Raw genomic sequence first — 71413 nt, 5'->3', positions numbered from 1 at the left:
TACTTCGAATGTTTAGGATAACATTTCCATCAAGTATTCCCATTTGTGACCCTCCAGCTTGTTTTCTGCAGCTCCAGAGACTAGGACCCAAAGCAATGGATGCAAGCTCCAAGAAAAGAGATTCCAGCTCAACAAGCCTCTGTTTAGAAACCTCCAAAGAAGGAGACTCCATCAGCCTCCAAGGAAGGAGCGTGTTCCACTGTCGAACTGCTCTTACTGTCAGGACATTCCTCCTAATGTTTAGGTGGAATCTCTTTTCCAATGGATCCAAGTTACAGGAAAAGAGATTCCAGCTCAACATTAGGACGTCCTTCTTGACAGTAAGGGCTGTTCGACAGTGGAACAAACTCCTTCCTTGGAGTGTAGTGGAGTCTCCTTCCTTGGAGGTCTTTAAACAGAGGTTGGATGGCCATCTGTCAGGGATGCATGGCAGAATGGGTTGGACTGGATGGACCTTGTGGACTCTTCCAACTGTAGTCCTATGATTCTATGATTCAATTGGATAGTAGTTAATTTTGACACATGGGAGATGACCCATATAGCCATCCCCTCAAGTAGAACGTTCACTTATATGCCCAGGAGTATGTGTGCTTACATGTGCAATATTTTGTATTATTTATACTTAAAGGAGCTAATGCTCTGGTATCTGTCTCATTAAGGTTCCTGGGGATCCTGGAGTTTTTCCAGTTTTGGATGAAGATTGGAATAAAGGGGCCACTGCTGGTGAAAGATTTCCTCAAAAGACCCCCTCTGCCCTTTCCCTGCCACCGGCTGCTGAGCTACCAGATCTAAAGACATGTAAGCTGGAAAGCAACTCCAAAGGAAGCCAAACTTGCCACAGCTCACATGTTGTCAACCATGCATTTTCTTTGAAGGCCAAGTGTGCAGGGTTCCTATATCAAAGTAGCAGTTGAATATGATGAGAGAACTCCCTTCCCCTGGAGGTTATCCAAAATCGTAGCCTGGGTTTATTTGGCTAGTAGGGTTTTATGTAGACAGGATGAGGACAAGATGAGAAGGACCACCACTCACTGGCAGAGCATGTCCTTTTGCCATGGACTATCTCATATTCAATCCCTTAAAAGGTTCAGTTAAAATATGTTGGGGAAGTCTTAAACCCATTGGTTACAATGGTACACTTTGAAATACTGTACAGATCTTCATCACAGTTCTTATAGCAATGCCTAAAAAAATTGAAAAATGTCTAAACCTCCAAACCAGAATGGGAAATCATGGTTTGAACTCAATTTCAAATTAGTTTTGATTAGGAGGCAACCTGTGGCCAGAGCTTGGAAATATTACTTTTTTGATGACAAGTTCCAGAATTTCTGGCCAGTGGCCAAGCTGGCTAGGGAATTCTGGGACTTCAAGCCTAAACAGACAGCCCTAAAGGAGTGGTATCAAACCACTCCTTTGTGCGCTGGATCAAAACTGCAGCAACTGCACACCGCAACCCCAATGCGACGTTCTGCGTTTTGGAGTTGGCAAAAAGCTGCCTTTAGAATAATAGAATTGTAGAGTTGGAAGAGACCACATGAGCCATCCAGTCCAAACCCATTCTGCCATGCAGGAAATCACAATCAAAGCATCCATGACAGATGGCCATCCAGCCTCTGTTTAAAGACCTCCAAGGACCCTTGCTGCTGCAATGGTACTTTCTGGCGCTCCTTGTGGAATGCGGCGTCTAAATGCTGTACCAAAGGAGTGCTGTAATGCTGCCTTCCATGCAGTTGGTTGGCGGCATGATGACAACTTGGGGGTGGAGGCGAGGCATGCGGCATGTGGTCGCCGCATCCCCACTCCAACACCATCCCTTTTGGGCAGCCTATTTAGCCTCTTAGACACCAAAAAAGTGTATTTGCTAGCGTCTGCCTACTGCTGAGACAAGACAACAAACAATAATTTGCCAAAGCCAAGGAGGGAACAGAGCCATGCTTAGGGTTTCAAGGGAAGAAGAGGCAAGGATACAAACTCATGTCCAGCTTATATTGGTTTGGGTATTTTGTGTGAACAGTACCAGAATCACTGCATTGACATTTTATTTATTTATTTAGCCTATTTACTCAAAACAGAAACATTTTTGTCCAGGTTCTCCAAGAGAATTCTTAGAACACTACATATTTCCCGTGCTTCTTCCAGGGATTGCAGAATTATTACTTCAAGCTAAGAAGGAAAAATGTTTTGAGGTCAGTCTTTTGTGTTTCCTAATCACTAGACATTCTAAGAGTTGTAGTCCAAGAGTTTAAGAAGCTGACTTTGTTTATGGCAAGATCGGAAGGTTGGCAGTTTGAGGTGCTGCATGATGGGATGAGCTCCCATCACTAGTCCCAGGTTCTGCCAACCTAGCAGTTCAAAAGCATGCAAATGCAAGTAGATAGACAGGTACCACTTCTCAGTGGGAAGGTAACAGTGTTCAGTGCAGTCATGCCAGCCATATGACCTCTCCGGTGGGAAGGTAAACAGCATTCTGTGCAGTCATACCGGCCACATGATTACAGTTAGTAAACAGTTGCTAAGACGTGGGCTCTGCGGATTAGTAACGGAGATTTTATATATAGTCATTTTAATTGTTATATTTTATAATAATTTTAATGATTTTATTTGTAAGATGCCTTGTGTCCCTTCAGGGCGGAAGGTGGGGTATAAATGAAATAAATAGATAAATAAATAAATAAATAGCACTGCCCCCTATGGTCTGACACGACTTGACAACCTTGTCAACGGAGAATACCTTTACCATTTACCTTAGTCCACAAAAGTAACTCTTGCAAGCTTTGCATAGTCCAAATCCAACACAGGCATTTCCACGGTGACTATTTGTTAAACAAAAATCAGTTCTGTAACTCTCAGCTATAACAAGCATCAAGTCTGGTCCTCACTTCACAAAGTTTTGTAAGGACAGAGGGAGGTGAAGGCACCGTGAAAAGCTGTCTGGAATCATAAAGCTGAAAGGCATTTGTGAGAAGTGATCCAATCCAACTAGTTATTCAGTGCAGGGTCTGCCAGACAAGATACAATTATAGCATCCTTGACAATGGCTGTTTAGCCTCTGCTTTGACACCTTCAATAGTGCAATACATCCAAGCTCCTTGAAGGAAGGGTATGATAAAATAATTCCCATGTTGTTCCTCTGCAGTTTTTTTTCACATTTATGTCTTCTTCTGTCTTTTAGAGAAAAAGAACAAAATTTATTGCCCTTGATTTTCTTACTGAATGGTTGTACAAGTAAGTACAAATTCAAAAATTCAATATGCATGATTATTATTTGGTTGCTGTAAATGTGTTTGGCTTTTGTTTTCACTTTTATCTTTTTTAAATATTATGGCGTCCCTTTTCAGCCACAATGCAAAGAGGAAAGATGATCCATTCGTTGAGTTCTTCGAGATCCCTTTTGTGAAAGATTGGCTGAAAGACCAGTAAGTCAGTCTCATCAATTTAATCAGTCCAGTTAACAGATCTCACAACAATATATATATGGCTATTAATGTAAAAGAGTAACTCTTGAAAATAGATCAGATATCTCTGTTAATACAGATATTATTAATACAGCAGTACATTTAATACAATAATTGTAAATGATGGACAGATACATTTTATTAGATATGCCTTTATATCCAGTGCTAATTGTTCCTGTCTTCATTCAAATATCTTCATGAATTAAAAGTGCAGGACCAGTGAGTATTGTTCAGGAGAGCTTCATATATCTTAAGTATCAGCAAAATGCAGTAAAATGGTTCCCTTTGCTTAGCCTGGAGAAAAGAAGGTTAAGAGGTGATATGATAGCCCTGTTTAAATACTTGAAGGGATGTCATATTGAGGAGGGAGCAAGTTTGTTTTCTGTTGTTCCAGAGAACAGGACCCATAACAATGGATGCAAGCTCCACCTCAACATGAGGAGGACCTTCCTGACAGTAATAGCTGTTCGACACTGGAACACACTCCCTCAATGGAGTCTCCTTCCTTGGAGGTCTTCAAACAGGCTGGATGGCCATCTGTTGGGTATGCTTTGATTGAGAGTTCCTGCATGGCAAGGGGTTGGAATGGATAGCCCTTGTGGTCTCTTCCAATTCCATTCTATGATTCTATGTACAGTTTTGTCCAGAGGATACCTTAGAAAGCACAGCTTTTGGTAGTTTCCTTTTTGTTTCCCATCTTCTAATTGGCCACCTTTTTAAATCGATAGGATTTGGATAACCCCACACCTAATTCCTCTCACCATGTATGTTCCCCATGTTACCCTGTTGTGTTTTTGGCTTCACAGCTCTGTGGTGGGTCTGCAGTCATATATCATGTGAAAAATAAATTCATGTGCCTTCATCACATGAATTTCATTGGGGAGGACTGCTAGCACATCCTGCATACTCCACACTGTATTTGGGGTCCTCGTATTTTCATATTTTGTATCTGGAGTCAGCATGTTCGTATTGGTCACAGTGACCTTTTGGAACACCAGGTGATGTTCTCATAAGTAAAGGAGTGAAGAGCCAAGACGTGTGGATGATCCAAGCAAGGGTAAATGGATGTACTAGTTGCTCCTTCCTTCTCCCAAGTCCTCTTAATTTCCTCTTTGCACTGAAGTAGTAAGCCAGTTTTCAAGCCTTTGTTACCTTACAACATAGTCCTTCCCCAGAGGTTAGTTTTTAGGTATGATCGTCCCAGGCTGCTTCCCATGTGTTTTTTGTGTTGCCTTCAGGCCCTAGCCACTTCCCACTTTCTGTGGTCTACTCTTCAGATAGGTAATTATCGCCCTCTAAACCCCTCAAACTTTGCTGTCCCATCTCCATCTTTCCATTTTGGTTAGCTCCAAATGCTGTGTCTGTTTGAAAGCTATCATGTGTGTACAGTGCGTCCTCGCCTTACACGGGGGATCCGTTCCGGATCCCACTGCGTAAGGCGAATTCCGCCTATGCTCGAGCCCCATTGGAAACAATGGGGCTTGTGTGCGGCGGCGGTGCGAGCGCGCACGGGGCACAACGGGCGCGTGCGCCCATTCAATTGAATGGGACACGCCGCCCCGTGCGCGCCCCGCGGCTTGAGCGCGTATGCTCAAGGCCGCGTATGGCGCGGGCACACTGTATGTGTGTTTGCACTCTATGTTTTTTCTAAATTAAAACCCTCTTAATTCACCCAAATCTGGAGTTGTCCTCAGGTATTACTGGTATACACAGGTGTCAGTGGTCCTATAGGTTACCCAGCCTCTTGCAAAACTAATTCTGCCCACATTTACAATAACACTGACATACTTGGTGGAGATCCCCGATCCTCCACTTTTCTTTAGGTAATAATGACTAAGTCCTCAGTGGAAAAAGAGTATTTGGAATGCGATTGGAAAGGGATTCTTTGAGGGAAACAGAAGGCAACCACAATGGTTTGGGGACATCAGATCAGTGAGGGGTGTTGCATCATGTTCAGCAGATCCTCATTCAGATTCCCCTGCAGTTTTCCCTAGGAATGAAAGGAAATAGCCCACATTTTTGCATTTGTCTGGTTTCCAGTGCCAACTGAGGAAGGGCATTTGGCTAAGGTTACAAAAGCCCTTCCGTTTGTATGTATTGTGAATTACCTTGAAACTCTTCTTGGTAAGCTCTTTATTCAAGTGTTCAACTCCCATCTTTGTCTGTCAAATATTATAATTGGTTTAGGGTTTTAATTCATCTGTTTTGTGCTTTAATTATACTTGTTTTATTTGTTTGTATTGTTAGGTGCTTTGAGTCCTTTATTTTTTGAGGAAGAAAGGCAGGGCTCAAAATGAATTGTTAGGTAAACAGCTTCAGTTTGTCCATCCCTCCATTGGTCCAGCTATCTTACGAGAACGGATGTTTGTTCCTTTGTTCTTGGGCCACATTTCAGAATGAAAGGGGGATTTTTGCAGGCAAAAATGTATGTTGAGAACACTAAAAAAAGGTCCCTCCCTCCTGTTTTTCATATTCTAATTCCACAAAGTCTGCTAGTCTCAGCTGCCTTTACAGTTGACATCACTGTCGTGTCTCTGCTGGCCTATAGGGCTAATGTTCCACGGATGACTGGCTTCTTTCTCTCTCATTCTGTCTCTGTACTACGTGCTGTGCTTCTACAGGCTTTGCAGTATATCACTGGGCTGCCCAATCCCTACAAATTGTTTTCAGCTGCCCACTTTGTCCCAGTTATGTGGCTCTCTTCTAGCTAGAACCTGAGGACAAGAGTGGCTATGAACCTTGAAAATAAAATTATTCAGACATTGGATGAGGTAGCTGGTTATCCAGGTTTAAAAGAAAACCTGAACATTCATGAAATGTCTTCTTTTTCTGGTTCTTGACTGAGTTAAGGCCAAGTCCTTCCATTAGGAAGAGTGAGGTAAATGACTCAGGATGCAAATGCGGTGGGATCCAGCTGTTCCTCTTGAGTTCTCTGGCCATTCCAGTCTCTTGGACAGTTGTTATGTGCTGTGCAACCTGGCCCAAAACCTCTAAATCAGCCTATTTTACACTAAGCGTCCAGCTGTAGATTGCAAGGAGCAGAGCACCATTTTTGTCTCTGTCTAACTTAATGAATGGAACCAGAAAGAGTTTATTTTAAAAGATCAGCACAGTAGCACATCCTTTGCCAAATCACATTTGGTATATACAGGCACCAGTGGTCCTTTAGGTTACCCAGCCTCTTGCAAAACTAATTCTGCCCACATTTACAGTAACACCGACCTTTGTTGTGAGTGAGAGGCTTCTCAGTCATTGCTTGACTGGCTGCTTGGTTGCTGCTCTCTTTGCACCGGACTTTGCATCCAAGTGTGATGGAGTCTCTTTATTCGGAGGTTTTTAAAGAGAGGGGATGGCTATCTGTCAGGAGTGCTTTGATTCTGTGTTCCTGCATGGCAGGGGGTTTGACTGGATAGCCCTTGAGGTCGCTTCCAACTATGTGGTTCTATGATCTATGATTCTATAGTTCTATGAGAAGTTGAGTAAAGATGTAGTCTGCTGTGAAGAAATATGGCATGCCTTTCAGCTATCAGGCCAACTCCAGCTTGAGATACAAACGGCAGAGACTTGCCCATTTTAAATGATATTACATTATTTTAAAAGTATTGCTGGCTTAGTATGGCAGCTCTTTAATTGTTTAACTTTTTATTACCAATTTTTAACTCATGTGCCTTGTTTTAATTCATGTCTTGAGCTGTCCTAGGTCCCATCTGGGAGAAAGGAAACTCACTAAAGAAATGGGCAGAGAAGTGGGAAAGGATAGCCAAAGGAAAGGGGGAGAAACAAGTAGCCAAGGCAAGCAGAATTGTCTACCTAGCCTACTTCCATTTTGGCATGTCTCCTTCTGCCATTCTCTTCCCCAATGGCAAGTGGAGTTTTGTTTCTAACTGAAATAACAAGCTGTGAATCATTGCCTTCTGCGATCACTTTGGTTGCATGTTATTTTCTGCCCTGTGTTTCTTTTCAGGTTAAAAATAAAAAATACTGTAAAGCCCTTCAGGGTAAGGTTTGTCATCTTGTATGTCTGTAAATGCTTAATAGATCCCCTTCTACTTCTGTCCTGCAAAGAATGACAGGACGAGTTTTGGTCCTGTATTTGTAAAGTCTAAAACCTAGACAAAAGCACCTCCTTCCTCCAACCTCTCCCCATCTCCTCCGCCTTGTGTCAGGGTAGATGTGGCATGCAGGGAGCGTGCTCTGCTTCTAAATACACTGGAACAAGAATCACTGCAGGGGCTAAACCGTTAGATTGTCAGACACAGTGAATGTCAAAATCCGCCCAGCACGTTTGGCCTAGATTAAGGCCTGCGCTATCCATGTGCAAATGCACACTGGCGCTTTTGCCAAGGCAGTCTTCCCTGCCAAAAAAAGAAAAGGAAAAGGAAAAGAGAGAGAGAGAGAGAGAAAATGACAAAAATTCTGCAATCAAATAGCTTTGTCGTTAGGAGAAGAAAAACAAAAAGACATAAGAATTTTCTGCACTTTGTTGGACCAAAGCCCATCTGAGCCAGTACAGGTTGGCTGCTGAGGTGCTCAGTAATAATCTCCTCTTGTTCCACTTGTTGTCTGGTAGTCACAGACATATTATTACTGACTATGGAGGTTTCATTTAGCATCACATGGCACCTGCGACAAAATATTGCAGGGCAGTGTGCTGCTGTCACACCTTATTCCAGGAGACGCCATTCTATTTCCTCAGTTTTCCATTCCTCCACCTGACAGCTAGCCACTGTTCCATGCTCATTGAGCATCTAACTCCTCCTCAGGTTGCTTTGGGCATTTCCTTGCTTCTTAGAGTTTATCACCTCTACACATATTTATTAGTACAACTTCTCTGCAAATTTTCAAATCTCTTGAAGATTGTTATAACCTTCCTCTTATGTGTGGTTGGTGCCATTGTGGCTTTACAGAGAGCAGAACTCAGAGAATGTGTTCAATTAATATGGTGTCCCTTAACAAACCTAGTCTCTGTGAACTTGCCATACCTTTTGCTTTAAATTTGTCTCTGGAGGTGGCTGTCTCACACCTTGTTCTTTGTGACATTCATATCGTGCTTTTCTTCCATTATCACGGAGCTTTAGGAGTTTGCAGGCAGTAACTCAACCAAGAACTAACCAGAAACAGGTCTGCTTAGTTTCAGCAAGGTGGCGGCATTATGTTGGTTAGGCATCCTCACTGGGATCTCCAGGTATCATGAGATGAAACGGTTAAAGGTCCACCTTGTTGGGAATAAAGTTTGTGCAACTTGACTCTGGAAGATATGTTGGGGTGGTTTGGTCCTGAAGGGACAACTGAGGCCCATTAACTTTGTAAAAGACCTATGGTGGAAACTCATGGAAGTGGTTTATTGACATGCACCAAGATAGCTTCCTGCACTCTTCTTAAGGGCATGGCTGGCAGGTGGGCTCTCAACAGAAGTGCCTGTACTTCAAAATGTATCACTGTGCCATTCTAGTATAGTTTCTTAATTTGAAAGCTATCCTGTTTATATCTCTTTTAATAACTCATGACCCACATGTCTGGGATTGTGTAAGGATACACTAAAGAAATAGCCAACACTCTGGAACTGATGGAAGAATATGTAGTCTGCATAGATATGAATGCCAAATACCTCAAGGATGTAAAAAGTAGAAATGAAATTATAAAATGCAACACATCCAATTCACACCTTTGATGTGCTAACTAAAAACTAAGGTTTTCTGAAAATCTTGTGCAAAATGAAACCCTTCCCAGCTCAAGGAAGCTGCTGTTTCTCAAACTGTGGCCAGATATCTGCATAATGTTATGCTAATACTAATTAAACTTGACTGCTCAAAAAAGCAAGGCACAAATGAACGGCTGCTGTTCTGTTCACAGTAGTAAAGCCTTTTTAAAGCAATATAATTAACAGTAAATGAGTTTGGAAATAATTCTGGGACTTTTTCTGCCCAGCCAAATTATCTTTGCTATATATTGATTGATATTCAGTCAATAGCATTTAATTTGGACATAAACACACTGTGTACATACTGTGTGCATTTGGTTGTCAGCTCTGATTCATCTTGTAGTGCTGCAGCTGTCTCTTGCCACAAATAACTTATTCCTTCTTCCTAAGTTCACTGTTGATGGATTATTGCTTCTGCTCATGTGCTATTTTTATTTGACCTGAAGCCAATTACTAATATTGCCTCAGACCAAAATGGACCTGGCATGGCTTTGGCTGGTTGAAATGATTGCTGTCTCCTGGATCCGGCCCTCCTTGCCTTCCTGAACATTTAGACCTTCTCTATTGGACTAGATTTATAGGTGCCTTTTCTACTTTTGTCCTGGATCAGATCCCTGACAGACCCTTCTGGTTTAAAAATGAGGGCTGTGGAGCTGACCAGAGTTAATTTCATAAGGTTATGAAGGGTATTCTTAACAGATGAGTCCATTATTTTATGATGTAGTTCAAAACATCCTGGACAGACCTGAGTCTGTAAATATTGTTGGATTACAGCTCTCAGAATCCCTGATCATTGGCCAAGCTCCTGGTTGAGGATGATGAGAGCTGTGGTCCTATAGCATTTGCTGGCCTGAGTTTGGAAACCATTGGTCTACAAGTGCCTCTCTTCACATTCAGGCAAGAGTCTCCTGGAAAGTAAATATTCTTACATTATTGTGATCAGTTCTGTCCTCATTTAAAAGCAACATTCATGTTAAAATTTGTGCTTTGTGTGAGGATGAGAAATGGATAATACCTCACCTCTTCCACAGCTGCTTGCAGATTATACTGATGACCTTTTAGAATCCATTCAAAATGATTCTGCCTCGGAGTTTGCAAATGTAAATGAAGAATTTTGCAAAAGTAAATGCAAAACTTAAGTGAAAATGTGTGAGAGAGAAAGAGATAGATAGAGAGAGAGAAATTTCAATGTTTAATTGTATGTTGGTCACTTTTATTGTCTAATGCAACCTCCCTCAGCCTGGTACCCTCTGGATGTGTTGGTTTATACCACCCCTCATCACTGAGGATGACATGGCCAAGGAGTTGGGGAGAAGAGAGGTGTAGATATACATTTTAAAATGTTATCCAAAGTGATGCATGATTAACACATGTATTTGCTTTAGTCCTAGGCCACCAATTGCGCTCTCTCTGCTGCTCTCCGAGGAAGAAGCAAGCAACATAATTCAATCATTCTGGAGAGGTTATCGGGTAGGAGTCAACAGTAATTATTTTGCTTGATGTTGAATCTGTGTGATTGTGGAAACCCTGGGGAAAACCTCTTACATAAATTTTAAGTAGCAGGTTCTATAAATATCTATAAAGACACTGATGGTTTAATAGTGTTTGCATAGAGGGCTGCCTTGTGATTTGAGCTCAGGTCGCAGGAGAAGGACGTGACAAGGTAGCCCTCTGTTTATTTCTTCCATGACACAGAAGAGAGGACATAGTCATAATTAAGGGTGAATAACTTCCTCTTTCTCTGTCTGATTTATATTTTGCCAGTTGAGTAGACAAAGAAACGTCTGATAAAATGTCCATGTCTCATGTTTGAGCATGTGAAACTGTTTGGAAGAGGGAGTAAGAGGGAGGGATGCACATGAACTGGACGAAGATCTGTTTGAGAGGAGAAAAGAATATGGGGGAAGAAGGATAAGTGAACGGGGGGAAAGCAGAATTTGGCCACTGATGAATCCTGAGATTTGTGGCTCCAAAAAGCATTTTTCCCAAGCTCTGGACAAAACCAAATGGGAGTGAGGGAAACTACTATTGCAGGATGTTTTTAAAGACCAGGAGTTGATGTATATGGGGCAAATACACCAGCTTAGCCCCAGTCGCATCCTCACCCCTGGTGTCACCCAGTGGGAGGAAGGCTGTCAAGGGCACAGCAAAAAGGGCACCAAACAGGGCCACTGGAGATGGTGACCAAGATACCTCCAACCCCGTGTAAAGAAGCAAGTTGGAAGTGGCAATTGAATTTTTTAAACAGTGGTGATTAGAATGTGTCCTCCTGCACCACACTTGAAGCAGAAGGCCTAGTTTAGTGGGTCCAAAACAGACCGCATCACATTACATAGTACCAAGGCAGTGTCCTCTGCAGCCACAAGAGTCCAGGGTGAATTTTAGAGGACAGGCCCTGTGGACCACTCAGGTCTCTCCTCTGGGAAAGGTGAGGAAACTCAGGGGAAATGGTTGGTGGGATGCCAGTGGCTACAGTTACTTTGCTCTGCCAAAGAATTGGGATAATTGTGATAGTTAATGTGGCTTTCCCAGGAAAAAAATGGACTGTTAGAATGCTAACACTCTGGAAAGAATCCTGGGAGGGGGGATCAGGCTTTGGGTCTGCATAGGTGTTCAATATATGGGCAGAAGAAAGGAAGAAGGCAACCCCAAAATGGTAAAGAAACCAAAACTGACATGTGCAAACAAATAGCAGTGGTTTGAGGTGTTAAAGCAAAGGAGATTTGAAAACAGATGGATTTCTTACAAAGTCATCATTTTAAATTCTTCCAGGTCCGCTGTGAACCTGAAGTTCAAGAATTACGCCAGTGGCAAAAGCATTTGAGGGAGACCAAAAACATCTTTAGACGGGTTCGAGAATTCTGGGCCAAGCAAGAGAAAAAAGGTAACTTGTCTGAACTCGCTTGATCCTGACTGCTTTGACTGCCCTGGCTCAGTTCTAGGGAATCCTGGCAATTGTAGTTTGTTGGGGCACCAGAGCTCTCTGACAGAGAAGGCCAAATGTCTCACAAAACTACAGTTCCCAGAATTCCCTAGCATTGAGCCAAGGCAGTTAAAGCGGTCTCAGACTGGATTATTTCTGCAGTGTGTTTTGGATCTATGATTCCTTAGTTCTCACTTGGCTCTTTGGGGATACTGTCATATGGTTCTGCTTAGGCTGACCATACCTTGGATCACAATAAAGAGTCAAGTCATATGTAGCTAAAAATAAAAAGCTTTGTGTTCCTGATGTACACAATCGCTCTTGCTTTTAGGACAGCCTCTTCTATTGTTGCCATCTTGCCACCAGGAATTGTAAATCCATCTAAACAGATTTTAAGCTTTATGCAGTTTTATGCCACTTCATTTTGTAGCTTAACTGATGAAGGGTATAGAATTTGCCAGGTTTTCTGGGAAAATGTGATGCATGAAATCACATCCCACAATGTAAAAATTAAAGTTATCATGGAGAATCCTTGAAAGACCTGTAAAGCAAGATTAAGGTGCAGTGTAGATGTGACAAGGCAGAAGTGAACCAGCACACTTAGGATGATGAAAGGGTTTGGAGACATTTTGCCCTTTACTTTTGGAAGATGTCCAAAGGCTTTATTCATCTATTATAAACATGGTGCATTATGATGACATTCTGTCTGAAACAATGGATATCTCTGTGCTGGCACTTTGCAGTAAAGGCAGCTGTTTCTGTGTCCAAAATGTTTTTTCCTTGATAGAGATTAAAATGGCTAACACTGGTTTGTTAGTATGCATCAATAGCTTTCTGTATTTTGGACTACCCTTTGGGGCATGGCTGTGGGAATTTACCACAGCAATACTGGGCAAATGTCCAGTGTATAAATTAACTGCCCACCATTTTACTTATGTTTATTAAGTTCCAAAAGTGGACTGAACCATTGTTGTTCAGAAGCCGTCTCTTTCTTTTTAAGCAGCAGTAGGCAAACTCAGAAGCTTGTCAGCATCCTTTTTGATTTCTGGTGCCCAGAACTGGATGCAATATTCCAGGTGAGACCTGACCAAAGCAGAATAGAGTGGTACTATTACTTTCCTCAATCTAGACACTATACTTATATTGAAGAATCCCATTGGCTTTTTTAGATGCCACATCACACTGTTGACTCATGTTCAACCTGTGATCTAGTAGGACTCCTAGATCCCTTTTACATGTAGTCTTGTTAAGCCAGGTGTTGCCCATCCTATATCTGTGCATTTCATTTTTTCATTGCTCCCTGTTGAAATTCATTTTGTTAGCTTTCTAATCTATTAACATCATTTTGAACTTTGATCCTCAACTCTGGGGTATTACCTACTCCGAATTTGGTGTCATCTGCAGATTTGATAAGATGGCCCTCTATTTTTTCATCCAAGTCATTGATAAATATGTTGAATAGCACTGGGCCCAGGAGAGAACCCCTTGGCACTCCATTGGTCACTTCTTTCCAGGATGAAGAACACTCTTTGGCTTCAGCCGGTCAACCAATTACAAATCCACCTGAGGGGGGCGGGATCATATTTAAACCACACAGGATCATGAATTTTGATTGCATTTACTTGGAAGAACTATCATCCTTTAGGAATTCTTTTTTCAGTTTCTGGGCAAACGTAAGGCCAAAGGGCGAGGCTGTAAGCTTCTTGGGGATTTCATAACCCTTCTTCTTTTAGGTCAATCACATGATAACAAAATTGTTTGTCCAGTTCCCTTTCCCCAAACAAAGACACATCTGTGTTTTGAAAACAACTACTTCTATTCAAAGGAGTAGCATGAAAGCTGCCACTCCTTTTCCTGTAACTCCATATTTTCATTTTGAAGCTTATCAATGGGTATGTCTCATGCATATGAAATGGTGTCTAGCTTAAAAGGCTGGGGTAGACAATCCAGCACCATCCAGATGTTGTACTACTATCTCCATCAGCCACAGTCAGCATGGTTAGTGGTTAGTGAGAGTGAGAGTTGCAGTCCAGAGGACAATCCCTTTACAGGGGATAGATTCAATGAAGGAAGTCATGGCTCTGAGTCTGCAAGACCTGATACAGGGCTATCGAGGACAGGGCTTCTTGGAGATATTTCATTCATAGGGTCGCCATACGTCAAGGTTGACTCAAGGATGGTTAACACACACACAAGGTTCTTGAGCTGCCTTCCAAACAGAAGCTCTTTTTGCACGTGACAGAGCACTGAATTGGTGTGGTGTTTGCAAAAAGCGTTTTCCAAATGCCGGAGATGGTTTGTACACTTGATCTCAACAGTAACAGCTGAGAATGCAGCAATGCAAGTCATGAGACTCTGGAGAGGTAGATCCTGCTGCTGTCCCAATACACACCCACAGTTGGGGAGTCTTTGAAATGCCAAACCTACTGCAGCTGGGACGGCTGATAAAATGGAAGGCAATGCTTTAGGTCAGCAGTAACAAACTTCAAGCACATTACTGCTCCCCCTTACTCATGCATGCCAAAAAAGTTCCCTGCTTTGTGGAACAAAAAACATTCATGAGGCAGGAGCAATCCAAAATCTAAAGCTGGGCAATACTTTTATTGTTGTTGTCATTGTGTGCCTTCCAATCATTTCTGATTTACAGTGACTCTAATGTGAGCCTATCATGCAGGTTTCTTGCCAGAATCTGTTCAGAATGGGATTGCCCTTGCCTTCCTCTGAGACTGGGAGAGTTTGACTTGCCCAGGGCCATCCATCAGGTTTCCATGGCAGAGCAGAGATTCAAACCCTAGTCCCTGGCCTTATTCCAACACTCCAACCACTACACCACACTAGCTCAACATTTATCAGCCAAAATGCCACAAAAGACTTTGCAGAATTGAGTTGTTAATAACTTTGCATCAGGGCAGGTGGTACAAAAAACTAGGGACAAAGGGAAAAAATGGGGGGGGGGAATGGAAATACTTGGCTCTCTGCGAGTTGTTGCTGTATCTGTCCACTGCCAGCCCCTCCCCACATCCCAAAGTAATTTTCTGAAAGGTGAAGACCCATCTTCATGTGGTACAAATATATATATATATATATATATATAGAGAGAGAGAGAGAGATTTTCCTCCTCACCAAATGGCATTATTCCTTGAGATACACAAACACATATGGACCAAAATAGCTACACGGGAGTTAAGAGTGGGCTGAGGTTGGGCCATGGTCCAAAATGCACCATCTGTACTTTTATTTGGACCAACCAAAATGACATAACATAGGAAAGAGCTTCCACAACTCTTCCTTAGGTCAGACCTTAGTCAAAATGCAGTGGAGGCTGGGGAAAACCCTAGGATAAAAGCACTGGTGGTTTTGCTTCCCTTCTTTGTAGACCTTTTTTGAATAGCAAACATGAAGGCAAAATCCATCAGAAAGACTGTTGGGGAAAGTTGATGAACGGTCCTGCAAGTAGCCATAGTTTGCCCCATTGTCATGTTCACTAAACACAGTTTTAGTCAACTTTTGTTCACAGAAGTTGGAATAATCTAGCATTTCCCAGATTTTTAGCCAGCATCTTCACGTTGCAGCCCAACGTATTTGAAAGTCCTCGAAGACCGAGATTTCCACCACCACCCCATGCAAAATCAGATGTCCTACTAGAGGGTTGTGTCTTTTAAAGATCTGAATCTCTTGTTCCTCTCAGACAGGCAGAAGCTCCAGTTTCACATTGATGCTGTTTTCAGCCTTTAATTAGCCAGCCAGGGTGAGCCTTCCATTCCAGATATAGATATATATGTATATATTACATTAAGACCTGGCTGATAAGTTGTACTCGGTTGCTCTTCTAAAAATGAAGCTTTGTCCTTTGTGAAGTTGTGCTGCAACTGGCTGTGCTGAATGTGTTTCCTTCTTTTGTTCAAAGCTTTACATTAATTGAATAGAGTTCGCTCTATTCTCTTCATCCATTCCTTTTAACATCAAGGGAGCGCTGAAACCTTTGCCTATAAATCAGGTGGCTGCAACTCTCAGCATTCCTAACTATTAGCGGTGTTGACTAGGGGTTTTTGGGACTGCAACACACACTCCAACTGTCCTGATTTGGCAGGGACAATCCCAATTAACTCACTATCATCCCACTTTTTCAGCTGCCTTTAAAATGCCCCACTTTATTTCTCCTCCTCCCACTTTTCCCCTTCAGTTGCTGCAAATTGAATTCAAAGTACAAAAGTAATTAGCACTCAGTTAATTCATCAGGGTTAAACAAAGAAAGGTGGGGAGAAATCTGACCCATCCCCGTAGGCTCAGGCAAAAGCAAACTCCTGCAGCCTCTCCTAGCTTGTGTGTCACATTACTAACTTTTGCCTGCTTGACCACATTATGATTTTGCTTGGCCACGAGTGTGTCAGTTTTCATGTGTGAAATGTTGGCAGGTATGGTGTGAAATTCTCCAACCATACAAAAAGGGACTTTATGATTCAGGCTACACAGGGACGTAGCCGGGGGGGGGGGGGTGGGGGGGGGACGCCCCCCCCCCCCTCAAGAAAAATGAATGGTGCGTGCTGCTGCACCACCATCCACGCCCCATATTATAGTGGGGGCACTTAGTGTGGCCCCCCCCCCTTCCTAAAATTCTGGCTACGTCCCTGGGTTACAGTCCTATTTACCCGAGAGCAAGCACCATTGAAGTCATTGCTCATCTGTTTCTGATATCCACACTGTGAAGGCCATTGGGAGTTAGAATCACCAGGGGCTGGCAACCGAAGGACTGTCGCCAGTCCCTGGACCTCCACATTTGAGTTGCATTGGCCTAGGGAACAAGGGAGATTCTTTACTAGAGAAAAAGAGATAGACCCATAGGCAGAAGGGCAGAGAGAGCCACCATCACCACCATCGTTCCATTATTATGGCTGGTGCTCTGATGGCAGTAGGAGTTGAAAGGGAAGGTGTGAGATGGATTCAGGCAGACCTTGGACCCAAAGTCCTCCTATCTATCTGTCCAGAAATCTACACTTGCCCTACAACTGGCATGACAGTTATTACCCAGAACTTGGGAAAACTTTGTGGAAGATTTCATTTCCACAAAATGAACTTTACGTTATGAAGCTACAGGTATTACATAGGACAACTATATGGAGTGTCATTCTTCTGTGTTCAGAACTAGTACACCATGGACTACCAAGGCCTGGCCACGGGGAGGGCTACTACTTTCACACCCCAATTTATTCCTTCTTGTCCGAAAAGTAACTTTTCCAGGCTCTGTTAGGCTGTGGCTAGAAATAAGACATTTCACTGCTTGTCTCAAACAAATCAGCCAATTCTTTGCTGTAGGTTTCTAGTCTTCTGTATTGCAGCCTTCCCAGGGAATATAAATGCAGGGTAGGAGGCTGGGCTTTTTACTATTATGATGCAGGGCTTTTGTTCATTTATGATTGTTTACTCCAGCAGGAGAGGCCTACTATGGCCTTTTTGTCCCGTTGCCTTACCCAGCTGGCGCACCACTCTCACATCACATGGCTAACATTCTTGTTTGGACCACGGCATGCAAGAAACGATTCTTTTATTAACATTCCTCTTCCCCCTTAACTAATAAATAAATACACAGACCACGTGTGTCCCAAAGGTTCAGTAAATATTTTTCTTTGTGTGAATATTCTTCAGTCAAGCTGAATTTTGAAAAAGAAAAGCAAATGTGTTTTTTGACAAATCGTTTCCGAACAAACCAGTTGACTCTAAATCAGAAGAACCTTTGGAAAGCAAAATGTTGTAAGCTATCCCTGAACCTTTGGCAGCACCAGCCAAAAGGATCAGGTGGGTGGTGATGAGAAAAGTGGCTGGCTTGTGACCCTAGAGAGCCATTGCCAATCCAAAAAGACAATCCGGATCTAAACCAATGAATTGTCTGCCCTGTTACAAGCCTTAGGCAGACAGCATTGTAACCTACTGATGGAAGCCACAAACTCAAGAGCTTGTGCTTTGCATGCAGATGGTCCCAACTTCATTTCTTGGTATCTCCAGGCAAAATTGTCAGGAACTACTACCTGAGACCTTAGAGAGCAGCTGCCCTGAAACATGTGGAATCATGCAGGCTTCCGGATATTGTTAGATTGCAGCTTCCAGCATTCCTAACCATTGGCTGTATTGACCAGGGCTACTGAGATCTGCAGGTTAAGTGTTGGGAGAGCCCCGCTTTTTGCACCCCTGCTGTACAGTCTACACAGTCTAAACAACAGTGGGCTTGATAGACCAGTACTCTTGACAGTGGGTTGCTTCTTTGGATACTGTTCATATTCAGGTTGAGATAGCCAAAGAACTATAGTTACCTGTTGTTAATGGCATGTGTGGATTTGCACTGAAATAAAATGACACTTACTCTTTAGAACATGCTGACGCCAGAAGATCCAGACTCCTAGGGAGGGGTGCCAGGCTCAGGAGATGGGGCACCTGTTTTGCAGTTAGAAGGTCTCTGGTTCAATCCCTGGCTTCATCACAAAAGGCTGGAACATCCCAGTCTGATCAATCTACTGCCTTGGTCTAGGGCAGATTCCTGTATTTCTCCTCTGCTCTCCTGTAGCAGAATGTCAGAACCTTGGTACCAAAGTTCAGTGATGAGAACCCTAAAGAGGAATGCTTCAGAGATACCTGTCCATTTCACACTTAAATAATTGAAAATGTATTCATACATGTTTGAAATCTAAGGGGGGAAATGATTCTTCCATCAAATAATAAAAATAATGAAACAGCTATGTGGTCCATAAATAAAGCCTGAAAGCTGAGATAGATGATATTTTTATTAGGGCTATTTTAAAAATAAGTGGTGTGAACTTCCAGTTTTTCTACCTGAGGATGGAACAAAATCAAAGCACTATAAAAGAAACACACACTTCGACAAATTTCATCTGGTGGATTGGCCATTGAGTTTCAGCAGTTCCCAAACGCTGATCCTGCAGGTGTTTTGGACTTCAGCTGCCAGAAGCCCCAGCCAGCTTGGCCAACAGTCAGGAATTCTGGGAGCTGAAGTGAAAAACTGGAAGACCAAAGTTTGGGAATCAATGGTTTCTCTCCACCTCCGCTAGCTAGAGAGCTGGCTGATCCCAGAGCACTGCTCATGGCATTTTTTAAAGTTCACAGATTTTGGGGATGATTTAGCAGAGCCATGCAGTGACATAGCAACTCAGTCTGCCTATCAGCAAAGCAGGAGATTAAATCCAGTTGGTACACTAGGCAAGGAGAGTAACTGGAGCCCAACTGGAGCCCAACTGAAATTTGTTTCAAGTGTCTGAGAACTATGTAGATGGTTACTTGTCACTCACCCTTTGTTTAACCACCCTCCAGAGATAACAGGGTGAGATGCTCTAACTGCATTGAAGTTAACTGGGGAATGTAAACTCTTAGTTGCACATATAGGTAAGCAACTTGTGGTCCTCCAGATGTTACTGGACTTTAATCCTCACTATTAGCTATCCTAAAGTAGACTCGTGGGATAACAGCATGTTCCATACCAGTGCCCATGCTGCCTAAGAGATTCTGGGAGCTGTAGGTCAGACTTTTCCAATTTCTGAAATTGAAAGGCAACAATTTGCTCACCCATGCCCTAACCACATCTCTCTTAAAAATCTGGATGTAATGTACAGTTCTGAATGTGTTTCTGTGCATATGTATTCATATAGATCTCTACATTTCCTTACAGTGGGAACCAAACTGGAAGATTCGGGACAGCCCAGCCCACAGCGCTCAAAATTTTCAGTGCTGGAAATCTTCAAGAAGACAGAGGTCATGGAATTTGCACCTGAGGTTACAACGGAGGTTGTTCAGGAACAACCGAGTAGACTGCTTGGACCATCCCTTTAGACTCTATTGCCACAGGTGTGATGCTGGGCATCAGTGAGTTGTTTAGTTCTGAACACTTGTTTTTATACTAGCAAAAAAACAACAACCCTTAGTATTGCCTATTGGTAGTTCAAGGAACATAGCTCTGGTTGGGCACATATCCTTATCTAGTGTGCTAGCAAGCTTATACTTTCAACCTTTTAGAATTAGTTTATGTCAGGACGGAAAGGCTCTGGAGCTCCAGGGGTCATTTTTCCCTTCCCTGGGACCCACTGCAGGCCACACAAAACCCCTATAACTGAAAGTGACCAGAAATCTACTTCTGTAAAGATGTGTGTGGAGGGGAGAGGAAGGATGCTCTTTGTTTTAAAGAACTGCCAGTCCTGGAGGCTTTCAGGAGTGGCAATTCTGTGGTCTTAACAAAAGGGCTTCCAGAGTCCCCAAAACAGGTTGGGGGGTCATATATGCCCACTAGTCTATGTGTTGCCCACTTCTCCTTAAAGTGAACTTTTGAGAGCAGAATTCTGCAGCACAATTTACAATCCCACAAGCCTTCTGTATTTAAGTCAGGTTAAAAAAAGTGACCAGTGATGTAGCTGCTAGCCAAAGTTCTCATGGGCTAATGGGATTTAAAAAAATAATAACCATAACACGGATTAAGGAAATAGGGCCCATCTATTTGTGTATGCCCCCCTCCCCCAAAAAGGGCTAGAGCAACATTTGTGTAACCTCCACAAGGGCTGGAACATCCTGATTTCTGTCCCACTGTTACCTGGCCACAAGATACTCTGTCAGATGTGGAGAACCCTTAGCATTCCAAATGTTTCAGAGTATACCATAGATCTTTACCATTGGCTCTGCTGGGTCATATTAAAGGAAGCGGTAGGAAACCTCTGGAAAGCCAAAGGTTCTGTAATCCTGGACTACACAGAATATAGAGTATGGTTTGGAACATCATTCCGGCCTTATTATCATCACCCTTGTTGTTATGGCCCCCAATTTCACCAATGACATTATTTGCAAAGCAGATGGGCCATGCCAAAGCTGCTTGTAGATCAGATGTGAGCAGAGTGTAGCCTGCACACTATATGTAGTCACCAAAGCTGTTTTTCTGGCCTGCAAGGCCTGCCTCAAAACCCCTTAGTGCATCCGAATGGTGATCCTTTCCCCAGAAACCCACCACATATAAAAAAGGACGCAAGCCCCCCAGGCCTCCCCCTGATAAAATAAAGGCCCCAAACTGAGGCTCTGCCCACTTCTCATTCTGATTTTGTTTTTTGGTTATTGGTCAGCATGATGTGGCCCATGGTGTTCCTGGGAATGAAAAGCTCTCACCCAGAACTGTTGGAGATTTCCTACCCCTGATGTAAATGGATCTTGTCGCAGCCACGTTAAGAGCTTTTAGGTCTTTAATATTAAAATATCCTCAGATTGTAAAGTAAAAAATACACAGATGTTGAACAATGTCCATAATTACTCCTCCCCTTTTCTGTTCTGTAGGATAAGCAGATGAAAAATCTCAAGCGAGTAGAGCAGCTGAACTTCGTAATGTGTACCTATGCTACGTTTTTTCCTAATGTCAGAAGCATGTTTTAACTCTGGGGGGGAAAACCAAGCCAAAACCCAAATGATCAGAACATTGTAAGTAAATAGTAAAGCCTTTATTTTTGTTTTGTTTCATTTTGTTAAGAACAGCATTTTTGAAAATAAAACACATTTTGCCCATGCTTTACAATTTGCTTTTTTGTTTTTTTAAATTCGCTATCTTTATATACAGTCCTTATGGTACACGTTGATTGTCTTGAAAACCCACCCCAAACTGTCCAAGATTAAATGGTAGGCAAACGTCAGCAGGGTGGGAAAGGGACACATTATAAAAACACACATTAATACATTTAATAAATATATATAATATTATCAAAAAAGAAAAAGAGAGAGACTTAGCTCCCATCGGTTAAGAAAAAGCACCTGCTAAGTAATCTGGAAAGACAGTTGACTAGTTCCATTTTTAAATAAAAGCTACATATACTCCCAGTTGTATTGCCTTTGGTTAGAACTGAGACCTCAAAGCACTGAGTTAGCCATACAGGATGACAGTCAAGAACTTGGAAAAGTGACCTTTGGGGACTATAGCTCCTGAAATCTTCCAGTCAGCAAGACCACCATAGTTAGGGAACAGCAGTGAAAAAACCCTCCTACAGTTTCCAAGCTCTGTGACTGTCCTGTCTGAAGCAAGTTAGAGTCTGAACACACTTTGGTTTTAGGGGGGATATCATCTCACCAGGTGGTTGATCCATCTGGAGGATGCTGAAGTCCTCCACAGACAGAAGAATTTGAAACCTTTTAAAAACATATCCTACAATCTTGCATGAAATCACCTTCAAATGCTGGATCTCCCTTACAAAGAACACAAAAGGGCTGTTGGAGAGGGAGGACCCTTTGATGCACTTATTCCACACACCCACAGAAAATGCTGGTGAATGGAAAATAGGGCAGTGTGCCACTGGCACATGTTTATCATTCAACTACAATGGCTTTAGTCCATTGTGCTCTTATTGGGCAGCTTTCCTTTCCCAAAATTATATGTACGCTCGTCGGTTTTACCAATCCAGGCAAATAAAGGAATACAGTTTATAAGAAGCCAAGATCACCTGATGTGAAAATTAGCAAGTCTTAAACAGGCTTGAAAACATTCTGGAATGTGCCTATATGACCCAGTTCTACTAAAGTTCTTGGCCATTGGGCTACCAACTTCAAGCCATTGTGGTTTGCATTGACTGTCTGTGTGTTGTGTGTCTTCACGTTGTTTCCAACTTATGGCGACCCTAAGGCAAACCTATCATGGGGTTTTCATGGTAAGATTTGTTCAGAGGAGGTTTACCATTGCCTTCCCCTGAGGTTATAGAATCATAGAATCCTAGAGTTGGAAGAGACCAGAAGGGCCATCCAGTCCAACCCCATTCTGCCATGCAGGAAATCTAAATCAAAGCATCCCCATTGACAGATGGTCACCCAGCCTCTGTTTAAAGACCTCTAAGGAAGGAGACCCCACTACACTCTGAGTAAGGAGTGTGTTCCACTGTCAAACAGCCCTTACTCTCAGGAAGTTCCTCCTAATGTTGAGCTGGAATCTCTTTTTCTGGAGCTTGCATCCATTGCTCCAGGTCCTAGTATCTGGGGCAGCAGAAAACAAGCTTGCTCCCTCCTCAATATGACATCCCTTCAAATCTTTAAACAGGGCTATCATATCACCTCTTAACCTTCTCTTCTCCAGGCGAAACATCCTCAGCTTCATGATTTGCCAAAGGTCACTCAATGGATTTCATGGCTAAGCAGGAATTGAACCCTGGTCTCCAGAGTCCAGAGTCATAGTCCAACATTCAAAACCGCTACAACATGCTGGCTCTTGACTGCAGTGACTAGGGGGAAACAATCCTCTGAGTAACAGAGGATGAGAAACAGAAATCAGCTTTACAAATATCAATGCTTGGTGGATTGTGTCTGTAGCCCAGAATTTTCCATTTCTACCAGCTGATCTTGCAAAAAATAATATAGAACACATTAAGCTGCCTTGAAGCAGTAGTTATGAAGTATGGGGCTTTTTGATATAGTCTAATTCTCAGAGGTCCTAGCCAGCCTGGCCCATGATGATGGGGTGCCATCAGGGGGGACTAAAGTCTAAACACCTTTGGGGAAACTACAGGTTAGGAACCACTGCCTTAAAATACTGAGTGGTTTCCTCCCCCCTTCTATCAAGTGCTGTTATTAATGGCAACAATGAAGAATATAGTAGCTTTTACATTTCACAAAGTGAGTTACTGTGAAACCAAAACCCCAAATAGTTGTGCTTAACTGTTGTAGAGTTATGTTGCTCACCAGATGCTCTACATTCACCATCACTTTCATCAAAAGGCAAAAGAAAAACTATGAACAAGATAATGCAAACATACTTTTTAGAGATGTTCAACAACACTGTTTGGTTGGAGTGGTGACACCAGACACGACAAACCACAGACTGACTTAAAAAATCATTTGGAAAAATATATTGCTAGGAAAATGAATGAGTTATAGTTTAACCAGTGGACCTCCCAATATTATGAAGCATGGACCAGGTTCCCATGTGGAGTTAAGAGAAGTCCCGTGTTTGCAGAATCCAGCCCTGTCTTTAAGATCCCCAACTGCCATTGACTTAACTGGGAGCAGGATTGCTAAATCCCTTCCTGTCTAAAAGGAAAGAGAAGGAACAACTCAATACACTTCTGAAAGTAGCTTGCTTTCTTTCTTTCTTTCTTTCTTTCTTTCTTTCTTTTGTCTTAAATTTTGCACATGGGAAACTATATTATATAAAGGTTTATTTATATAATACTAAATTATACATTTCCTGGAGATGTCCAACTATTTTCTCACAATGAAAAATGCAGCATTTTTTCAAGTTCTTACCCTGAACAGTTTTTTTTTCTTCTAGAATATTGGATATTATGCGATACCCACCTTTCCCCCTTTTTTGCTTTAAAAAAATTAGCTTCTCTCATTAATTTGTGTCAAATTAATACATATATACTTGCTAAATGCAGCAATGAAGTTCTTTTCTCTCATCTCTGATGAAAACAACATTGATTTGATAGTTTATAGTGGAAAATAGCATTAGCTACTCAATATCTAGGGATAAAACATGCTCAATGATCACAGCAATAATAGCAATGCAATTTGTTTAGGACAGTTAAGAGACTTACAGGCGCAACCTGTTTTGCACCAAATTTCAGTAGTAACTAAATCAGTTGCTGTCAATGTAAGTAAGGACCTAGTTCTCACTGAGGTGATGCTATTGCTGCACCTGAGTTGCACCTATTACAGATTGCAAGTATTGCATCTTAATTATGTGTATTTATTTCAGGATGTTTTGCGCTCCCTTCCCCTCCGTAAATTCTCCCAAGTTTATATGGTTTTAAAAATCAGTATAGAAAACCATGATGCAACAACGCAACCAAGTCATGAATCCCATAGCATCACTTCACCTCACCTCCTCCCCAAAAAACCCTCCCTCATAGTTGGAAGACTTAAACATAAGGCAAGTCAGATGCTTTCCTAACCAGACAAGAAGTCTGCAGTGGAAGATCGTAACTGAAAGGATGAGGCCAGTCTTTTAGGGAACTGTTCCATTAACTGGAAGGTGGGATACAGTAAAACACTTCGCAGGTTGGAATGCGCAAAGAGAAGGCCTTTTCTCATTCCCATCATCTGGACTATGGTCCTTCCGTCAGTGATGGCCTGAATGGAGCTTTAGAAAGCGACTTACCTCTTTGATTTCTTTTATCAAAATTAATTTTGCCTCCAGAGAGAAGTCGAGCTTGGAAAAGTCATTTTAGACTACCAACCCCCAAAATTCCCCAGCAACATATTAAATCAAGCTATCTGCTTATCTGACCCAGTATTGTTACTTTGAGTGGGTCGTCCAATGTTGCAGGTGGTGGTGCCTCCCCGCGCCTACAGCATTTTGATGCCAGTCTCTGAACAGAGGGGGACCGCGGCTGAAACTCTGCTCACCAGGGTGGGTGGCGCGTTCCCCCAAATCAGACGCCCATGAAGTTAGTACAAATGTTTGGAGCTGTAGATGTTCAAAACAGTCTCCAAGAGCCCCAGAGCATTGTGATATTCCAGCCTTGATGTAAGTAGGGTATGACTACATCTTTCAGATCCCCTTCTTCAAGGAATATATGGTGCTACATACCAACAAAGGTGGTAAATGGTATTGCTGTTTATCTCAATCTAAGAGTAGCCCCTGGTCTACAAGATCATACAATAGAATTGTTTTATGGAGGTGGGGGGAAAACTTGCTTCTAGAAAAGTAGCATGTTAGGACAGAACCCTTCTCCTCAACATGCTGATATTTTTGTGCAAGGAATATGTGTGTGTTATGATACAAAAGCATTAGCTTGAATGAGTCCTGTAACGCAGTCTAAAGAGGGGCCGCCTAGATAATGATAACTGGGCCAAAATTTAAGATCAAGTATTAAAGTAAAAAAGTTAGGTACAAGGAGAACCGGAGGCCTCTTCCCAGATCAAAACGTATTGCTTTCTCCCTGCAAGGTGCATTGAATCACCTTGCAAACCTACTGAGTTACTTTGTTTTATTTATACATTATTAATGAAAATAGAATATATTTATTAGGACTGATGCAAAAGAATGGTCTTACTACCTCATGTAATGCACCACACACACACACACACACACTCCTTAGTTGCATTTAGTCTCTAGGAAAGCAAGAGAGTAATGCTGGCCAGCACAGATGATGCAAATGACAGCTCACATGCCCGATATGTATTCAGTGCTAAACAATGAAGGAATGGTTTTCCAAATAGAATTAAAATCACGAAACGTGAAAAGGCAGCAAGAACATGGGAACCTTTGGGGGGGGGGGGAATACAGTTCTTTCCCAAGCACCCATGTGAAAATAATCCCATTTTTTTTTGTTTTTGTTTAAAAGAACATACAAGAAAATGCAAGAAAACGCACAAACCATTGCAGTCAATGAGGCTTCAGTGTTAAACTGGTGATGAGAGGGTGGCAGCAAGCAAAGGGGGGGGATCTATTGGGTACAAGTTAAGGGGCCCCCATCAAGAGGCACCTGAACATTTCTCACTTTCAAAGAACACCTTATTGCTTTGATCCATGACGTGGGGATGGAGAAATCGGTTTTGGGAAAGATACAGTGTGTGTCCTTTCTGCTCAGGGCACTGGGACTTGAGGTAGGCCATGTGTCCCTTTTTTTCCTGCTCCTCACATACAGAGGACCCGCATTTTCTTCCTGCTCCCAATGGCTCAATTTAACAACGTGTTGTGTCCCTCTTAAGAGTAACTTTGACATCGGGTAAAAGAGGCAGAGCAAAAAAATGTCCACACCTCTTTAGTGCCTCATTTTTATAATGTAGCTTCTTGCTGTGATTCCTTGGAAAGGAAGCAGGTCAGCAGTCATGACCAAAGGCTGCTGTGGGCCACTCTCCTCCTTTTTCTTCTTCTTGCTTTTAAAAAGAGGGTGGCATAAAAATGAGCCAACTTCGATTTTTAAGGGAATTCCCAGAGGGATACCCTGGGTTTTCTCCCCCAAAGCTCATCTTGAGAAACCCAACCAATACATGGGACATAAGGACAAACCATGGATGCCATTTGCTTTACTGGGAAGTAAGGTATCCATTGAAAAGGTCCCATCGGGGGAGTAAAGCTCATTCTAGCAAAGTGGGCTTTCGCAAAGGGACTTTGCTTGTTCCAAAGGAGACAGATGAAGTTGAAAGACAACCTGCTCAGGAGTGGGAGCATCTCTTCTGGCATTATGGGCTTTGTTTTTGTCGTTGTCAAAAAGATGGACAACCACGTAAAGTCCGGGATCACCTAGCACACCTTGCCATTTGAGACATGCCACCTCTCCTTTCTCCCATATCTTTTTAAAACAGAATGTGCCTACATCTATTTTCAAATTTTAGTTTCAGCTTATCTTTCACTGCAGAGGTTTTGCTTTTGTGGTTAGCTTATCAATTCAACAGTGCTCACGTATTTATTTGTTTGTTTATTTATTTAAAAGCTATTAGTTCTAGGACTCCCATGATCCCAGGTGGGTTTTCTGCTCTCCTGTATTATAGTATTATTGGCTCCTTCCCACAGAAAGAAACACAGTGCTGGGGAATAAAATCTGTTAATGGATTCGCTCTCTCTCTCTCATCCTATAAGCTCTTTCACCATAGGTGTCTTCCAGTGTAACTTGGTGGAGCAGTTGGAATCTGGAAATAAGGATAACACATCCATATAACTAAGCATTCTTAACGGTTGAGAAATCACTGCTTTTAAGAAAGGTTATATTACATACATTCTAGCCCAGAGTCTCTACACTTTTGGCCCTATAGATGCTTTGGACTTTCTGCCCATTGGCCATGCTGGTTGAAACTTTTTGGGGAGCTGAAGGCCAAAACATCTGGAGAGCCAAAGATCAAGAACTAAGGTTCTAGCTTAAGTTTTCCCAACATATACCAGTTTTCTACATGTTGCAAAAAAAAAATCCCTGGGTTACATTTGAAGGAGCGCTCAAATCACACAAGCCCTTGGTTAAAATATGGAAGTAGTATAGCATGTACATCTGTGTATACAATGTACCTAGATACACAAGCTTCTTTTTTTGTAGTTTTCCAGTTTTGAAACGTAACTCTTATGTGGAGTTGCCCATTCTAATGTTGTCTCTTATGCTATAATATTATAGGGATGGGGAAACAAGGAGCTCCCAATACCATTTTAACTGCCCTGGATTCATTGTACAGAATCCTAGGATCCTACTTAGAACTCCCTTGAACTACAGCACTAGAGCTATCCAGCCGACAAGTCTAAGTACTTTCTCGAAACAACAAATCCCAGGATTCAGTGGTATAGAACTATGGCAAACAAAGTAGCATCAAACTGCTGTAACTGCAGTGTGGATGTACTGCAGGTGCAGTACCCACAAGCCAGGTTGCTGCAGCCAGCGCAACCAACTAAACTGTGGCAAAGGGAGGGGGCTCAGAGAGCAGGGTGCAGGGCTTACTTTGGCTCAGAACAGTATTAGCTTGGAGCAGTATTAGCTGCTGCGAGCTGCTTCTGAGCTGCCTTCCAGCTGGGTAAACACACATGCCAATCTGGCCGGCCCTGGCTCTATCCACCGTTGTGATACTCCCCTCCTGCCGAGTGAGCAGTAGGGTGGCCTGGATCCAGCTAGAAAAGACTGATTATGAGATCACACATTCATTGCGCTGTTTAAAAAGGGGGACCGGGGCGGAGAGTGCAGACTGCCTTATGGAATTGGTGGAGATTTTAAAAAACATGCCCAAATAGCACAATTCCAGCTTACAAGGAGAGCAAGCCGACTCATGAGCGGCCGTTTCAAGCAGCACCAATGTATATATGTGGTGGAAATTAAAATGGTGGAGGTAAGCATTTTCTTTTAGTTAGCAAAACTGGAGATGGAGAGCGAGAGAGAGTGAGAGCGAGCCGCACCAGTGGTCTATGTAGGTGCATTTAAGCATACACAACGCAAATGAGATTTACGGAGGCTGTTTGCCTTGCGAATCTCTCTCTAAGCCATGTTGGATGTTGACCTGGCTGCAGATTAACAGGACAGATAGCATTCGCCAAGTGAACTCCTTTAGACTTATTTCTCTTAATCTTCCTCTCTCTCTCTCTCTCTGTCCTTTGGAAGCAAAACCATTTTTAACCAATGCTCAGAGTTCAGCAGGGAAAAAAAATGCTTCATTCAGAAAGCTGGCAATGCACAATGTCAGTGATGAAAAGGGCCTTTCCTAGGAACCAGGAGCATTCTTTTGAATCAGACAACCCCACTCCTTAAAACAAGAAGAGATAAGTTTAAACTTCCATCATCCTCATTTCATTGACTTGCCATTCACAGGGGATATTACAAGATAAAGTCCTAGACTGAAATCTGAGGCTGGGCATTGGCCCTAAAAAGCCAGCTTCTCCAAGCATCCTATTTTGATACTTACAGTCCCACCATTCAGGACAACTGCCATCTCAGTGGGCTGGTAGACGTTGCTTCTAAAAGGGGCACTAGGACGACTTCCCAAACTGCCGTTGCGGAATCCTGCCGTCCGTAAAGCTGCAAATAATGGAGGAGGTGGAGAGGATTAAGAAAAAAAAGAGAGATTAAGGACAGCATTTTTGGCTTTCTAGCATCTGCAAAACCCAAAAGCCTTTTCCAACACAGGGGTGGGAATTGGCAGTCCTCCAGTCCATAGAATTGTAGAGTTGGAAGAGGCCACAAGGGCTATCTAGTCCAGCCCCATTCTGCCATGCAGGAAATCACAATCAAAGCATCCCTGACAGATGGCCATCCAGCCTTTGTTTAAAGACCTCTAAGGAAGGAGACCCCACTACTCTCTGAGGAAAGAGTGTGTTCCACTGTTAAACAGCTCTTACTGTCAGGAAGTTCCTCCTAATGTTTCTTTCCCTGCAGCTTGCATCCATTGCTCCATTGGGCCCTAGTCTCTGGAGCAGCAGAAAACAAGCTTGCTCCCTCCTCAACATGACATCCCTTCAAATATTTAAACAGGGCTATCATATCATCTCTTAACCTTCTCTTCTCCAGGCTAAACATCCCCAGCTCCCTGAGTCATTCCTCATAGGGCTTCATGGTTTCCAGACCCTTCACCATTTTAGTCGACCTCCTCTGGACACATGGCTCTAGTTTCTCCACATCCTTTTTGAATTGTGGGGCCCAGAACTGGACGCAATATTATCTTTTGCTTTATTTATATATTTATAGGTTATTTTGTAACATGTACAGCCAGTGTGATGTAAAAAGCCTTTATAAAGAGCCTTGAGTGTTGGACTATGACTCTGGAGACTGTTCAAATCCCCATTCAGTGTTGGAAACCACACTCTCAGCCTCAGAATAAGGCAAAGGCAAACTCCCTCTGAACAAACTGGGTCAAGAAAACCCCATAACAAGGTTGCCTTAGGATTTCACCATTAGTTGGAAACAACTTGAAGGTATGCAGCAACAACTCCAGAGTTTTACTTTAAGATGTTCATCAGATCCATAGAAAAGAGATTTCTCTGATGCCAACAGAAGTGTGACAATTACTGTACTCAGAAAACAGACTCCATTCAACTCTCTTTGTGCCATCATTCAGTGCGCAGTCAAATGGCAATCTATTTAAATTACTGTTCATAGAACCTGGTTTGGCACATCATATTTTGTTGCCTGAGGCTGAGCAGCAAGTGGTATCTCCCTCTTTCAAAGTCAAGGCAGGGAATTGGGTCAATCAGATTATTTTGTTCCTTTCCATCCATTTCATGACAGCTGAAATCTGCCAGAGCTGGCCATCTCACTTTGCCTTCCAGTTATCCTACATCACACAGAGTTTGTTTTGGTCCTTAGCCACAACCAGTTATAAACTAATGTTCAACTAAACTGATATGGGAGGGATTTGCGATTATTTTAATGCTACGCATGTAAGGAGAAAGGAGTTGGGAAGAAGGAATAAAGCAGATTCAGTTCAGTTTGCCTAATACCTGGCATCTCTTTCCTTCTGCTAGCCCTGCCAGAGGAGGAGAGAGGCATATTTGACCCAAATGATCTGCGCATGAACACAGCACTAAACTAGACCAGAGCAGTGAGAATTCCCATTTTCAGCCTCAAGTTCATTTGCTCCAAATTCCACTTGTATTTTCTACCTGTTTTTGTTTTGTATTGTATTGCCTTCTCGATGTAAGGAAACTTGTATACATTTTAATGAATATTTCCTTACGTACACAATGTATTGTCACAATTTACTATGATTTATGTAGCATTTCCCCTCTTACTAAAATGTGTTCATGCACCCCTCCAACTTTACACATTAGCTGATCCCAGGTTAAAATACGTACGCTATTTGTGCACACTTTTTCTTCTCAGCAACAGGCTTTAAATCTCACAAGCATGCGACATTTGAGGTCAATTGTCTATTTTTCAGCATGTCTCTAGAGAAGAAAAATGCTTCCTTCATCAAGAGCTGCGTCCAAAAACAACAGAAAGTTCAGCTTGTATATTAAACCAGCTTTCCTAAACCTTGGGCCCTCTGGGACTCTAACTCCCACCATCCTCAGCCAGCATACATAGCAGCACTTCTTCATGTCTGGAAGCCCCAGGTTGGGAAATGCTGAGCTAAGCACAAATTATCAGTAGCAGACACAGAATTACAAACTACATGGGATCAGTGGCATCACTAGGTAGGTGCAGGGGATGGGGACGGCACCGGGTGGCACCTCAGAAGAGGGGTGACACCCGGCTGAGTGGCACCCTCACCTCACTGCCACATGCCTTGGGAGACGCCCAGGGCATCCCTTCCTAAAATAAAGCACAAAAGACAAAAGGGATGGGGAAAATAAGGGGGAAACCTGCAGTTCTCAAAATTGCTTCCATCCTCTGATAGCCTGCATGAACCAATTCAGAGGAAGCAAAAGGGAGTTGGTCTCTAAGTAGAGTCTCCTTCCTTAGAGGTCTTTAAATAGAGGCTGGATGGCTGTCTATTGGGGATGCTTTGATTGAGAGTTCCTGCATGGCAGAATGGGGTTGAACTGGATGGCCCTTGCAGTCTCTTCCAACTCTATGATTCTACGATTCTAGAGTCAATGGAGAGGGGCCCAGCTTGTCCATCTTTCCTTTTGCTGCAGCCTGATGGGAAGTTGGGAGCAGAGGGAAGACATGCAGCTGGTCTCTCGGCAGAGCTCAAGTACGGAGGAGGAACACTTCCCAGCATTTTCTAGGATATGCTGTCTTTGCAAAATAGCAGGTAAAACGCTTTGCTAAACTGTTCACATTTTAAATTTAAGGGGACCAGTAGTAGCAAGAAGTAAATAAAAAAAATGAGAGAGGAGCAAAAGACCTCACATTTCTCAAGTAACAATTGCTTCATCTTAGGCCTTTGTCCCAAATACTGAAAGAACAGCTTTTTTCCCCCATGTCATCTTCCTCAGCAGAAGAGTTAACGGTGGAGTGGGGAAGAAGACTAGGATATGTTTTTTTATCAGACAGTCCTTTAAACCTTATCGCTCAAGGGTTCACTGCAGGTGAGCCGTGAATAATCTTTATGGAATCCTGCCATGGTTGCCTACTTGTAATCTGATTGGGCAAGTTGACTGTAGTGACCTATAACATGCTTGGTTCCTATAAGCATGCTCAGTTTTCGTCACTGCAATAAGCTAGAGTGCTGTGGTGCATCTAACTTAACTTACAATTCGACAGTCAATGCAAATCAATCAATATGGCCCAGGGGTACATAGTGCTCCTAACCTACTGCCATGTGCTACAGATGGAGCTGTGTAGCAAGACAGCACTGTAGACCTTTTATATTGAAAAAAGCTTACATCCCATACAAAAGACCAAAGGTCATGGGGCTACAAAATGGGTGGCTCTTGCTTAGGGTACATCACTTTCAGAATACCCGATTCTGAATATTAGTTTGGTAAGTATCCTACTTGTGGATTTCAGGGAAGAAGCTAGTCCGCCCAAATGGTATTTGACTACAATTCACATATTTCTTTATCACTGTTGATGCAAGGTGGGGCTGAGAGAAACTATGTGGGCTTCTTGCCCATTTTCATCCCCACAACAGCTCTGTGAGGTAGGCCAGGCTGATAGATAACACCTGGCCCAAGGTCCCCCAATGAGCTTCATGGCCTACAAGGGAGTTGAATCCAGTCCTAGCCCAACAATCTCTACTCCACAGTGGCTTTGCTTTTGTCCTGCTGAAGTTTACTTGGTCTTAAACAATTATTATAGATAGCGTTATGCTAATGGCCTTTAGACAATTTGGGCAGGGAGGTTGCCAAACAAATGGGGGCACTGAACAGATCAAGCCTGAAATAACCCTAGAAGCCAAGATTATCAAATTCAGGCTCTTGTACTTTGGCCACATCATGAGAAGGCATGACTCATTAGAAAAGACAATACAGTAATGCTAGAAAAAGAAGGTAGTAAAAAGAGAGGAAGACCACACATCAGATGGATAAACTCTGTTAGGGAGAACATGGGCATGCATCTATAAGACTTAAGCAGAGCAGTGGAAAACAGGGGTTGTTGGAGATGTCTCATCCACAGGAGCTGTATGCATCATATACATTAAGTAACCTTAAAGATGCTGCTAGATTACTTCTCCCACCCCACCTTTCCTTTTTATGCTTAAAGAAACTAACATGGCTACTGCCTTAAAACTGTATTTGTGTTTTACCACTTCATTATCAAAGGAATCCCTACACACACACACCCATGCTTTTTCTCATGAAACAACTAGAAGAAAATGTATGGCGAAAGTCTTACCTGCATTCTCATCCAGTGAAAAGGCTTTGTTTTCCATATAGCTCCTTGGAAGCTGTAAGTCATCCTCGAAAGCGGTCTCGCGCATGTGCGGCTGTGAAGTGTCAAAATAATTAGGTGTGTTTTCTTGCTGGGATGGAAGGATGGAGCAGTGAACCTCTGGGATAGCGTGAAAGATCACAAACACCCAACCGCTGGACACCAGCGCAATTGCAAGTGTTGGATCCCGCCATTGGTCCCTTCTCCCAAGTTCTTTATTCCCATATAGATACATTGCCAGCCAAGCAACCCAGAGGAGGATTGAGAAAAAGCTTGTGATCATGAGGCACACACCATTCTTCTTCCACTTCTTGAACTTTCCACAAACTGTGAAAAATGAAAAGCTCAGAACCACCACCATCAGAAACATAACATAGATGGATGCCATGGCAAAATCCATAGGCTCATAGTGGCAGGCCAGCTTCCCGTCCCTCACAATGGTCAGTATCAGCCATTCTGTTGCAATAATAACTTGGACCAGAGAAAGACAGATGGCCACACCAACCAACTGCCATCCAGATGGGCTTTTGCCATGGCGGACGAGTCTCCGGAGCCTCCAAGCTTGAGCGACTAAGCATGAGAAGCACAGTGCAAACAGAACCCCCCACAAAAACCTGCGGACTGAGCAGATAGTCTCATCTTCTTCGATTATGAATGCAAACGCCAAGCCAAAGAGCCCCAAAGTCCCCAAAAGGAAGAGGAAATGCAGCCCCAGGGGACTCTTCTTCTCTTTTTCTTTGATAAATGGCAGCCTCGCCAGCAAGATCAGCATGAGAAGCAGCGTTGTCAACACTCCTGCTCCGGCAACTGCTTCCACCACAATCCCCCAGATAGCATCCAGATCGCACAGGTACACATACTGAGGAAGGATATCCAGTCCGCATCCTCTTGAGGTACTGGAGTTCTCCGAGGACCCATAGCCAATCACAAAGAGGAGAAGAATGCCACAAGTTGGGAGAGCAGGCATTTTTCTGTCTGGAACAAGGAGATAAAATACAAGGGTTAGAGGGTATTGTTTTTACTCACTTCATCTTCCTTACTTCATCTTCCTATACTTGTTAAAGTAGCACTTTGAAAAACTACTTTTTGGACCACTGGTGAATTAGCAAGATCTGTTCTGGAGTACCTCCATTACCTTATTCACAGTCATGCAGACTTCAGGTTTGGAAGACAGAAGATTGTGAACCGAAGTTTAGAATTAAGGAGGAAGGGAGTGTGTATCTCAGCATGTGCTCAATCCAGGGATTTGTTTTCAGTACTAAAACGGAGTCTGCCACCCTTTCAGTCCTAGTAGTTCTGGTCCCTCTTCCCCTCACCAGCTCTCTTTCAGTTTTGCAGCCTGATTTAGAAATCTCAGGGGAAACTTATTTTTGCTGTTGTTATTGTAACAAAAAGAACATTGCGTGCCACAGACACATATGAAAGTGGGGTTTACTCACTCGAAACAGCAGGCAGTTCACTGAGCCACACAATCCAGTTTCACCAGCTTAGATGCGGCAGGTAGATTCACAGAATCGTAGGCCTGTTACAGACTGCCAAAATAAAGCTGCTTTGGGTCTCTTTGGAGGTATGCTATTTAAATGATGTATGCATCCTAAGAATCTGGAAGCTGCACCAAAGCTGCCCTCCAGTGCTTAGGAATGGAGTGTGATTTTGGCGCGACCTCCGGACTCTTAGGACCCATGCATCATTTAAACAGCATACCTCCAAAGAGACCCGAAGTAGCTTTATTTTGGCAATCTGTAACAGGCCGTAGAGATGGAAGAGATCACAAGGGCCATCCAGTCCAACCCCCTGCCATGCAGAAACTCTCAATCAAAGTATACCCTATAGATGGCCATCCAGCCTCTGTTTCCTGTGTTCCTTCCTTCTCCTCTTTTGTGTGTACATTTCTACTGACCAAGATCCTGAGGCTACAGATTGCTGATCTTCTCAACCAGCCTCCTTCAAGCCTTCCAAGCCATACTGCCAGTGCTGGCTGATGCTTCCCTGACAGGGGGCAGTGAATTCATTCAGATTGTTAGGGTCAGGGTTTGGAAGAAGCTACTTCAAGTGTTGAACCTACTTTGGGAACTGGGCTTGGCATCCTAGGAAGCTCTTTTAAACTTCAGACCAAAACCCAGTGAGCATTTTCACCCACATGGGAGCCACCAGCAGCCACTGGTGACAATGCCATTAATCTCCCAGTTGTCTTGCTGGCTGGGGAGAATAAGGGCTACAACCCAACAGGTCCTGAGGCTGCACTAGAGCAACGCTACTGACATTTGGCCCTAAGATGTAAGTTCCTTACCATTGGCTATCCTGGGAGGGACCAATGAGAGTTACAAGCCAAAACTTCTAGAGTAACAGAAGTTACCACTCCTGGTCCTAAATGATGCCCAACTATTAAATAATAAATAAATAAATAAAGTTTTTATTTCTATCCCGCTCCTTCCTGCGATCAGGGCGGCTTACAACAAAAGTTAAAACATCCATACATAAAACATTAAAATACAGTGTATCAAAAGCCATCTTACAACAATAAAAATAACAGGCGAAAAAGCCCCATAGCCCAACCTCTTGGCCACAGAAGAGGAGGGAGGCCCACAGGATTTTATTCGGGGAATGCCTGTTGGAACAGGAAGGTTTTCAGGTCCTTCCTGAATTGGGCCAGGGTGGTAGTCGAGCGGAGCTCAGTGGGCAGCGTATTCCAAAGGGCTGGGGCAGCAGTGGAAAATGTCCTCCGTGTAGTGGAGGATAATCTCGCCCCAGGCACCTTCAGTAATTGCTGCCCAGACGTTCTGAGGGTGCGAGGCAGAATGTACGGGGAGAGGCGGTCCTTTAGGTATCCTGGGCCCAAGCCATTTAGGGCTTTACAGTATAGGTAATTACCAACACCTTATACTAAGCCCGGAAGCGAATGGGCAGCCAATGGAGATCTTTAAGTACCGGTGTTATATGGCTGGTCCTGGAAACGCCAGTGACCAGCCGGGCTGCCATGTTCTGCACCATTTGCAGCTTCCGAGTTTGGTATAAGGGTTGCCCCATGTAGAGTACATTGCAGAAATCCAGTCTCGAGGTTACCAGAGCATGTACAACAGTTTCTAGGTCCCTCTGGGCCAGATATGGGCGCAGCTGGCGAATAAGCCGAAGCTGATGACAGGTGCTCTTGACCGTCGCATTCACCTGAGCAGTCAGGTGAAGCGACGAGTCAAGAAGCACCCCCAGACTGCGCACGGAGTCCTTCACAGGGAGCGTGACCCCGTTCAGGACAGGTGGAACCACCGCCATTCCTGGACCAGGAGAACCTATCACTAGTACCTCCGTTTTCTCTGGATTCAATTTGAGTCGGTTTTCCCTCATCCAGCCCATTACTGACTCTAGACAGGTCACGAGAGGAGAGACGCCATCCCCGGTCACTGCATCAGTCGGAGACATAGAGAAAATGAGTTGGGTGTCATCAGCCTACTGATAACCCCGCGCCCCATGTCTCCGGATGATCTCTCCCAGCGGTTTCATGTAAATGTTAAATAGCATGGGAGACAGAATGGCTCCTTGAGGGACCCCAGTTTTAAGGGCCCGCTCATCGGAGCACACGTCTCCCAGCTGCACCATCTGGGACCTCCCAGAGAGGTAGGACCGGAACCACTGGAGCGCAGTGCCCCCGATTCCCACCTCTGCCAGGTGTCCCAGAAGGATACCATGGTCTATGGTATCGAAAGCCGCTGAGATGTCCAAGAGCACCAACAGGGACACGCTACCCCTGTCGATGCCCAGACGGAGATCATCGACCAAGGCGACCATGGCCGTCTCAACCCCGTGACCCGCCCGGAAGCCAGTTTGAAATGGATCCAAGTTGCTGGGTAGAATTCTTTTTATTAATGAAATGAGGGTGGGGAATATGTGGTAGTCCAGATGTTATGGCACTGCACCTCCCACCAGCCCTAGCCAGAATAGCCAACTGTAAAGGATTATGGGAACTACAACCCAACAAAATTTGGAGGGTCCACTGTTGTTCTGGGTTAAACAGCTGCATTCTTTTGCATTCTATATGGCGGATCTCATTGTTGCAACATTTCAATCTGATGGGGAAGAGCATCCAAACTGTGTGAATTCATTCCCAAGTTTCCCAGTAGAACCACAAATGGTTTAGACATCCAGGGACCCAAAAGGCCTAGGATTAGCACTGCAGTAGTACTGCAAAGGGGGAAGGGGAGTCCACACATTCTACTCAGCCTTCAGAAGCCGAATCCTCTCCCTGCTGCGGTTGCAGAATGAAAGCAGCCCAACATGCAGCAGTGTGCCAGAGCTGCTTGCGAGTCAGATTTCTGCCCAGTCTTTTCCAACCAGATACAAAAGGATAAGCTTTGGGGCCAATAATAAACAACAGCTAAGCAAAGATCAGGCCACTGAAGAGACACCATTCCAGAATAATTAATAACGCCAGTGTCCTTTGCAGGCAGAAATGCCACAGCGATTTCCTCTCTGTTGGCATAATGCGCCTCCTCAGCTGTAAGAGAAATTATGACCCCTCGCAGAGACAAGGAGAGAGGGAGCAAAAAATACTCCCAGTGTATTTTTAGATGATCGAAGAGCCCAACCTGAATCTGAGTTGGATGCACATTTCCATGCTCAGGGAGAGGCAAGTCGTTCAGCATTAAACTACCGTACAATGGACTTTTTTTTGAGGGTGGAAGGAAATGGATTATCACAATTCAATTCAATCCTCTTTTTTTAAGTATGAGTACTAGAAACTTTTCACTCTCGTCCACAAGTTTAAATCTAAACGATCAAGTTTAATCATACTCAGGATGGAGCAAGCTTGTTTTCTACTGCTCCATAAACCAGAACACAGAGAAATGAATTCAAGCTAGAGGGGAAAAGATTCCATGCAAACATTCCTGACGGTGATTGCTGTTCAACAGTGAAACGCACTGCCTTAGAGAACAGTGGAGTCTCCTTCTTTGCTGGATGCCATCTGTCAGGCATGCTTTGATTGTGTATTCGTGCATGGCAGAATGGGGTTGGACTGGGTGGTCCTTGTGGTCTCTTCCAATCCTAGGATTCTAACCAAGGAACTGCCTGAACCTCATGATATTTTACCAGGAAGAAGGCAACCTGGTGCCCTCCAAATCCAAGTTTGGGAAAACAACAACAACAACAATAATTTGAGATTACTATTCTCACATGCTGGCTGGGACTTTAGTTTTGGACTGTAACACCCAGAAGCTCAGCCAGTATGGCTAATGGCCAGGGACTATGGAAGTTGTAGTCCAAAAACTTCTGGAGGCAGGGCACCTGATTTCCTAATTCAGCTCTGAGCATCCTGATTTATCGCTTGCTTTGAGACTCCTTTCCCAAAAGAGCTCAGATGTCTGACTGCAATAGCCATTGGCCCCAACCAATCCGGGATGATGGGGAGTTGTAGTGTAATACATGGAAGGCGACAGTTCCTACTTTTGCTTTCCAGCACAGGATGGCCATAGGTCTGCTCAGCTTGACTGAGTGCTTCTAGGAACTACAGTCCAAACTGCAACTTTTCAAAACTCCAGATCATGTAGATCCATCCAATCCAGTCTTGTCTGTCTAGACTGAGAGCAGACTCAAGTGGAGAATATTCTGCCCTCATCTCCTGATCTGTTTAACTGGAGATGCTGGGGGTTGAACACATTCTCTTCCACTGAGCGATTGGCTTACTCAGCCATTACCATGTAATTAAACTGTACAAATGGGATAGGAATTCCTTTTGAGTGAAAGCTTATAGGGAGCCCCCTTTAAAAATTAAATAGTCTGCTTAACCCACAGAATCCACCAATAATAAAGAGTACCTCTGAGCATACAGCCCTCGCCACTGAGGAACCACATTCTTGATCTCGCACACATTGTATTAGGGAACAACATGGTAGATCAGAGACATTAATAACCAGGGTGAGTCTAATCCCAAGGCTGTCCTCTGTCAGTTTCAAGTATTATGTATTACAATCCCCCATGTTCTGGGAATTGTAGTGCAAAAAACAATGTTTCTGGCTGACAACTGCTGTGACATTTTTAAAAAGGGGGGCTTTGCAGGGCTGACTCTGCCATTAGGATGAGGCAATAGCCTCAAGTGAAAAGTGGTGGCAGCCTCCTGTCTGTTCCTGTCCTGTTAGAAGACAGAACTGCTTTCCATTGCCAATGCTAACCAGGTCCTTAGAGTTCATACACAGAGTGTAGAGGGATCACTGCTTCATCCTTCCCTTCTCTCTTCGGACCAATACCCTGACATCTGAGCTCCATCAGACAAAGGAGGCATGCACTGGCCAGCCTTCAGATGCCAGGAGAGTGAATGTTTCTAAGCTACTTTGGGAGACCACCACCCTCAGAATCCCCCAGCCCACAAGGTCAATGCCTGGCTCTCTTGCGTCCGATCTTTCAGCATGGCACACACAGGATTACTGACGTTGTCAACGGCTCAGTTCAAATCCGTGGAAATCTGGTTATAGGGTTTGGGATAAACAAGCGTAAAGAAGAGAATTGGCGCTGGCAAGTGTTAAGCCCCCATTAAGGTTTGCTTTTTAAGGGCACAAAGGGATGGAAGGAGCACCCCTTAACCAGGCAGTAAACAGATCCAGCTGTGATGGGGAACCTTCTTGACTGCCCTAACCATTCTTTCTCCTCTTCTCTCACCTTTTTCTCAATGCATGCTGCAAAAAACCAGGCCCATTGTTCACTCCTGTCTCGGACCAAGCTTCTACCCACTCTTCCCCACAACACAACTCCAAGGATACACAGAAGAGGGAGGAAGAGCTTCTCTCCTCAGCACTTGGTGTCCCACCAAGGAGGCCATACGGTATTAAGCTAATTTCTCAGTGACCATCCTATTAGGTCAGTTCGGTTTTAGAACTGACAATGAACAAAGACTCTTCCACCCATGAAAAATATCCCTGCACGCTGCATCCTCTCTCTCTCTCACACACACACACCAACCTCAGATGCACATAATCCCCACAATGGCCTCTTGGTCCCTTTATTCCATAGTCGCAGCTGCCTCTGCTGCTCTCCCACCCGCAGCCTATGGCCAAGTCTGCCTCTAGGCAGCCCCTCTGACAGACCTCCCCTCCCCACTTGGCCCTGCCATTTACCCTCAACCCTGGATACAGCCCCCTCCCCACCCCGCTCTCCTCTGTCTGTCCTACATCCAGACTAATCCCCCAGTTCTTAGATCCAGACTGCCGTCTGCCACCAAGGTAATTCTCTGGAGATATGCTGTGGCAGCAAAGTGTCGGTGATGCTCTGGGGCTGGGAGAGAGAAAGAGAGGGATAGGCTTTATTTTAATGTAACCCTTTCCTGATCTGCTTGAATCTCAGAGCACCTTGAAGGCAGAACCACCTTCGGTACACTTAGGACCTTCAGGAGACTTAGGGTTGGGAGGGAGGCTATCCTCTGGCTTGGCTTTTTATCAAGCCCTAAACCAGCATTTGGATCAATTTCTGCAGCCTGGATGTCTTTTGTCTTCCTCTCCTGCCAGCTATTCATTTGCACACAGCAAGTGTCACCAACCTATTCCTGGAGCAGCTGCATAAAGAGAGAGCTGGACTGGAAACCTCACATCTCACTTGGTCTTTCTTGTTTAAAGGGGAGGGGGAGTGGAAATCAACATTCAAGGCTCTATAAAGAGCCACCCAACCAAAGCACAGGTCCTTCTCTTCCAAACCCCATGCCCACATTCTCCTGGGTCAAAAGTGGAGATGGGCACAGAATACAGACCAGAGGCAAGCAAAGCGCAGCATTAGTTTCGTGCCGCTTCCCAGGTTTGTCTCTGCAGTTCTCATCTGCAAAAAAAGTGAGCGTTATCTCTTCAGGAAGGCTTCAGGACCAGTTACAGTGCTATATATATATATAAGGCAGTGCAATATGGTTGTTAAATCCCTGCACAGCCACAGAGTCCATGCTGTGATCCTGGCATGATCAATCGGTGTTTTGTCTCATAGGATCACTGGGAATAATGGGTGTGTTTGTGTGCGAGATGACGCACATCATGCACAGTCCCCCCATATTCCGACTGAGAATGTGATCTCCCACTTTGAAAGGACCACTACAAAAAAGTACTTTGCTTATTGGTGCAGTTATGGTAATTTTAGATTCTGGAGCGGCTGCTCTTTTTCGGAGGGTAGGGAGCTCTTTATATTTACATGTCCTAGAGGCCTTCAAGCAGAGGCTGGATGGCCATCTGTCGGGGATGATTTGATTTAGATTTCCTGCATGGCAGAATGGGCTTGGATTGGATCATGGCCCTTGCGGTCTCTTCTCTCTCTCTCTATGATTATTATATGGCCACCTGGCTTAACAAGACTACATGAGAAAGGGATCTAGGAGTCCTAGTAGAGCAAGAGTTGAACATGAGTCAACAGTGCGATGCAGCAGCTAAAAAGGCCAATGCAATTCTAGGCTGCATCAATGGTGTCTAGATCAAGGGAAGTAATGGTGCCACTCTATTCTGCTTTGGTCAAGCATCACTTGGAATAATATTGTGTCCAGTTCTGGGGCCACAATTCAAAAAGGATGTTGGGAAACTGGATCCCCTCTAGATCCCTGAACCCAGTCCTTTTGGGGCTCTGCGTCCCAATAACCCTGGGCCATCCCAGTCTCAAAATCCCCTCAAAGTCTTCTACGCATATGTTCTAGAAGAGTCTATTCCTGAGGTTTTGCCTCCATCTGGGGCTGGGGCTGAACTCTGCCAGGAGAGACGTATTCCAGGGGCAGCCAGCCATCCAGCGAAGGACGTCCAAAGCCCCAAAACAGTGAGAGACAGGACACACCAAACCAAGCCACAGCCCTTGCCCACAGGGAAGCCATACTTGCTCATAGGGGATCACTGTAGAACCCTTGCCCAGAGGGAGACATGGGGGATACTGACTCATGCCATGTTTCCCTATGGACAGGTCTTCTCCAATGGTTCCCTATGGGAAAGCATTCTGCAATGGTTCTCTATGGACAAAGGTTCTTCTCTGCGACAAGTGTCCAGCAATGTTTCCCTATGGAGAGGTATTCCCCAATGACTCTCTATGGGCAAATATTCCCCAATGATTCCCTATGGAGAAGCATTCTCCAATGTCTCCCTATGGGCAATTCCTCTGCAATGGCTCTCTCTGGGCAGATGTCCCCCTATGTTTCCCAATGGCTCTCTCTGGGCAGCCATCCCCCAGTCTCTCCTTCTGAGCCAAGGGAGCCCCGGGGCCGCCCTGAGACCCGGGGCTCCTCCTTCTCTCCCTGCGGCCGGGAGAGAGAGGCTCCTGGGGAAGGGACTCGAGGGGGGAGAGTCCCTTCGTGGCCCTTGCTGCTGCCTCCGCCGCTCACCCTTCCTTCTGGGCTGCCTCCCTCCTTGGCTCCCGGGCGTCCTGCTCTTCGCTCACATCGGCGCGGAGGGGAGCCCAGCGCTCAGCAGAGCCCACCGCGGCGCCTCAGGACCCCCAGCCGGGCTCCTCATCGGGCGAAGAGGGCGGCGGGAGCGGGCTCCGGACGGCGGCAGTTTGTCCCCTCAGAGAAGGACGGCACGCCGCGAGACACCGCTCCGTCGATAGCCGGCTCCGCTCTGCGCCGCCTCCCCTCCTGTACTGACCGCGCGGGCGCCAAGCCCCGCCCATACAAAAACCACGCCCCCTTCAAGCCCCGCCCCTTCAAAGCCCTCTATACAAACCCCGCTCACACAAAAACCACGCCCCCTTCAAAGCCCCGCCCCTTCAAAGCCCTCTATACAAACCCCGCTCACACAAAAACCACGCCCTCTTTCAAGGCCCGCCCCTTCAAAGCCCTCTTACAAACCCGCTCCCACAAAAAACCACGCCCCTCTTCAAACGCCCGCCCTTCAAAGCCCTCTCTATGCAAACCCCGCTCACACAAAACCACGCCCTCTTCAAAGCCCGCCCTTCAAAGCCTCTCTATGCAAACCCCGCTCACACAACAAACCACGCCCTCTTCAAAGCCCGCGCCCTTCAAAAGCCCTCTATACAAACCCCGCTCACACAAAACCCCGCCTCCTTCAAGCCCGCCCCTTCAAAGGCCTCTTTATGCAAACCCCGCCCCATACAAAACCCCGCCCCTTGAAAGCCCTCTCTATACAATCTCGCCCTCAAAGAACCACGCCCCCTGCAAGCCCCGCCCCTGGTCCCGAATCGATTGAGAGAGTCGTCGTTCCTCGCGCCTTCCTTTCAGTTTCCCGCCAGGAAGGGGGGCGGAGCCACAGACGCATCAGCCAACCATGCCTTGGAACGCTCTAGTGCTGGAATCCTGGGAATGTAGTGTTTGTGATCAACTGAGCCTCAGCTGTCAGAGTGCCACAATTCACTACAATCCCAGGATTCCAGGCAGTGGAAGCAGTCTCACTCTGCGGGTGTTTTTGACCCATGAGAAAGCTATAGGGAAAAGGAATGGGGATACATCCTGCATGGCCATCTCTGAAATGAATCTGAGTCTATCTCCTCCTCTCCTTATTCCTTCCTTGCCTGGCTTACATTTCCCGGCTGCATGGAGGAAGACACCGTGCCATAGTGTCCCTGTGTCTCTCAGCACCATGGAGAGCTCCGAACACGGCTGGGCTGAACCCTCCAGAGAAGCCCAGCTTTGTCTGGGGCTCCAAGACGAGCCCTGCTTATTGATCTGGAGAGAGAAAGGTTAAGAGGTGTATGAGAGCCCTGTTTGAATACTTGAAGGAGGTCATAATGGGAAGGGCAAGCTTCTTTTCTGCTGCTCCAGAGACTAGGACCCAATGGACAATGGATGCAAGCTCCAGGATAGAGATTCCACCTCAACATTAGGAGGAACTTCCTGAGAGTCAGGGCTGTTTCAGGGATGGCCTGCATTGCCTTGGTCCTGGTGGAGTCTCCTTCCTTGGAGGACTTTAAGCATAGGCTGGATGGCCTTCTGTCAATGGGGATGCTTTGACGGAGAGTTCCTGCATGGCAGAATGGGTTGGACTGGATCAGGGCCCTTCTTAGAGTCCCTCCCTCTCTATTATTTTATGATTTTATATCAATGACAACAATTGGACTCTGTGAACAGACCCTTGACAGCGCAACCTTTTTCCTCGTCCCATCAACACCCTCGACTCAGTTGACCATGGGCACTTCAATGGAAGCGAATGAGAAATGGCAGCTTGACTCGCATCCTGAATCAGTCATGACTCTGAGTATGTCTTCTTGCCCTCTTTTCAAAAGCAGTGGCATTGCTTTGTGGCAGAAGTCAGTGCAAACATTCCAAGCAGCAAATGCATAAGGACACACATGTCTGGGGCAAATGAGTGGCAGTTGTCTACTTTCCAGCTCGGCTTTTTCTAAACCTATGTTATGTTCACGTTAAGCATGAACGAAAGGATGTCACTGGCAAAGTCATATCTGTGCATAGGCTTGTGATGAAAGGAGAGGGGATCTCTTCTTCTGTCTTCTTCCCTCGTGGCCTGGTTTAAACCTCCATGCTTGTTTGCTCTCACATTTTGCGGCCACAGCCGAAACTAGCCCTGCGCCACATATTGCAATTGACAGCCAGCCAAGGCGGCCTGTGTTCTGAGACATGGCGCCTGAGGTGCCTCCGGTTACATAAGGGCTTCCTTGGCACAGACCATTATATAAAGAAAGCATGCTTCTAAGGGGAAAGCAATGCAAATAAAGGAACATGGCACTTAGATGAAGCATCAAACCTCCAAAACCAAACATCTCTTACAAGGATAGGCAACTGGACCCCTTCCAATGTCTTGGGATACAACTCCCATTCGCGACAGCCAGCACCAGCAATTGTTAGGGTGTGGGGTTGCAGTACCAAACATTGCGAGGGCATCAGATTTGGGAAGCGACAGTTGTGGAAGAAGCAGTGTACGAAACACGACCATGTTTCCAAGTGCCTTGGGAGAACCGTGTTGCCCTTCTCTGAACAAGTCCTGTTCTCTCTACCTCCAGACTGCATTAACTGCCCCGGCTGAATGCTAGGGAATCCGGGATTGTAGTCTTTGGGAGGAGAAGACATTGAGCCATAATAAACACAAATCCCAGGCAGGGTAGTTAAAGTGGTCTCAAACTGGGTTAGTTTTGCCACTACCCTTGAATGTCTTCAGAATAATATAATTAATAATATAATAATAATAATAATAAAATATAAAGCATACACCTTTTAATGGATAAAAAGAGAGAGGAATTGGCGGGGGGGTGTCTTAACCTTTGGAAATGCAAACATTGCTGCTCTCAAGGGTTTGGTTTGGAGAAGGGAGGCTCAGGCACCTTTTACCTGGGAAGAGAGAATAAGAAGGCACCAGGTGCATCTAGTGCAATCATCATCATATCATCATCTCATCTACCATGAGTCTCCTCTCCATAGACTTCGGTTTGATCAAGTTCTCGCTCATAAAGAACATTCCTAATACAAGGGCGCCATCTGGTGACCATTTTAAAGAATTGCAGCCTCTTTGAGCTTCCTTCCAACTTCTATGGATCGACCCAGAGAGAGAGAGAGGCGCAGTGGTCGAGCAAGAGATCGACCCAGAGAGAGAGAGAGAGAGACAGGGTCGAGCAAGAGATCGACCTAAAGAGAGAGAGTCCTGTTCTAATTGCTTGGACTGCAACTCCCAGCAGCCTGGGAAGGGATAATGGGACTGCAGTGTTAGAGGCCAGAGTGGGTCCCCTTTGACTCCTCCATTGCACTTAATGGGACTAGAGCATCCATAGGTTTGGGATCCATGAAGGGCTTTTCTATGTTTTGGACTGCAACTCCCAGCAGCCTGGGGAAGGATGATGGGGGATGCAGTCTTAGAGGCAGGGGTCCCTTTGACTCTCCATTGCACTTAATGGGATAGAGCATCCATAGGTTTTGGGATCCATGAGGGCCTGTTCTAATTGTTTGGACTGCAACTCCCAGCAGCCTGGGAAGGGATGATGGGACTGCAGTCTTAGAGGGCCAAAGGTCCCTTTGACTCCTCCATTGCACTTAATGGGACTAGAGCATCCATAGGTTTTGGGATCCATGAAGGGCTGTTCAACCCCCACGTAGCCTGGGAAGGGATGATGGGAACTGCAGTCTTAGAGAGCTAGGGGTCCACTTTGACCTCTAGGTCTCTCTCTCTCTTTCGGGGAGACCTCTGGATCTCTCTCTCTCTGGGTCGATCTCTTGCTCGACCTCTGCGCCTCTCTCTCTCTCTCTGGTCGATCCACAGAAGTTGGTAGGAAGCTCAAAGAAGCTGCATGCTCTATGGTGCCACCAGATGGCGCCCTTGCTTGTTGGAATGTTCTTTATGAACCAGAACTTGATCAAACCGAAGTCTATGGGAGGAGACTCATGTGTTGTTGATGTAATGATGATTGCATCTAATGCACCTGGATGCCTTCTTCCTCTTCTTTTCCGGCAAAGGTGCCTGAGCCTCCCTTCTCCAAACCAAAACCTTGAGAGCAGCAATGTTGGCATTCAAAAGGTTAAGACCCCCCCCCCATTCTCTCTCTCTTTTATCCATTAAAGGTGTATGCTGTTGTGTTGTTGTTGTTGTTGTTGTTGTTGTTATTCTGAGACATTCAAGGGTAGCTGCAGAACTAACCCAGTTTGAGACCACTTTAACTACCCTGCCTGGGATTTGTGTTTATTATGGCTCAAGTTCTTCTTTTCCCAAACACTACAGATCCCAGATTCCCTGCATTGAGCCGCGAGCAGTTAATGCAGTCTGAAACTGGATTATATTTGTGTGGTTTGGCCCCTTGTGAGGTCAAAGAAAGGATTTCCTCCCTAAGGCTGGGAAGCCTAAAATAATAAGAGATGAATCATAATTATAATGATGATGATATAGCCTTGAGTCAGGGAGATTACATTCAATTACAAATGGAACCAAGCAAAACATCACTCTTAAAAGCTACGGTTCAACAAACAATGCAGCCCTATTAAGTGGGGTTTGGTTTAATGATGCCTTTACTCATTGAGGGCATAAGCCAGGCCTTCATGGATCAATGGGTTTTTCTTTCTTCCCGCTGGTCCTTCATTACAACCGACCTGTTCGTTTGGGATGGGAATCCGATCCCAAGAGTCTAGTTGGGCAATATTCATTGCATTGTGAAATGGGTTTTAGTTTGGCAAAGCACAGGTGGATCCAGGGAAAGGAGGGCAGGTCTCCCTAAGTCAAATCCTGCCTCAATGACATTTTCTTTCCAGGCTGAAATTTCTAGCATCTGAAATACTAAGGACGAAGTCACCGTGGTAATACAGTTGAACATGTCGGACTTCATACCCAGGCATTTCAGAGTTAAGCAGATGGCCGTCATAAGTGCGGTTTGAAAGTGGATTTTTAGTGTCCTTTCTGATGATGGAATTGAGCATATGTCATCATTACTGCGATGTTCGGACGCAGGAACAAGACTCCCTTCCAAGCTATTCTTTTGTCTTTCTCTCCGCAACATTATTGAAAGTATTCCTACACTTCCTTAACTTACATTTACCTTCCGCAGTTATATCATCCATTCAGACTTCCTTTCTGCCACAACTGAACCATTCTTTAGCTCTTGTTGACTTTCTTATCCACTACCTAATCTTCACACAGACTATAAAACACACAGAGAGAGCGTGTGCACTATACATATTGACTTAGTGTAATTTGGAGCTGCTAGTGAGCGGCCTTTGGTTAAAATTCAGACAAAGCTTGCGAGGGGATTTGGAAGACTTCCAGATGACTCCGATCGGGAGATGAAAGTCAGCAATTAAATGGATACTGAGCAATTAAATGAGAGATGCATGATGCATTTTGCCGGCCAAAGCTAACAAAATGAACTTCAATGGGGGGAATGTAGGTACTTGCACTTAGGGCAGAAAAATGAAATGCACCGAATAAGGATCATGGGAGATGCAGGCTAAATGCACTAAAGTGTGAAAGGATCTGGGAGTCCAAGTAGACCACAAACTGAACATGAGTCAACAGTGCAATGCGGCAGCTAACAAGGCCAATGCGATTTTAGGCTGCATCAATAGAAGTATAGTGTCTAGATCATCAAGAGAAGTAATAGTGCCACTCTATTCTGCTTTGGTCAGGCTCCACCTGGAATAATATTGTGTTCAGTTCTGGGCACCTCAGTTTAAAAAAGATGTTGAGAAACTGGAGCCATGTGTCTAAAGGAGGATGACTAAAGTGGTGAAGGGTCTGGAAACCATGTCCTATGAGGAACGACTTAAGGAGCTGGGGATGTTTAGCCTGGAGAAGAGAAGGTTTAAGAGGTGATATGATAGCCCTGTTTAAATACTTGAACGGATGTCATATTGAGGAGGGAGCAAGCTTGTTTTCTGCTGCTCCAGAGAACAAGACTGGGAACAATGGATGCAAGCTCCAGGAAAAGAGATTCCACCTCAACATCAGGAGGACCTTCCTGACAGTAAGGGCTGTTCGACAGTGGAACACACTCCTTCCTCGGAGTGGAGTCTCCTTCCCTGGAGGTCTTTAAGCAGAGGCTGGATGGCCATCTGTCAATTGGGATGCTTTGATTGAGAGTTTCTGCATGGCAGAATGGGGTTGGACTGGATAAGGCCCTTGGGCAGGGACGTAGCCAGGATTTTAGGAAGAGGGGGGTCCAGACTAAGTGCCACCATTATAATGGGGCTTGGGTGCGGCGGCGCAGCCGCACACACTATTCATTTTTCTAATGGAAGGGGGGGTCCGGACCCCAAGAACCCCCCCCCCCTTGGCTACATCCCTACCTTGGGGTCTCTTCCAACTCTATGATTCTATGTGTCTGTGCAAATTTTTAAAGTGAGACACAGCAAGCAAGTCTGTACTGCATCCCTGAGGGGTACAGGTAATCACACCAAATTTAGGGGTTTTTGTGTGTCTGTGTATCAACAAATCAACAAAGCAAACATTATAACAAGGCCTTCTTTAGTTGCTCAGAACAGAAATGTGTTATACTCATGATGGCAGTTACAGAGGAAGGAATAACCCGAAGTGGACAAATGGTGCTGAGAGAAACCCTGTGGTGTCAGGGTGTTACGTCTATATTATTTATTTAAAGTATTTATGGGCCTGAATGGACAGTTTCTTCCTGACGTTTCACCAGCATCTGTGGCTGGCACATCAGAGAAGATGCCAGCCACAGATGCTGGCGAAACATCAGGAAGAAACTCTTCTAGAACATGGCCACGTTGCCCGAAAAACCCACAAAAGACTATGGGTGCCGGCCATGAAGCCCTTCGACTTCACAATGTGGTATTCGGACTGACCTCTGGAAGCACATGGACCTCTCTCTTTGGTGAACCACAACAGCGAGGCTACCCAAATAAATAGCTTCTTTGCCAAAGTGTCTTTTGTTTTCAGCACCAAAGTGGCTCCCCGTGAGGCCTGTCTCTCCCTGTCTTTCTTTTGCAGAGGCAGGATCACAAAGTGGAGCATGGAGGCCAAGGCGCCTGATGTGCCCCAGCGCAGGTTACAGGATGGGAGGCAAGGGGGAAGCGCATCTTTTGATGGCAGGTTGAAGCTTTATTAAAACAGCTGGTGCTGTTTTGACAGCCATTTCCCTGGGGGCTTTGGAGACAGATGAAAGCAATAAACAGGAGCTAATTGCAGATGCTCATCTGGCAGCGAGAGCCAATCTCTTGAAAGGGATCAAGCACTCCTGGTGCAGAGGCTAAGCCATGGCAGGCCAAACCATTAGCCACTGTGACTTGGTCGTTTTTTATCTTTAATTTAATTTTTATTTTAGTCTGGAAAGTGGAACGGAGAAGGTCCTGGCGGTCTTTTAAGATGTGGAGATGTTGTTTTTTAAATCTCAAAATGGATGCTGAGTCTGTCATAGAGCTGGGTGGAGTGGTGTTAATGGGGAATCAGGAGGAGAGCATGATGGTAGCAACAGCCCCATATAATAATGGCTATGAAACCAACAGGTATAACTCTGTTTCCATTGACAAGCATGATTGCTGCAAAACCAGGGCTCCTGCGGTAATGTCTTCAATGGACAATTCGGACTTATTTTAGCTTTAGAAGACTTGCTCCTGGCAATCCAAACAGCTTGGAAGAGGGTTGTGCTATGGATCAACCCTGCTGCCTATGCTTTTGGGCTGTCCATAGACAGTCTGTCTATGGGGAGAGCTAGGAAAAGCTATGTTATGGCTGGAGAAATTTTGGAAGCTGTAGTCCAAAAAGGAACTTTCCCAAACTCTAGACCTGAGGAGTGACAAAATGAAAACACCCACATTTCTGAATTTGCCACTATTTCTCCCGGGATCATTTCGGAATGATGCGCATTCGGAAGACATGTTTTACAGCCACAGATCAGTGTTCCATTTTGTTATCACGGTATGTGATAGGATAAACCACATGGCCCCCTATTTGGCTCGCATTAGGGGCTGAAAATGAATAGGACTCCTGTGTGTAACAGTAATTAAATTCCTAATCTGTGACGGCACATTTAGGAGAGATAGATGGCTTTTTAATGCCTGCGATGAATGCTGAGCAGACAGTGTCGCTGCAAGAGCAACGCTATTGCAGTCACGTATGGAGCCAAGTGCAAAGAGGCCATTTGCCAGCCACCTTCCCAAGGAAATGCAATTACTATCCCCCATTTTTGGCAAGGCCACATTTGGTTGCTGTTCTGGATTATTGCCATCAGAAGGGAGACCTGAGCCAAGTTCATTTACCGACTACACACATCACTTTTAAACAAGGGCGTGTTAAAAATACAGCAGATCTTCCAACATTTCAGATTGAAACTGGGGCTTGGTTCGCATGGGTGGCAAAATGCACATCTACCCCAACCCTATACCACATCACTTAGCGTTAAGTCAAAACTAAGGCCTGTTCCAAACTGCCAAAATAAAGCTGCTTTGGGTCTCTTTGGAGGCATGCTATTTAAATGATGCATGGGTCCTAAGAGCCCGGAGGTCGCGCCAAAGCCACACTCCATTCCTAAGCACTGGAGGGCAGCTTTGGTGCAGCTTCCAGATTCTTAGGATGCATGCATCATTTAAACAGCATACTTCCAAAGAGACCCCAAGCAGCTTTATTTTGGCAGTCTGTAACAGGCCCAACTTAAGTATAACAATGTACAGCATTATGTCAATACTAGTTTAACTTCAGTACTAAAATTACAATACTAAAACACTAGTACTAAAACCTCCCTAGCAGGTAAAGCAGCTGTTGTACCAGAAGCGTGTTCAACCTGCCACAAAAGTGGACATGCCACTTTGGAAGGGAAAGGTCCTTCTCCTTGCCCATCTCCAGCCTCCGCTTGCCATATGCCAAGTGAGCTTGCAAACCCTTCGGTTGTTTCCTTGTCAAAATGATCCATGGCCTCCGCATCCAATGCGCCTTTCCAAGCAGCTGCTTAGTATGGCAGAGACGAGGGGTAGCTGTGTCCAAAGCACTTATTGCTGAACTCCTGCTGACTTTTCCTTTTTAGCTTTCTAATCTCTTCCTATTCTTCTCTAAGGGAGGGAAAAAAGAGCATCCTCAGCTCCGCTGAGCAGAGCAAATAAAAGCCTGGCAGATTCTGACTGTTAAATAATAATTATGCTATTACCTCTCCAAAGCTGGATTCGATGGCTCAGCCATTATGGCGGCGTGCAACACTTTCCAGACACAACAAAGCCAGAGACACTCTAAACCCATATAATGCAAAGGCAATCGGAATGGATTTACAATGACGCTCCTGCAGTTGGTTGGGGAGAGCAAGCATACATTTACAACCGTCTCCCTATTGATCTGATTTTCCTGGTCCTCCTGATCTTGGCTCCCTGATTCATCCCTGTGTGCTTGCCTTCAATTCTGTTCAGGTTAGGTAGGATGAAGGTGCTGCTTTAGGCAGGAGATACTGGCTGTCATGAAAGGCAGCACCCGTTCATGCCATTGCATATATAATGCCTTGGGTGTCCATGACTGTTTGCTTGAGTAACTTCAACTTGTCACCTGAAAGAGTGATGCGATGAAATAAAGGGTGACTCATAAGACATTTCAACAAATATTTGAGAGAGGTGCCAAACAGCCACTCTGTTCTCTGCTTTGAGGCAAAGAGTGGGCCAAGAATGATTGAAGTAAAGAAGGATCCAGACCTACACAAGAATGTTCCCCCACATCCCTCGAGGGCCCATAGCGTTCATGTTGCACCGGCAACATGAAAGGAAACCCTCCGTCTTGCAGAAATCTCACAGTGTTATCAATTCCAGAGGGGTAGTCAAGTTAGCCCACTGCCTCAAACACAATAAAAGGGTCCTGAAAGACTAGCAGGTTTATTCTGTCTGGAAACATAGGGCCCATACAAACAGGACAAAATAAAGCTGCTGCAGGTCACTTTGGAGGTATGCTGTTTAAATGATGTCTGCATCCTAAGAGTCCAGAAGCTGCACCAAAGCCACACTTTGGTCCTTAGGACTAGATCATGGCTTTGGTGCAGCTTCCAGACTCTTAGGATGCATGCATCATTTAAACAGCATACCTCCAAAGTGACCCGAAGCAGCTTTATTTTGGCCTGTCTGTATGGGGCCATAGTTTTGATTCCAGGTGCATGAATGCTATAGTGGGCTCTGTCCACAACAGATGATGCTACTGAATATTGGCTTGTTTGTAACAGTTTCACATGACTTCCGTAACCACCGTGTTTGGACAGCGCTGAAGTGAAGGTGAAATGTACTGAAGGTAGTAAGGACTTGACTACAAATTCGTTGTCGGCAGCAAGATTATTAATACCAAAACAACTGAAGGTTAAAGGTTTATACCAAACAGAGGCATGGTATAAAGATGTCAGATAACAATAAATTAACATCTAGACTTACATTATATTTTTTTTGACATTTTTAATTTTTTTAAATCCTTTGACAATTTTCTTTAAAAGCATCACATTTTGACCAAATCTTTGTTAAGTAAGTATACATTTAGGCGCTGCGTATAATAATGTGTGTATGGTAATGTAATTCCCTTACGTGGGTTAACAGAAATCTCACCTATGCGCATCAGCATGCCCCATTGCAAACAATGCGGCTTGTGCTTGTGACGCAGCAGGACTTCAATAAAAGGTTCTTGCAATTCAATCCACCAAGGCAGTTCCTTATATATTCTGCCTTTTATTTTTAGACTCTTTCCCCAGACTCTTAATGTATGAAATATGTTGCATGTACTATGTACATGAATGCAAATACATGTGAGGTCCTTCAAGCAAGGCTAATGCCTACTTAAAGTTTTGGATGTAAAAGTAATCAATTGAATTCACATTTACATACAGAAATATCGTTTTGATACCTCTTCAGATCAGCAATTTTGTTTTGGAAACCCACTTTAGTTCGTAGTAAAACTATATACACAAATGTTTACAGCAACAAGTGTAAAAATCTGCATGCATGCACCTCTAAATGGAAAGAGAAGAAATCTGTAGCCATTAGGATATAATGTACACTTGTAACTGTACTTGGGAAATGTTGTTTGTACTTGGGAACTCTGCCTTGGTTCTAAAAGCTGAACCACCTGGAAGTCCCTATCATGCTAGGCACACTTGAATCCATGAAGGATAGCAATACACCCCACACTACATTGCTCTATAACCCATGCTCAAATCTGGTCATGCTGCTTGGAGACACTCCGACAAACCAAAGCACCTAAATGGCAGCCACTTGTAGCAATAGCCTAAGAGCCTCATCTCCATTGCAAGCAACCTAATGGCAGAGGGAGACGAATCTGTCAGCTTCACTTTTATAACTGTCAGATTTTTAAATGTAATTTTATCCTGCTTATTAAAAAGTGTTTTTTTTTTCAGATTTGTGTGATGTGCAACAAAATGAAACAAATGAAATTTACACACATTGGCATTTGCCAAATGTAAAAGATCTAGATCAAGGGAAGTCATAGTGCCACTCTATTCTGCTTTGGTCAGGCCCCAACTGGAATATTGTGTCCAGTTCTGGGCATCACAATTCAAAAAGGATGTTGAGAAACTGGAGCCATGTGTCCAAAGGAGGGCAGCTAAAATGGTGAAGGGTCTGGAAACCATGAAGCCTTATGAGGAGAGACTTAGAGAGATGGAGATTTTTAGCCTGGAGAAGAGAAGGTTAAGAGGTGATATGAAAGCCCTGTTTAAATATTTGAAGGGATGTCATATTGAGGAGGGGGCAAACTTGTTGTCTGCTGCTCCAGAGAACAGGACCTCAATGCAAACTGCAGGAAAAGAGATTCCAGCTCAACATTAGGAGGAACCTCCTGACTGAAAGGGCTGTTCGACAGTGGAACAAACTCCCTCGGAGTGTAGTGGAGTCTCCTTCCTTGGAGGTCTTGGATGGCCATCTGTCGGGGATGCAATAACTATAGAACATGGAGGTTCTTATTTTTACCCCTTGTGTTCATTGTGCCACACTGGTTTTGATAGTAATAAGCAAAGCTAATCCAGCTTTCTGGTTTCCCTACTCTATTCATTAGTGTAATTCTTACCAGAAAGATGGAATTAACTCCTCCAAATTCCACCTTTCGATCTTTTCTGTGGGTCTCATACTACACCTGCTGAAAACAGTGTTGCAAAATTCAGCTCATGATGAACGAAGCAATTGGAATGTGTGTAGGAACAGGGTACTTATGTGCTCACCATTTTGCTATAACCCAACACATCAGATGGTGTTACAATAGTCTCGCATTCTTTAAGGAGAGCATGAACTGCCCAAAAATGATTATTCAACAACAATAAATAATAAATTGTGTCCATTTTTCTCCTCCGCATTTGCCAAAGGTCTTGCCATGCCAGTGACCTTTATAATCCTCTTCTCTTAGCTTGTAAAGTGGATTCTTTTGGAGATGCTTTTGCTTGGGATTCCTTTAAATGTAGTGTCCAATGGTGAAAAATTGTGAGGTCACTGGTATGTTACTTCCATATGCATCTTTCTCTTGGCATAACCTTTATGGATGAATGGATGAATGCTGAATTCACAAATAGAAAATCCCTCTCTGAAGATGCCAGCCACAGATGCTGGCGAAACATCAGGAATAAACGCTTCTAGGACATGGCCACATAGCCCCAAAACCCCACAAAAAACTATGGATGCCGGCCATGCAAGCCTTCGACTTCACAAAAACCCCACTCTTTTTACATTCCTATCCCCTGCCCCCCATGTATGCAAAAACCCACTAAGAGCTTAGCTAAGGAAAGTCCACTGTATCCTTATGCTCCTTTGGGAATGACAGTTCCCACAAAAACAGCTAAGTATATCAGGAAGGGAAAGCACCTTGCAAGGCCTGGGCATGGGGCCTTAAATGGTCCTAATTTAAAAAGAGATGCCCCAATTGTTGTTGTTGTTGTTGTTATTTTGTTCTTTGCTCTCAGGATAACCCTCCTCTTCTTTTTTGTCAATGATCTTGGCTCTGGATCAGATGGCTGCAGGACCTTTGGCATGGCGAAGAAGATGACTCTCAGTTCTGGTGAAGAGAACCTGCAAAATTGAGTATGTGCACCATACAAATACTTTCTTGATGACTCCCTTCCTTTCTCTGAAAGGAAAAACCATGCAATAAGATTCCATGCCAGCATAAAACGAAACAGAAAAGTAAATCAGGTAAGCAAGGGCACACAAGGTAAATGCCCCCATCCATAGATAGATTAGATAGACGGTTAGATAGAATATTAAGTGTAGATGCATTTTGATTGAACTTCAGTTCATTCAGAGTTCTAGGTTTGCACTGGAGTCGTTTTTCACCCACAATATTTCATGGCACCCGTACTTGGATGCAAAACTATCAATCCCAAATGCCTCATATTGCAAGGCTATGTGCTATGAAGGCAGTGAAGCTGCTTTGCCTTTTCCTCCTTGTTTCTCCCCAACATCAGAGGCCTCTTTATCCCAGTTCTCGCCCAATGATCTTCTTCCGAATCTCCTGGAGAAATGAAATCCAAATGGCTGCTTTTTGAAGTGACCATTTTGGCAATTACATCCTATGGACGTAACAGCTTGAACTTATCTTGTATCCAGAGATAGCCATCTGCATGACCGTCAGGGTGATATCTTTATAGGCTTTCCGTTCTTATCGTATTGGTACACAAGCATTTTAATACAGTGAGAGTTGGCAGGGGATATCCAAGGGCTGCTAGTTATGGAAAAGTTATGGTTTGTATAGAACTGAACAGGTTGCTTCTGGCACTTAAAGAAGGCCTTAAGTGTGGCAGCTGCCATTGTGCGGAATCGCTTGCTAATAAAACAATACAGGAAGAAATTGATGGCGGTGTTCAACAGCGCCAGCATGTTGGCAACATCCGAGACAATGTGGATCGACCAGCTGTTGTTTATCGGAGACACATAAAGGTGGTACAATATCATGATAATCCTCGGTGCCCAAAGGATGGCAAAAATCGAGGTGATGGCAAACAAGATGGCGGTTGTTTTCCCTGTCGAATAGCCTCTCAGTCGAAAATTACACTTCTGACGCACCTTGTACACAATGATGGAGTTCAAGATAAAGAAAATAGAGCAAGGTACTAAGTAGACGGTAAAACAGTGGATCCAGATCAGGATGTGATGGACCAGCGTACTTGTGTAGTCCTCTTTCCAAATATTGGGCCACCAATAGTAGGGGATGCTGGTCAGAAAGCAAATGACGTAGACGCTTACGATGACTTTTTGGGTGCGAGCCGGGTAAGAAACCATGTGGTATTTGAGCGGGTGGCAGACTGCGATATACCGGTCGATGGTCAGTGGCACGGTAATCCAGATGGAGGTGTGAATGGAAGAGAATTCCAACACCACAATAATTTTGTCCAGGATCTCCGGCATTTGCTTTTTCAAGATGAAGTCTTCCAAGAGAAAGTCCACAAAGACGATGAAGAAGAGCACCAGCAAGTCCGCAGCTGCGAGAGCTAAAAGGTAGTTATAGGAGGACTTTTGTCGGCGAGCCACCAATTGCGAGAGGATGATGACTGTCAAAATGTTTGCTGTCGAGAGACGGGAAAAGAGAGAAAAGAAACAGTTATATTAGCTTTAAGGAGGCAGGGTGGCAATCGATATTTGAAGACATTGAAAGATATTAATGTATGTCCCTTCCTGCTGCAATTTAGCTTGCAGGAATATTTGTGTTTACATACCCAAAAACACATGTCTTGTCTTTCTGAAGCTTACACATCACTCCTGGCAGCTAATGAGAGTTATGACTAATAGTAATATACAATACAATTCTAACATAACGCATAATGGGATCAGTTAGATAAAACCTGGAATAAGAGTCATAAATGCTTGTCTAAATGAGGGCTTATGTACACTTGTTAAAAAAATCCCCCCAAAACCACAAACTCGCTCCAAAGTTGCGTCTGTATAACCTCTGAGAAATGGCTGTTTCCGGGGAAATATGGAAAGTTTTGTTGTTTATCTTACTTTGTCTTGGAGTACACAAAGCCGGGACACATGCATACACACAAACCAGTGTTTTCCTAAGACTTAGGGCAAAAAAATGAAATGCATAGATATAAGATGGGGGCACTTGGCTGAATGAGACATATTATGTGTGAAAGGGATCTAGGAGTCCTAGCAGACCACAAGTTCAGCATAAGTTAACAGTGTGATGTGGCAGTCTCCAGAGGTCTTTAAACAGAGGCTGGATGGCCATCTGTCAGGGATGCTTTGACTGAGAGTTCCTGCATGGCAGAATGGGGTTGGACTGGATGGCCCTTGGGGTCTCTTCCAACTCTGTGATTCTATGATTCTAAGTGTGGGTTTTTTGGTGTGTAAACAGCTGCATTGGGCCTGATTGGGGATTCTGACTTAATTCCACTTTCACCACCAAACATGAGGGATCAATCTCCTCTGAATATAACCACCTGCTGTTGCTTCACTTACACATCTTACTAGTTCATGAACAAAACATGGAGCTTCGGTATTCTGATGGCGTGTGTTGCCAAGCATTAATATTTTCATATGCATTCAGTAACTACTCCTCTGGAAGAGCTAATGCAGAACATTGAATGTTCATCTCTGGATAGTGCTGACTGCCTTTTCAGGGCCAGTAAAGAATACCTATGAGGAGTCCTCTAAATAAGAAGTGAATGAAAGGGTGGACTCAAAAGAAATTATGTCCTTATACTGCCCAAACACAATCCATATCACTCAATAAGAACATGCTAAACATCAGCATGCGCGCCTTATGAGTACATTTTGTCCACAATTTCAAGGGAAGGGGGACGGTGGTCCTACAGATCATTTTCTCCTACATCTTCCACTAGCCATGCCATCATGACTAATCATGAGAGGTTATGGGAGTTGTAGTCCAAAAATAGCTGGAGTGCCACAGTTGCCCACTTTGCTTTGACTGCAGTTCTATCTAAAGGATCTCAGAGCGGTGGGATTTTCAACCAAACCTTTCATCATTGTGCCAGAGAGCTTAATGCCAGCTCTTTGAGAGTCTCCAAGGACACTTACACAGTGATAAGCCCTCTTGAACACAGTAGGAGTTACTCCTGAGTAATCAGCTACTTGTTTAGACTCTCAGCAAGTTACTCAGTCATGGTGGTTTTCTTCTATATAGAAAGAGCTGTTCACACAATGGCAGTCCTTTGTGTCTAAAAGGACCGCCACATCATTTGCCAACAAAACTCCACAAGACTTAGTTGTTTTGGCAGTTACTTGCTCTGGTGATGATCTTGTACCTTGCAAAAAGTGTAGACAACCTGATGTCCCAGATGTTCTTGTACTACACCTCCCATGGTTCCCAATAATTTGCCATCCTGATGGGAGTTGTAGTCCAAAATATCCAAACAGTACTTGTCCTGCCTTCGGAAAGCCACTTATCAAATGAGACCTTTCTCCTCCCAAAGCCTCGCATCATTATGATAAGGGGAGAGATAAAGTTGTCTGGGATCCAAGGTATAAATAAAGATCCACCTTGACTCTTTCCCATTAACTCTGCAGCTCCACTTTAGCCCATTCCAGTTCTGCAGATAGGATGAAAATGGTTTTATATAGGCAAGTGTTGTATCTGATCCAGATGATAAAAAAAACATTTTATTCTGCTATATTTAGCAGGATTGTATTGCTCCTTGTTTTCTACTCCATTTTACAGGAAGTCATTCTGGTCTCTTCTGGATAAACAAAAGCAAGCAAATGAATAAATAAGTATATGAAACCACAAAGTAAATGGGTGTTTGTTGTTTTAAATCCTTGTTCCAGTCCATCACATCCAAGTGCTTCTTCTGCACGCACTACCTTGAGCAGCAAGGCGATTTAGTTTTACTTTACAGGTACTGAGATCTGTGTTTAGCAGTTACCCCAAGGTAGATTTGCACATACCAAGTCTAGGTCTAGGAGATTACCTGCAGCCTCTGTTAAGAGACTTGGCTTGGCTTGGCTTGAGGCTACTCTGCTGTGGGTCTGGGGGGTTGTACACATTGTGATAATACATCTATTAGACCATCTACAAGAGGCAACCCTCATTGTGTTAATTTATGGTAGTCTTTAATGCCTACCGGCTGCTTTATCACACAAAGATAGTAAAAGGTCATCTGGGGGAAGAAAAATGTGTTTCTAGGGGCTGCATTTCACTTGCTTGAGTGTCATAAACAGAGGTCCTCTACTGACAGAAACTGCAGACCATGCACCCCCCAGGCTATAGAATAACTGGGGGGATAGGAAAAGAGATAATATAGACCAGCATCCTGTTAGTGACATACACAAAATACTTATATTTGTGTATGTACTTTTCAGGTCATTGGTATTCCCTTCCTTCCTTTGCAGTGACCAAAGTTGTCCCCACACCATGATGCTCTTATAGCACCTTGCAGTTGCTGGTGGAGGATGCAGGAGATCAGAAAAGGGATTGGGTATGTTCCCATAGCTAGATACTGACTGGTGGCATTAGCCACTGAGACCCCCAGAGGTCCCTTGCAGATCTTGGTTGAAAAGATCCTTGCTCTATGTCTGGCTGTAGGAACCTAGCAAGATGCTTTGCCAGTCTCCCCTGCTCTCTGCTGAAAATAGCACACAAAGAGCAGGATTGGATGCAGAAGAAGGAGAAGTGAAGATAGGAGGAAGGAACAGCAACAACTGAACATATGCAGATGACACCATACTACTAGTGGAAAACATCGTAGGCTTGAGACAATTACATACTAGGGAAGGCCAAGGAAGAAAGTGACAGGGCAGGATTACTGATGAACATAAAGAAAACAAAAATAAAGACCATGGAGGATATACATAAATTCAGCCTAGATAGAAGAAGAAATTGAAATAAAGACTTTCTATACCTTGGTCAGAATGGAGACTATGGTCAAGAAATAAGAAAAGACTCGGAATGGAAATGCAGCCATTAAAGAACATGACACTATCTGAAAGTGCATAGTGCAAAGATATACAACTAAGCATTAAAGTAAGAATCGTCCCAAGCCATGACCATGTACAGATATGAGATCTGGACAGTGAAGAAAGCTTACATAAAGAAAATTAACTCATCCACGATGTAATGCTGGAGGCAAGTCAAAAGACAAACAAATGGGTTCTGGAACAGATCAAGCGTGAACTCTCCCTGGAAGCCAAGATGACCAAAGTGAGGCTGTCATCCTTTGGTCACATCATGAGAAGGCATGTCTCACTAGAAAAGACAATAATGCTAGGGAAGGTAGAGGCCAATAGAAAGAGAGAAGGACTGGATGCCAAATGGATAAACTCAACCAGAGAAGTCATGGGCATGAATCTGCAGGGCCTAAGCAGAGCAGTAGAGGATAGAGGGTCTTGGAGATACTCATCCATGGGGTTGTCATGAGTTTGGGGCTGACTTGACTGCAGTTAACAGCAACTTCCCAATAGGGAAACAAGTCAGCTTTCTGTGCCAAGGTGACAATGTTAAATACTGGGTCTTTAGCCCTGCCCAAATACCCTAAAGACACCAGATCTCATCTGATCTTGAAAGCTAAGCAGAGTCATCCTTGGTTAGTATTTGTACAGGAGACCACCAAGAAATACTTGGTGCTGTAGGCAATATTAACTTCACTAGAAAAGATTGGCAAAGCTGTGCCAAGTATCTGAGAGTACGGCATGGAAGTGCCCTCTCAAAGGCCACGCTCTCTCCAGATTAATGTCCTCTCTTCCCCAGCACAACTGCACAAAGCCTCTGCGACCTTAACACAATGGCTCCAACTGCCCTCTTCTTACAGCAAGACCAAAATCAGATCCACACACTTCTTTTGCACTCAGCATACTGTACACGTACAATCAGCGCCGTTCACAGTAATGGAAATCTTGTCCTCAGATGACATTGCCAAACCAAGGCGGCAGCATTACCAGTTGCATGCAGAGAAGGCTCTGGCGGTACCCTGGGGCAGTCCTTCCTCAGGGCTTCTTCCATCACCTCCTCCTGGTGCCCTTCCTCCTAATGGAATTAACTCAGCCGCTCAAGAGGGAAATACAACCATGGGCACCTTCAGTCCCAAGGACAAGATGCAGGTTTGCATACGTGTGCAGCATATACAATTTGGCACATACAGATTTGACACTGGCGCACAAACGCTAAATCCCCAGTCAACCCAGGATTCTTAGGGCTGGTATCTAATATATCTAATAAATGTCTAATCTTATATTTATGATTGTGACGGAAGAGTGTTTTCAACCAATTCCGCTCATCTTGCTCCTTTCATCTTTCTCTTTTCAAGAAGACACAGGCAGCATACCTGACTGCTTTCTATTAACCTTCCAGGCTGAGTTTCTTAAGGTGGACTCAGCTGATTCAGCTAAGCTTCACTGTAGCTTCTGTGTCCATTTAGCTAAAAGACAGGCAGCTCCAAGCTTTCTCTTGGGGAATGGCTTCAGACACTGAGAATCCAAGCACTTCAACATGTTCTTGATTCTAGCCATAATGATGCTGCCAAATGTGTACCTCCAGTCTCCTTTTCTGTTTCTCTTCAGGAAAATGCCACTTGGATTCCTGGCATACAGTTTCACATGGGAAAGGAGAGCGATGTAGAGATGCAGTTTGCACAGCCCCTACTTCTGTCTTTTTAAATTAGTTGTCTTTTTAAAATTATTGTAACCCGCCTTGAATCCAGTTGTGGGAGAAAGGGAGGCTATAAATCTGTGAAATGAAATGAGTGCAATGAGTGCAACAGTTTGGCCTCGGGCACCAAAATATCTTGATTCAGCCATAGGTATGGATGTGTGTGTCTGTTACTTGGATTTGCCAAAATTAATATCAGTATGCATCAGATTGAGATATTTTGTGGAAATACACCATCTAAAAGTAGTTCATACAATCATAGAGTTGGAAGAGAGCCCAAGGGCCATCCAGTCCAACCCCATTCTGCCATGCAGGAAATCTAAATCAAAGCATCCCCAACAGATGGCCATCCAGCCTCTGTTTAAGTTAAGCTTAGTTAGCAGATCTATAGTAACAAACAAGAAAGTCTGTCCTTCCATCTTTCTGCAACAGCCATAACTCACCAGGACATCATGGTAGTGGTTTGCAAATATGACAAACTCTCTTTGGTTGCCATCCAAATTGTGCTACCAAGTTTCAAATGGAGAGATCAGTAGAAGTGAAAAGGATGTATTTGTACATCATTAAGAAATTATATTAAATGCCTTAAATTTTGACAGAATATCTTTAGCTGCTGCTCTAGTTGCAATGGCCAGTTTCAAATCAAAATCTTTATTGGTGTATATACTAGAAGTCAAAGTAAAAACACTTAGTAGGATTCTCAGAGGCTATAGCTTCTAAGCACCACTTCGCCTTTAAAAAGGTCTCTTTCCTAGGCACCTCAGACTTTGGAGACGGAGGTCCAAAACACACTGCAGAAATAATCCAGTTGGAAACCACTTCTTGAAACTGTAGTATTGTGAGACATTGAGCCTTCTCTATCAGAGAGCTCTGGTGCCATGATAGATGACAATTCCCAGGATCCCCTAGCACTGAGCCAGGGCAGTTAAAGGGGTGGATTATTTCTGCAGTGTGTTTGGGACCCCAGCTGCCTTGCTGTGTCAAAACTTTGCTCTATTGAGGATTACTTTAATGACACACACATACGCCTTAACAAAGAAAGACTGTTGCAACACAAGGGCTGTTTGGGATTTCTTTCCTGGATTTCATCTACATTTTCAGATCCTAAAGGATCAATAATGCAACACGATGGCTCTGTTGGACCCTCTACACATGCGCAGAGAGAGAGAGAGAGAGAGGAATGAGCTGCTTTGATGGCAATGGAAACACAAAGGGTGGAAAGAGTGCTTCAGCACCAAGGACAGTTCAGCACCAAGGACAGTTCCTTTTCTTACAAAGGCATCCTAGGGCCTTCTTGGCTGTCTTCAATGGCAAAGCGTCCCTCTCTCTTTAAATCATGGTGCTACAAGTTACTTTCTTGATTCTTATCATGACCCTGGGTTTGGGAATCACTAGAAAGAAGCTTTGCTTTTTTATTTTAAACCAAAATGCTGAGGTAGATGAGGGCAACTGGGAGAAGGCAACCTCCTCTGAAAAAACCACGCCAAGAAAAACCCATGATAGGTTCACCATAAATCGGAAAAGACTTGAAGGCACACAAGACTAGGATTGGACAACTTTGCAGAGCACCAGTCTCTCAGCCATAATGAAGGCTATGGAGCAGGGATTCCCAAACTTTGTTCCTCCCCAAATGTTTTAGACTTCAACTCCCAGAGGACCCAGCCACCTTGGTCAACAAGCTGACATCCAAAGCATCTGGAGGACCAAAGTTTGGGAATAACTAAAAGAGGCTCCTGTTTCAGAGGCAGCCTACCACTAACCCCACTTGTTGGAAGACGAACAAGAGATCCAAAACACGCCGCAGGAATAATCCAGTTTGAGACCGCTTTATTGCTGTGGCTCAATGCTAGGGAATTCTAGGATCTGTAGTTTTGTGAGACATTTAGCCTTCTCTGGTGCCACAAAAAACTACAGTTCCCAGGGCTCCCTAGCACTGAGCCAGGGCAGTGAAAGCGGTCTCAAACTGCATTATTTCTGCAGTGTGTTTGGGACCTCTGTTGCCTTCAGGCTCTCTTTGCAGGCTGCCACTGCTAGCCCATGGAAGATGGACTAGCTGGGCTTCTGGACTGGTCCATCCAGGGCTTTGAATGAAGGACTTTCCAAGAAGACACCCATCCACTCCAACTTTCTGGAGTTTGTGACCTGTTTCTGATAGTGAATATATCTGTGCCATCTTCTCTCTACTCTCAACCCACTCAGTCCTGGTTAATGTGGAGTGAGCTTGTTTTCTGCTGCTCCAGAGACTAGAACAGGGAGCAATAGATGCAAGCTCCAGGAAAAAAGATCCCACTTGAACATTAGGAGGAACCTCCTGACAGTAAGGGATGTTCAGTGGTTGAACACACTCCTTCATCGGAGAGTGGTGGAGTCTCCCTCCTTGGAGGTCTTTAAGCAGAGGCTGGATGGCCATCTGTCAAGGATGCTTTGGTTGAGAGTTCCTGCATGGCAAAATGGGGTTGGACTGGATGGCCCTTGAGGTCTCTTCCAACTCTAGGATTCTTGCCTTCTAACAGGATCTGTACAATAGAACATAGGGCTGATTTGGAAGGTCTAGACCTCTTCTCCTGGAACAGGGGATAGACCCCTTAAGCCAGCCTAACTCTGAGCAGCATTGCCAACCTGTTCCCCAAACCCAGCCATTGGATTGGGGGGGGGTCTCCTCCCATAGACACACACTTCCAGATCTGAGGGACGCTCCAGTAAATCTCTTCTGTGTCTGTGTGTGCTTAATAAAGAGAAAGGATAGCAGACGTCTCCCATGAGCAAAATTGAGCTAACCTCCCCATAAAATAACTCAAAGCTCCACTCTGGGTCCCACAACATACTCCAACTCCCAGGATCCCATAGCAAAGAGCCAGACAAAGAGTTAAAGCGGGGCCAAACCGGGGTGGATGTAGCCCTGGATCAGTTATTGAGAAATGAATGAAAGGAAGAGCGATCCCAGTTCTTGGCTAAGATGCCAGGATCAGGGAGGGCTCCAAAGGAAGTCTATGGGGACCCAGGACATTCAATCCCTCCTGATGCTGCTCTTACCTGGCAGCCCCAGGCAGAGGAGCAAAGTGTAGTAGACGACGGGTCCGTAGCCTAATCCGCATCCGAGGCGGGAGGAGTTGTGCGTGTGGACGGAGTCCTGCTCCATGGACCTGGCTGCCCTGGAGGAGCTGCTGGGAGCAGGGCAGAGTCAGCAGCAGCAGCCTCCGGATCCCCAGGCTCTGCATGCCAGCCTCTGCCCTGCAAGAGCCAGGCTCAGACCCTGCAGCAAGGAGGAGGAGGAGGAGAAATAAGAGAAGGCTGGCTGCTAAGGAGGCAGCAGAGGAGAGGAAAGGGTTAAGGCCCCCATCATCCTCATCATCTTCATCCTCCTCCTCCTCCTCATCATCGTCACTCCTCTCTGCTCCAGCTGAGATGCCTCACCTTCCCAGGCACCAGGCCACGCCCCCTCCTGAGACCCCCCCCCCAAAAAAAAACCCAGCTCCTTCAGGGCTCTAAAGACCTCCAGGTTTCAGCTGGTAGCAAAGAAGGGGGTCTTAGCCACTAAAAAGAGTAAACGTGTATATGTGTGTTTGTGTGTGTGTGTGTGTGTGTGTGTATATATATATGTATATATAGGCATAAGTGACTATTTAAAATGCTAAAAGTGATTGTAAAGGAGTTGCAAAACATACGTATCATCAAATTAGTAGATGTAAAATAGAGAAAATGTATAACATGAAATGCATGGATGTTCGCATAATTGTTAGGTTATTTATTTTAATTTCAATAAGGAAGAAAGAAAGAAAAAAAGAAAGAAAGGAAAAAAGCAACTTTTCCAAGATCTAGGCAAGACATACTGGTACATTTGCTCCAACAAATCTCCACCAGGATTGAGGCGGCTTACAAAATAAGAATAAAATAGCTACAATACAAGATAACCCTTAAAAAATTCCCTCCCTCCCTTAAACAAATATAATCCCCATATATATATATATATATATATATATATATATTGTATATATATATATATATACACACACACACACACACACACACACACACAATATATATATTGCCTTTGTTATCCACCCACTGTTTATGGGTGCTGTTATTTCTTGTGTTGCAGTCCTTCTAGGTTCTGACCATGCATCTGTAAAACAGCACATGCTTCCCACAAAGAAGATTCAATTTTTGGCACATCCACACAGTGCTGGGAAAGACCCCTGTTTAAAAAGCCCTGGAGAACTCTTGCCAGTCAGTGTAAACAATACCGAGCTGGACAGATCAATGACCGAGCTACGTCTTGGCAGTAGTCCATTTTCCTTTGGAAAGGGCAAACTGTGAATGCTCTCTGCCACTTTTTCTACATCATATTGGCCTGGTACATACCCTCAAGAAGCAGCATCCAGGCAGCGATTCTAGGGTTAGGGACTGCGCACCAACAACATGGTCCCTAACCCTAACATGTCACAGTATCATTGTAATGGCGGCCTCCGGTCCATACATAAGTGATGCGCAACATATAGACATTGCTGTGTGTCACTTACGTAATGAGTGCACCAATAGTGTCTGACAAAAAGCCTGTTTTTCCCAGGTTCTTTTTGGCCGGAGGGACACCGCACGGTTTGGCTGCTGCGGCATCACTTCAGAGGCAAACCGGCCGCTTCCAGCCTGCCCTTTCAGGGCAGTTTGTATCATGCCATTCATTATTTTCTTTGCATCAGTCTCACTTCCACTGATTTAAATGCCCAGAAGATGAGTATTCTTTCGGTGTTAAAGATATGCTCAGGAACCACCACCGTCCATCACTTTAGGGAAAATGCATACATGGGCAGACATTTTAGATTTCTTTGTAAACTACAGACATTGTTTCTAAGTCTGGGTATATGCAAATGTTGCATGTGCAAATTGTATGCTAACCTCTGTGCTCCTTTGACCTCTTGCTTGGTGGCGCATAGAACCCTGGTGGCACAGAGGTCAAATGCCTGTACTGCAGCCACTCACTCACAAACAATAAGGTTGCTAGTTCAGTACCAGCAAAGGGCTCAAGCTCAACTCAGGCTTGCATCCTTCTGAGGTCACTAAAATGAGTACCCAGATTGTTGGGGACAATTGGCTTACACTTTGTAAACTGCTTACGGAGTGCACTGATAAGCGGTATAGAAATGTGCTTGCTATTGCATGCTATCGCTATGGCTTTTGGCCATGTGTTTCCACTTTTGTGACATATCATGAGTAGCCACCATCCTGAGTGGGGAGAGCAAGGTAGTACTATCTGCCTTCCCCCTTCCCTGCTCAGATACTTGTCTGGTTATTTGGCAAAAGCCAGTTCCTGGATGCCACCATTTGCCAAATGAAGCCGAGATACTCCTATGGTACAGTTTGCATGGAAAGCTGTATTTATGAGGTGCACTAAAGCAAAAAAAGTGCCAGGGAGAAAAATGGCTTCATTAAAGGAAAAGGCTGGGTGATGGGAGGAAAGGGACCAGGCTCTTGTCCTCAAACGAACTTGGGGAATGCTATTGGGAGGAATCAGAGGACCAATCGCAAAATCACACCCGCCTTGATTTATGCTTCTGTGGTTGCACTTTATATCACCCGTCGTATTGGTCATTTGCGTCTTTGTGCTGAATTTATTATTATTATTTAAATGCATGGATTTTTGTATTGTACAGTTTTGTTAAATTTTACAAGTTTTACACTGTGTAGAGCATCTGTTTAATGAGACTTACAGTCTAAATAAATTCCTTGCTGACTGTGAGGGAACACTGATAGATGAGGCAATGATGGCAAGCAATGGTGATGAGAGTGATGGCAGCACATTTCCTCTAATCTCCAGAGGTGGGAAAGTCTGGATTACTAACAGGAGCCAGTTCTGAACTAGGTGGACAAATAGTGTGACCTGTCCTCCAAAATCTAGTCTCTGCATCGGATGGGAGATTAATAGAGGCGTGATTCCCCAAAATCTCCAAGGGAGCAAATGAGCCTCCCTAGGTTCCCCCAGTTGCCCCCCCACTCAATCTGAACTATCCTGAATGATATGCACCAATTTGCTGTCAGACTTCCTTTAATGCATATAAAACAAGTCTGTTTTCATCCATTAACCTGTCTGAGTTTAGACTCTACTCAGCTTTCCAGTCATGAATTATGGTTACCATTATTATCCTATTTGTAAGAAAGCTATTTTCCCTCTGATTTTCATTCCTTCCCCCACTGCATTGTTATAAATGAAAGATCTGTCTTTTTGAGCAGATGTCTTGTATATAACTCTATCAGAAAAGCTCTTTCTTGCCTGTTTATAAGCTTCCTACATTCTTTTTGTTGCAATTTCTCCCTGGATTTGAACAGCGGCATATCATCTTAATGGGGTGCTAAATCCACTCTGTGTTTAAGGACCCTATCACACGGGGTTAAAGCCCTGGCTTACCTTTCCTGAATTCAATCCCAGTTCGGAAGGAAGCCGGGTGTTATTGCAAAGAAATCACCACCGAATCGCTGTCCGGGTCCATCCCAGGTGCAGCAAGCCACTTTGGCGACCATTTTGAGAAGTCGGAAGCTTCCACGTTGAAAAAGACTTCTAAAATGGCTGCCATAGAGGCCTAGATGACCCAGGCTGCATCCGGGATGGAAATTGGTGGCGATTTCTGTGTGATAGGACATGGCTGCCTCCTGAATTAGCACTGAATTCGGGAAAGGTAAGATGCTGTTTTAACCCCATGCAATAAGGTCTAGAGTGTTTGTCTGACCTCAAGCAAGACTGAATTGGTGGTACCTTGGCAGACATATTTATAAGTGCAAAACCTATCCCAGGGAATTGAGATGATTTTTCAGGAGAGAAGAATGGGAAGGAAAGTTGTGAATGGCCAGTTAATCCATGCAAATGTCCTTGGATAAAGAAATATCCCTCGCAGAAAGAAGTACTCTTGGATTTTTGTTCCCTTGTAAGCACAAGGTAAGTGTTTATCGGTAATGGGATTATGCAGATTCCGATCTTGACCAGTCTTATGACTCAAATATCCCGACTGATATCAGTTTGATATCAGAAATGTGGGAAGCGGAGGGAGGCTAGACTTTGGGGTAACACAGATTTCCAGAGACTGTTGACCTGTAATTCCCGTTTATCCTCGGTAGCATGGTCCACTAGTGAACATAGGAAGAAGGGATATCAACCATCTAAGATATGTCGATGACACCGTAATACTAGCAGAAAACCTTAGAGGCCTTGAACAATTCCTAAGGGAGATCAAGGAAGAAAGTGCAAAGGAAGGCTTAATGTTGAATATGAAGAAAACAAAAAATATAATGACCAAAGAGAACCTACACAAATTCCTGTACTACTTTGCTACCTATTCTGTGTGTCCTACGCCCAAATAATATAAACCAAATCAGGTTTATATTATTAAGGTATCATTTTCATTTGTTTTTATTACTTACATCTTCTGCCAGCAAGCGTGTCGGAAAACAACAAAAGGAAATAGCCTGAAAGTTTTGTTCCCCCGTGAATCACTGGGCTGGCTTTGTACACAACTAGCTGTCTGCAAATGGTTGTTTTGTTCTTTCACAGTCTCTATACAAGCTGGAAGAATACTTTGCTTTGAACCAGCGTCACTAGCCAGAATTGATCATGGGAAAACAACCTCTATGCACACTTGGAAGCATCATTTTTAAAGGTATCACTGACCCAAAGCTCAGAAAGACTCCTGCAGCCGTGCCACTGCCTAGCAACCATACATTAAACCCCCTGGAAAAAAGCAGCAGAAGGAGTCCTGGTCAAAGGCAAAGGACAGCAATGTGTGTTATGTTGCAGACAACAAGGCTTCGCAGGAGCAGCAAAGAGCAACATGTGCAGCCTGCTATTCTGCTTCCAGGGACGGAACAGCCTTATCCCAATTGTGCCATGTTTCTGCAGAAATTGCACCACATGTTGAGGCTAGGAAGAGGTTATCTCATCCCCAGGGTGGCCATAAGCCACATGGCAATTGGTATAAAGGGCTGGAGCAGCCCTGAGCTCCAAAACGCTCCTGTGTTACTGGTAGGTAGTTGTTGGACCATGGCCTAAATCCTATTGGTTAGGCCAATGATTGAGAGTTCCTGCATGGCAGGGGGTTGGACTGGATGGCCCTTGTGGTCTCTTCCAACTCTATGCATCTATGATTCTAGATGGATGGACTCTATTAGAGAGGTAATGAGTATGCGTTTGCAGGAACTAAGCAGAGTGGAGGACAGAGAGTCTTGGAGACGTCTCATCCACAGTGTCGCCATTTGTCAAAATTGACCCAAGGCCAGTTAACAACAACAAAGGGAATCTCTGGTCACCTTGAGCATGCCTGGTCATTACAGTTTGCCTCTTCTGGCTTGATGCTAAAACTGTACAGAAACTCAGCCTGCAGTTCTGAAATCAGTCTAGCATGCCCGCTCCGTACCATTTTGCAAAGCCTGATCTGTGCCAGCTTTTTCAGTGCTTAGAAAGCAGGCAGGCATTTGCCAGTGATGCGCTGTCTCCTGCAATGCGTGATAGATGTTCTCACAGTGGCACTGCTTGTTTGCATTTAGACACGCGCAGCACCTAGCCATCATATCCTTGAACCTCTCCCTTGAGCCATACAGAGAGATGCAACCTATAGGCTTTCCCTCCCTCCTGTTCTCTCTCCCCCCCTTTCTCCCAGTCCTGCCAAAATGCCTTTACAGTCTGGCAGGATGCAGAGTTCAAGCAGCGGAGCACGTACTTTGCATGCAGAAGGTTCCCGGTTCAATCCAGGTGCCTCTAGAGAAAGGACCAGGGAGCAGGTGAT

The 71413-nt window shown here is 44.4% G+C and overlaps 3 protein-coding genes across 4 annotated transcripts in view; 1 reads left to right on the top strand and 2 right to left on the bottom strand.

Annotated features, from left to right (window-relative positions):
* The window catches only part of IQCK (IQ motif containing K), a 23413-nt gene extending 1647 nt beyond the window's left edge, over window positions 1–21766 (top strand). Inside the window, exons 3-10 of one of the 2 annotated variants that reach the window (XM_042480862.1) lie at window positions 660–798; window positions 2089–2186; window positions 3173–3225; window positions 3339–3416; window positions 10542–10626; window positions 11929–12040; window positions 19752–19927; window positions 21392–21766. In XM_042480862.1, the coding sequence (XP_042336796.1) occupies window positions 660–798; window positions 2089–2186; window positions 3173–3225; window positions 3339–3416; window positions 10542–10626; window positions 11929–12040; window positions 19752–19912 (726 nt within the window). In that variant the 3' untranslated portion in view covers window positions 19913–19927; window positions 21392–21766. Of the gene's footprint in view, window positions 1–659; window positions 799–2088; window positions 2187–3172; window positions 3226–3338; window positions 3417–10541; window positions 10627–11928; window positions 12041–19751; window positions 19946–21391 lie in introns of both variants that reach the window. The other variant, XM_042480863.1, reaches the window with a different exon arrangement.
* Window positions 21767–25586: 3820 nt separating this feature from the next.
* Window positions 25587–43296, bottom strand: GPRC5B (G protein-coupled receptor class C group 5 member B). The gene is made up of 4 exons (XM_042438721.1): window positions 43076–43296; window positions 33724–34734; window positions 29408–29520; window positions 25587–27664 (listed from the first exon to the last, which is right to left on the bottom strand). The coding sequence occupies exons 2-4, from the start codon at window positions 34724–34726 to the stop codon at window positions 27620–27622; spliced, it is 1161 nt and encodes a 386-aa protein (XP_042294655.1). The 5' UTR covers window positions 34727–34734; window positions 43076–43296; the 3' UTR covers window positions 25587–27619.
* A 13378-nt stretch (window positions 43297–56674) lies between these two features.
* On the bottom strand, window positions 56675–65787 carry GPR139 (G protein-coupled receptor 139). The gene is made up of 2 exons (XM_042438681.1): window positions 65682–65787; window positions 56675–57609 (listed from the first exon to the last, which is right to left on the bottom strand). The coding sequence occupies exons 1-2, from the start codon at window positions 65785–65787 to the stop codon at window positions 56675–56677; spliced, it is 1041 nt and encodes a 346-aa protein (XP_042294615.1).
* Between the last annotated feature and the right edge of the window lie 5626 nt (window positions 65788–71413).

The sequence above is a fragment of the Sceloporus undulatus genome, chromosome 8 (genome assembly GCF_019175285.1).
Source record: "Sceloporus undulatus isolate JIND9_A2432 ecotype Alabama chromosome 8, SceUnd_v1.1, whole genome shotgun sequence".
Lineage (NCBI taxonomy): Eukaryota > Metazoa > Chordata > Lepidosauria > Squamata > Phrynosomatidae > Sceloporus > Sceloporus undulatus.
This window is presented reverse-complemented; position numbering and strand designations above follow the sequence as displayed.

Bases quoted from the DNA above. Each gene is read 5' to 3' on its own strand.
- GPRC5B (XM_042438721.1), bottom strand. From the start codon at position 34,726: ATGCCTGCTCTCCCAACTTGTGGCATTCTTCTCCTCTTTGTGATTGGC. The intron at 29,521-33,723 runs GTAAGACTTTCG...CATTATTTGCAG, and splicing joins TTCACTGGATGAGAATGCAG to CTTTACGGACGGCAGGATTC. The intron at 27,665-29,407 runs GTAAGTATCAAA...CCTTATTTCCAG, and splicing joins TTGTCCTGAATGGTGGGACT to ATTCCAACTGCTCCACCAAG.
- GPR139 (XM_042438681.1), bottom strand. From the start codon at position 65,787: ATGGAGCAGGACTCCGTCCACACGCACAACTCCTCCCGCCTCGGATGC. The intron at 57,610-65,681 runs GTAAGAGCAGCA...GTCTCTCGACAG, and splicing joins CCTCTGCCTGGGGCTGCCAG to CAAACATTTTGACAGTCATC.